The 71542-nt window shown below is 42.8% G+C and overlaps 3 protein-coding genes across 3 annotated transcripts; 1 reads left to right on the forward strand and 2 right to left on the reverse strand.

Moving 5' to 3' along the window:
* Positions 1-1215: 1215 nt before the first annotated feature.
* On the reverse strand, positions 1216-7921 carry PTPN18 (protein tyrosine phosphatase non-receptor type 18; the record flags this gene model as incomplete). Its single annotated transcript, XM_081127751.1, is given in 12 exon segments — positions 1216-1415; positions 1640-1714; positions 2075-2532; positions 3902-3981; positions 4260-4346; positions 4869-4946; positions 5033-5079; positions 5441-5476; positions 5479-5522; positions 5524-5558; positions 6080-6303; positions 7849-7921. Coding segments are annotated over 12 exon segments (1305 nt in total). The 3' UTR covers positions 1216-1347.
* Positions 7922-9845: 1924 nt separating this feature from the next.
* Positions 9846-13996, reverse strand: IMP4 (IMP U3 small nucleolar ribonucleoprotein 4). Its single transcript, XM_081129310.1, has 9 exons — positions 13908-13996; positions 13659-13767; positions 11751-11834; positions 10937-11046; positions 10730-10862; positions 10487-10641; positions 10310-10404; positions 10115-10188; positions 9846-10031 (listed from the first exon to the last, which is right to left on the reverse strand). The coding sequence occupies exons 1-9, from the start codon at positions 13908-13910 to the stop codon at positions 9919-9921; spliced, it is 876 nt and encodes a 291-aa protein (XP_080985436.1). The 5' UTR covers positions 13911-13996; the 3' UTR covers positions 9846-9918.
* A 618-nt stretch (positions 13997-14614) lies between these two features.
* Positions 14615-24658, forward strand: VMA22 (vacuolar ATPase assembly factor VMA22). Its single transcript, XM_081129312.1, has 5 exons — positions 14615-14762; positions 14836-14939; positions 15034-15116; positions 15728-15856; positions 18642-24658. The coding sequence occupies exons 1-5, from the start codon at positions 14652-14654 to the stop codon at positions 18752-18754; spliced, it is 540 nt and encodes a 179-aa protein (XP_080985438.1). The 5' UTR covers positions 14615-14651; the 3' UTR covers positions 18755-24658.
* The last annotated feature ends 46884 nt before the right edge of the window (positions 24659-71542 follow it).

Here is a 71542-nt window from a genome sequence, read left to right on the forward strand (position 1 = left end):
GGTTTGATGTCTGCCTGTCTAGCTTGGGATCTGGCTAACCAATTGGCTTGAAGTCCATTTATCTCTCTGGCTGAGGATAGTCTCACTATAGAACTGGGAGTCCATCTGTCTGATTAAGGGTTCATCCATCCAAGAGGATCCTATCTTTCTGAGGGGCTAGAGGTCCCTCTGGCTAGTAGGGAGGCTGTTTGAAGGATCTGCTGATCTGCAATGTATGCCTAACTGGGAATGGTCTGGATAGTAGGGGTTCCGTCTAGCTCGTAACAGTCATCTGAAGGTCTGTCTGCCTATCTGGCCAGTTGACTGCCTGGGGGTCCACCTGGTTATCTTCCTAGCAAAAGGTACAGCAATTTGTCTGCCAAAATGTGGGTTCTCTGTAGTTGGTGACTTGGTAGAGTCTGTCCACCTGTCTGGAGGTCCACCTATCTGCCTAGTTGTGAGTCTGGCTGGCTGGTTGTGGGATCTGTGTAATCAAGGGTCTATGTGACTAGTTAGTGTTTGGCTAGAGTCCATCTAGCTAGCTGGGAGTCTGCCCACCTGGTGGGCGAGTCTAGCTAGCTAAGAGGGTGCCTATGTGTCTGCTCAGCTGGGGATCTGTTTATATCTGTCTAAAAGTCTGTTGAGCTAGGGATCCATCTGGCTGGTATCTGGCTGGCTACCTATCTGTGGGGGCGTCTATCTTTTTGGTGGTCCCTCTTGCTGGGGGTGATCTGTCAGGCTGTTTGTTGGTCTATCTCTTTGGCAGATATCTATCCATCCAGCTGTGTAAACTGTCCCTCTGAAGGTCTGGTTGTCTAGTGGTATGGCTATCAGCCTGTCTAGGTTAGGGTCTATCGATCTGTCTGCCCATCTGAGGATATTTTTGCCTGGCTGTCTGCAATCAGCCTACGTGGCTGTTGTCACACCTAGCTTGGATCTGTTTGAATGGTGGAGGATAGTCTTTCTCAGGGTCCATCCATCTCTCTGTGTCATCCGCTGAATGCCTGAGTGAGGGGGCTTAGATGCTGAGATGAACTAGTCTATTAAGTGGTGATGGGGGCAGTCTCCAGAAGCCCATCTGTCCATTCTCCCCTTCACAACTAGGGGGCCCTTGGGGTTGAACCCAATCCTGATGTACATTCTTGAACTACCTGGTGCAGACCCACCAGCAATTATCTCCCAGCTACCTCCCCCAGCCTCAAGCCTTGAATGCTATAGTCACTGGGACAAAGCCCCCACATTTCCCACCCTGAGAATTTTTATTTTGATCCAGGCCCAGCACTTCCATTCCCAACACTTCACACAGCAGAGCATAGCCTTCAGCAGTCCAAGCACCTATGTGGGGTAGCAGGCAGGCTGGTGCAGCATTCACACCCGGGTCCACTCTGCAGGAGGGTCCCGGGGCCCTTTAGGCCTTCCAATGCGCAGGTTGAAGCCTGGGAAAGGAAAGGCACCGTGGGTTTCAGGGAGAAGCTTCGATGTGGAGAGGTAGGCAACTTGATTAAGATCATCCCCAAGCCTTCAGCCTCTCCTGGTTCACTGCAGCCCCATCCACAGGACTCTGAGGGTGGGAGTCCCATGCCATCATCCCTAAACCCCAAACTTCTGCAATTCAGTTAAAGCTGCAGAGTCCCCACAACTTGGGCTTTGTCTTACTTACCTAGACCACCAGTCTGAGATCCACCGGTGACGTCCTCGTATGCGCCAGGCCCAGTAGGGCTGGGGTCAGCAGGAACTGCAGACAGGAAACCAGGCTTCAAGTATCAGCTCCCGCAGAAGCTGGGGTGGGTGGGGTGAGGGGTGGAGGAGGGAAGGGTGAGGGGGGTGAGAGGTGGAGGGGTGGAGGGGTGGGGAGTGAAGGAGGGGGGGGGGCAGGTCCCAGACATCGGGCCAGATCGAGGTAACTTCCCAGAGAAGCGCACCCATTGCGGGCCCTGCCATTTGAACTGGGGCACTTCCGATCATGACCCGCAAGTGGGCAGTAGCCAGGCGGTGGCCGGTCTGGCTGGGGGTGGAGGTCCAGCAGGGGCGTCTGGAGAAGGAGGTGGGGCAAGCCCTCCCCATCCCCTTGCCCAGCGTGTGGACATAGACTCACCGCCGCCCAACAGTGCCTCCTGCGTCTCCTCCACGGGTGCCTGCGGCCAGCGGACGCCCGGGGTCACAGGGCTGTAAAGCGGTGCCCTCTCCGTGCTGCACAGCCCAGACCCTGACCGGGGGCCTGAAGTAGCCCTGGGCTTCTGCACCACTGCATATGTGTCAGCCATGGCGAAAGCTGGAGGGGCACGGAGATACTCCTGCCCAGGGTAGGTCAGGAGGAAGTGAAACCACTGAGGGAGGGAGGGCCCGGTGGGGAGCTCGCTGGCGCTGGTGCACAAACCATCCGGCTTCCTTTCCGCCCCAGGCAGCCCACAGTTGGGGGTAGGGGAGTGGAGGATGGGGGCTGAGGGAGGGGCCTCTGGGTAAAGGGCTTTCCTTTCCTGTCCCCACTGCCACTGCCAAGGGGAGTGGGGCAAGGTATTGGTATTGAGGGGTGGTCTCTTCTCTGTGTGAACCCTGAGAAAGAAGACACCTAAGAAGGGCTCCTGGTGGCTCAAACTTTTTTTTAAAAAAACAGTGCCTAAACGGCATTTCTACACAGGGGCCTCTCACTGCAAAGGGCACTTCCCAGAGAAGCTTGCAGTGAACTGCCTGCTGCACTGTGTTCCTGCCATCTGAGCCAGCCCTTGTAAGGGAGTTCCTGGATCTTATTTTAACCAATAGGACTGAGACTTTCCCCATCCAATGGAAGTTGCGCAGCTCAGACCAACCAGAACAGCTCTGCTCTGACCATTGGAACAGTGCCTTTTGGACTAATCAAACTGTGAAGATTTGGAGTCTTCATTTGCATGGCAGCAGACCAATTAGGGACCAGATGTGGGCATTTCTGTCCATATAACCGGTTCCCCTTTCGCCCTGGGAAGATACTTTCCCTTTCCACTGAAACTCAAGACTGCCTTTCTCTGCCCACCTGGAGCAGACTGCTATGTAGCAGGAAAGGGGCCTGGCCCCAGGCCTGCCTAGCCCTAAGGCTGCCTCACAGCAGTGCTGGTTTCATACTGTGCTGTACCGCAACTGAGCTGTTGTACACTGAATAAAGTTTCCTTCTTCACCACACCCTGAACTGCGGGTTCCTGTTGGTGACAAATTGATGCCAATAACCATTAACATGTGTAACTGTTTATAGGATAAAAGAATGAGGAAATGGCATCTAAAGAGCAGGAAGGGGCCCTGGCAAGTGTTGCTCAGTGGTTAGAGCCTGTGCACTGAAGGGTCACAGGTTCAATTCCCAGGCATTCACCTGGGTTGCAGGTTTGATCCCCACCCTGGTAGGAATGTGTTCAGGAGACAACTAATTAATGTGTCTCTCTTACATCAATGTCTCTCTCTCTCTCTCTCTCCCCCCACTTTCCTGTCCCCCCCCCAATCTACTCTCTAAAAAAAAAATCAATGGAAAAAATACCCTCGGGTGAGGATTAACAAAAATAAAGAAAAGAGGAGGGATAGCGTCAAATGGACAGCAGCCTCAAGGACAAGGGTGTATAATTTCTAAGGTAAAGGAGAGTCAACTTCATGTCTGCAGCACACAACAGGAGGCCCAAAAAGTGGGCAACATCAAGAGATATTTGCTGAATTAATGACCGGAGAGCTAGGAAAGGATTAACATAGGACCACAGGGCAAGCCTTAGATGCACGAGCAATGGGATCTCTGGGATTAAGTAGTCATCTTGGTGTGGATTCCCAGAGCTCAATTCAAAGAAAGGGTGAGTGAATTTGATTAACTGAACAGCAAGAAATGGTCTGGTGTTTCAAGGGCAAGGAAAGAATCAGCCTCTGAGCATGAGAAATTGGAAAAGGAAGAACGAGGGACTGGAGCTGGGTACACCTGGTAGGCCGGGTGGGCATGGCAGGAAGAGCCAGCAAAGTCTGGAGGGAGACGGCATCATCATATAGTGGGCCACAATTATGAGGAAAGACAGGAGGGGAAGGGCATGAGGCTTCAAGGAAACTGGCCAGGTTCCTGATGGAGCTCACTGTGGGCTCTGTGGAATGAGCTGAAGAGGGGCAGTCTGGTAAGGCAGCAAGGAGGATGACAAAGGCAAACACCAGAGTGAGTCAGTTCCTGCTCCTAGAAGGAGGCCCGGGGCTGGATGTATAATGGTGGTGGTCATACACCTGTGCTCTGGGTCCTGGTCTGAGGGTATGTACTGGTGCATGGAAGAATGGAAAGGGGGCCTTAGTACTTCCTTGAGGTTCTGGGAATGAGGATTCACGTTCTGGAATTCTGAGACCATCTGAGCCACTGTATGGTACAGGAAATTGTATTGCTCCTGGCAGGGGAAGAGGGGTCATCAAGGTGTTAGGGACAGAAATATTAATCATTCTGTGTTAGCCATGATGATACTGTTCTGATTAGAAAAAGCACATTCTGACCTGGTTTGGGAGCTATACGCCCCAGGACATGGGAATTAACATCTGAATTCAGTCCACTCTCCTGATTTGAGAACTGCCTATCATCATGGAAAGATTAACAATCTTGTTGCCAAAACAGTGGAGTCTGGGAAGCTCCTACCTTTTGCAACCCCCAAGCCTGCATTTCCTGTAACCTGTCCTTCTACCCAATATAAGCAGCTGGCTTATGGGGGAGGGTAGAGCAGATTTTTGTGGATGACCTGCTGCTCTGCCTTACTGCCGGCGTTATTGCAACAAAGGCTCCTGTATGATTCAACCCTGTCTTTGCTTACTTGGCTCAAGTAGTGACAAGCAGCCCGGACCCATCTTTTGTCTGGTTTCAAAGGGAAGATGCAAAGGAGGGATGTATTCTTGGAAAGAGTCTGAGGGTTGCACCTAACCTCTGTCTGCACAGCTGGAGGCTGCTGCTTCCGCATCTGGAGGACCAGGTCAAAGAGGCTGAAGTTAGGTGGGAGCATCTGAGGCAGAGAGACAAGACCCATGAGCAGGCCCTCATGGGCAGTGGACTGAACTGCACAGGCATACATGTGTGCCCTCTTGATACCTGGGTGAGGAGCAACTGTCTCACATGATCCATGGTACACAAGACACCTGTTCATCCACCTGTTTAGCCCATGCTAAAATGCGAGAGTCAGAGCTCAGGGCATGCCCTTTTAAGTGGGCATTCAGAATTGGGGGCCATTTAATTCCCAGAATCCCCAGATTTTAATTTAAAAGAAGAAACCTTTTTAATTGCTTACATTTGTTGAGCATCAACTGTGAGCTTACTCCCCAGCAGGCAGTTGACCTTCAATAAATGCTAACAATTTCAGTTGATGCAATGTGAGCAAGTATGGCCTCAGGTTACTCAAAATAAGCATTCAAACTGCAAGGCTCTCTCCAAGCCTCCTTCCCCCATTCCCAGTCCCCTCTGTCCCAACAGACACCCATTTCCTTAACCTGCAGTAAATACAAAGGGGGCTGGGGCCAGATCCCTGAAGATGATGGGATCCTCCACCATGGTGAGAATGTGGTCAGGATTGCTGAGGACCCCCGTCAGGCCAGGACACATACTTCAGCTGGTACACAGAACAAGATTTTTGAAACAGGAAAAGTGGGGCAAAGCATTAAAAAAAGAAATAAAAGCATTTATTGGGCACCTACTACATGTCAGGGCCAGTTCTAAACATCTTCCATTTAAATCCAACACACCATAACTGAAAAGATAGATACTACTGTTAATGCCCATTTTACAGATGAGAAAACAGAGATAGGAAATAGCTTTCCCCAAGTGGGAGCCTCTTCCTCCCCTTTTAGTACTTTCTGGAAGGTGACCTGAGGGGTCCTGAGCAGGATTTCTGCCTTCTGCCACGTCTCTCTCCTCTGAGAATGTGGGCAGGTGGGAAGAGGAAGGAGAACAAAGACTATGAGTGCCAAAAGACACATTTACAGAAAATAAAGCATTTCTGATTAAAAATCAAATACAGCATGTTTTTCAGGTTCTCCTAGACAAGAGGTGTAACAGGAGAGGGAGGTAATTTGGATTAGGTGGTGGTGGGAGGGGGGCACACGGCAAAAGGATGGCCCCACTTCACCCTCCCCCAAAGCCAACCTTAATCCCAAACTCCCAATCCAGGCACCAGAAGTCCAGCAAGGTATGAGGCAGGGGTCCCTGTCTGGCAATGAAGTCCTGACTTCCATCTGTGCCCTGGTAAAGGCTAAGTTCACTACCAAGATCCTGCTGTCGCCCTACCAATTCTGCCCCTTCCCTGATTCCCAGGCTTGCAAACTCAATACAGCAGGGTGGGAGACAGTTGGGCACAGAGGTGGAATTCCCTTAAGCAGGGGCTCTAAACCCACATAACTGACAAAGCCCATGCTTCCCCACCCCCTCCTCAGGCTCCTGCAATCGCATCCCCCAGCCTGGTATCCCTGCTGGTTCCACACTGGGGACAGCAGAATTCTCTCCCCATCTTCTCCTTCCTGCTATTATCCCACCTCCTCCCTTGAAAGCTTCTCCCCAGTGACACTGGACAACCTCTGTACTTGGGGCTGGAACCATGAGAAGGAAGCTCAGCACTCGTACACAGTGTCCCTGGTGAAGGTAACTTTTTATTAACTGAATTATGTTTTTTTCATGGACCAAATTTTTTTCTGAACTGTCCCCTTATCAATGTCACCCAGTTTTAATAAAAGAATTCCGAAAAAAAAAAAAAGTTGCCATTGATGTAGTCACCTTGTCCCTCCTATTGGAGCAGTAAGAGGATCACTCATGTCTGATCATCTGCCACTGAGAGAAGTGAGAAATGTGGAATTTAGGGTTGACAGAAGCATCAAGGTCTTATAAGCCTCCTGGATAAAATCCAATGGGGGGGGTCAGGGTATGGCATACCCAGCAGGGACCCCACAGAGGTGCTCCTGTGGGCTGCACTCCAGCCAGCCAGGCTTGTGGAGGCAGCACCTGTAGTGTGGTGGTGACACGGTCTGGGGGTGGAGATGTGCTGGCTCCCCTCTCCCCGCTCCCCAGAAGCCCTGTATTAGGCGCAGCACGTCTTTGTACTCTTCCACACTTCCCTGGCTGACTCACTGCCTGGGTGGAGCACACGTCTGAGCAGCCCGGATACCGATCAGGAGGAGGAAAAGAGGGGACAGGTCAGAGTTCTTATAGGGACACATGCCATAGCCTGTGAAAGGTGAGTTTAGTCTTTAGATGGCATTAGGCCAGGCTAATTGTAATGATACAACTCGACTCAGAGCACTTTCCCTGTGCCAGGTTCTGTGCTGAGGGCAGTGAATCATCACAAGCTCCCTTCAAAGTGGGTACTATTATTGACGTCACACTGTGCAGGTGAGAAAGCTGTGGCATCACATGGTTGAGCAACTTACACAAAGTCTGACCCCAGAAGTGGCAAGTGAGCATTGAACTCAGACCCCCTATACACTCAACCCATTACATAGAAAACAATGATTGTGATATATTATGTATTTAATATAACACGATGATATATCGTATACAATGTATATGAAATACAATGTATATGAATTCCAATGTATAGCATTACTCATGTAACAAGATACTATAGGAAGTTTATTATTGTTAGATTTTTTAAATTAGTGAATAGGGTAATACTATCATCATCAGGTATTCATAGTCAGGATGATAACAACATCTACTAAGCCACCACTGGGTGCCAGCCACCATTCTAATTGCTTTACTTATGCCCATCAAGTCATTTATATCCTTGTGGACATCCGAGTGTAGTGGGTACCACTATTGATATTTCTGTTATACAGATGAGAAACCAAGGCCTAGAGAGGCCCAAAGACTTCTGTGAGTGCAAGAAGGTGGCTGGCAGGAGGCTGGCCCTGCTCCCAACCAACATTCCCTAGAACAGAGCAGGTCCTCAGCATTACTCACAGCCCCAGACTGGACCATGACCTGAATGGGCACCATATCTTATACCACCTAAGTGCTATATGTCTACATCTAGTATGTACATTTTCATATCGAATAAATTATGTTTTGCATCTCTCATACATTTCTCACATACAATATCTATTTTTATATTTCTGTAAAATATTTAGATTTATTTTATACTTTTATCTATTTCCTATGTATTTTATATTTACTTGGGAACTTATTGAATAACTGCTTATTTTATAAATTATAATAAATTATAATTATAAATTATAACTCTACATGTTGTATTTATTCTATTGTTTTATGAAATTATAATTTGTGAAAATTATAATTTACATTTATGTTTATAATAAAATTATTTCATAAATTTGGTTACCTATTTTTATTGCACCTAATGACTATAAAGGTGTTTATTTTATAAACTATATACATATACTTATCAAGCTTATTTTATTTTTATGTGATATATTTATCGTATACCACATATTTCTAAATTTGATATCTAAGTAACCATATACTGTGTTTACATATTTGCATAATGTTTCTATTTGTTACAAAGTTGTTATATTTAAAACATCTCATTTATGTGTAGTAGATAGTGCCTAGAAGGTAACATTAGCATTCCTTATGCAGGGCTTGCACTAACCCATTTATAACGTTTAGAATATTGATAACTCGTGGCAAAGGCTCCTACAAAGTGAGCACTTGAGATGTGCTAAGCACTTTTTTACCCATACAAGTTATTTAATCCTCAAGCACACCAGAGGGCAGACTTCCCCACAGTCCAAGGCGAGAAACCAGGGTGCAGCAGATTAGATGACTGAATCAGCGATTTCAGAGACAAGGTAGCAGAAAACACCCAATCAGAACAGCATAAAGAAAAAAGAATCCAAAAAAAATGAGGATAGTTGGTACACCTGGGACAACATAAGGTGTACCAATATTTTCATCATAAGGGTGCCAGAAGAAAAGGAGAGGTAGCAAGGAATTGAAAACCTATTTAAAGTAATGACAAAGAACTTCCCTGAACAGGTGAAGGAAATAGACATACATGTCCAGGAAGCGCAGAGAGTCCAAAAAAAAGATGAGTACAAAAAGGCCCACACTAAGGCACATCATAATTAAAATGTCAAAGATTAAAGACAAAGAATCTTAAAAGCAGGAGAAAGACAATTATGTACAAGGGAGCTCCCATAAGACTATCAGCTGATTTTTCAACAATCTTTACAAGAAGGGATTGGCATGAAATATTCAAAGTGATGAAAAGCAATGACCTACAACCAAGATCACTCTACCCAACAAAGCTATCATTTAGAATTGAAGGACAGATAAAGAGCTTCCCAGGCAAGAAAAAGTTAAAGGACTTCATCACCACCAAACTAGTATTACAAGAACTGTTAAAGGTACATCTTTAAGAAGGAGGAGAACAAGAAGAAATAAAGATATGAATAATAAAATCGCAATAACTAATACTTATCAATGATTAAGTGTAAATGGATTAAATGCACCAATTGAAAGACCTAGGGTGGCTGAATGGATAAGAAAACAAGACCCATGCATATGCTGCCTACAAATGACTCACTTGAGATCGAAAGACACACACAGACTGAAAGCAAATGAATGGAAAAAGATATTTCATGCAAATGGAAATGAAAAAGAAAGCTGGGGTAGCAATAGTTGTAGCAGGCAACTGTGACAGGCCCTGCTACCTGTGCCCATCCCCCTCCCAGATAATGAGCTCCTGAGTGACAGCAGCACCAGCTCTCCCAGGGGCAGCACCAAACCTTCCTAATAACTCAGGAGGAAGCCAGCATGCTTTGTTCTAGACACAATGTCAACACCAGGCCTGAGAATGTCCCCAAGCTATCAGGTCCCCACATATGAAGACCCCATGGACATCACCCTTCACACTTACCCTGACAGTAGGCCTTTCTGAACCAAACAAAGACAAATTGGGTAGTGTGGCACACCGACTTTATTCTGGCCTCCCCCACCTCCTGGGTCCAAGCCCACATCCCAAGAGAGTGGGCTCACTCAGCACTTAGAAAGACCCTCTTGTGTGCAGTGTTGGTGTAGGGGTGCCAACGCCACTCCACATCTGCTGTGGCCTCCTGTTCCAGCGTGCCAAGGCGAATCATGTACACTGGTGGAGGGGAACAAGGACATTGTCACCTATACAGTCAGCATTCCCCCACCACTAGACCTGAGATAAAGCCCCAAACTCACACTTCAGCTCAAAGCGAGGGCCGACCTCAGTCAGCTCCACGTTGCGGTGGTCGGTCTTTCTGTACACATGGTGTCTGGGGCAAGGGGAGGCAGGAAAAGAGTGAGAAAAGGCAGGCAGCAGCAAGAGGTCAACAACCAATAGTGCAAGGACACAAAAGTCAGGGTACAATCCCAGAGCCCAGCCCATGAACAAACCGGAAGGAGATGTAGTCATTCTGGTTTGCAAAGGTGATAACCCGATGGCTGTCATCTTTGGGCACAGGGAACAGGTAACGAAGTATGTCAGAGACCTGGGGCAAAGGGAAGGAGATCAGGGAATGCCTGGTCTGGCATCCCCTAACCCCAGCCCTAGTCCCACGGCCTCAGACTCACCCGTTTGCCCAGGCGGGAGGAGAAGCCATGAATGATGAGGTGAGGTTTGGCCTCTGACATGGTGCCCAGGTCGGGGATGTCATGCCGCATAAGCACATTACACAGTGTGAAGTAAGCAGTGGGGCCAAAGGGCAGGTGGCTGACAATGAACCCCACTGGTGGGGCCAGACAGGCTGTCAGAGACTATGTCTGCTCTCAGATGGCCAACCCAGCAAACACCCTGCTCCCTCCCACCAGTCTTACCAGGTGTGCCTCGATGCTCATGGATAACCAGCAGGTCAGTGACCCCATTAGCTTTGCAGGCTCGCACTAGTGCCCCCACCTCATGTCGGCCACGGTTCATGCGCTGGGCACCAGGAAACACCAACTTCAGCTCCTACATGTGTATAAACACTAGTTAGGACTCGGACCACTGATACCTGAACATCTTCCACTCCCTGCTACTGGTACCTTTGCAAACATCTTGAGGCGGGAACTGGGGTCTCGGGAAGTAGTGATCATGACTTTGGGATCCTCTATCCCTGCCCATCGATATTCATCATCCACATGGTTGGTCACACCTGTCAGAGGCATGAAAGGAAAGAACAAGACATTATTTTGAGAAGTGAAATACTAACTTGGAGGTAGCTGAATCCATACAGAGCTATACCTCTGACAATATATTCAGTGACAGAACGCTCCACACCCACACTGGGCAATAAGGTGGCCCCAAGCCACATTGGCTACAAGCACAAGTGCAAATGAGGAATTGAATTTTCTAATTTGATTTAATTTCACTCATTTAAGCTGTATTAATCACACAGGGCTAGTAGCTATCGTGTTAGCGTTAAGTCCAGATTCTGTTAAGGCCAAAGGTAACATCTCTCATAACAAATATTTACATTTGCAATTCCTTTCATATTTGTTGAATAACACAATGAGTGCAACATTTGGGTGCCAATGAAGTGCTGAGAGCTAGGGAAACAGCAGTGAACATAACGGACACTGTCTTGTCCCAGAACTCACATTCCAGTGAGGGGGACAATTAACAAAGCAAAGTAGAGAGTAAAAGTTGGGTAATACCACGTGTCCCTAAATGGAATTGAGAGCACTCAGGATGAGCTCCTCTGAGGTGTCATCAATGCAGAACCATGAGGATTCCTGGGGGACAGTTCCAGGAACAGGAGTCACAGAACCTTTTCTCAAGGTGTCTGAGGAAGGATATGGAGGCCAGTGGGCTTCAGTGCAAGAAGAGGAGTTAGCTTAGAGTGTCGGGGAAGGTCACCTTCACCGCCAGCGTCGTCGAACTCCAGGGAACCCTGTAAGGCCAGAGCCTCCCTGCGCAACTCCGTGGGAATCATGCGGTTCTCTGCAGAAAGACAGAGGGGCCAGTGAGGCATATATACAAGGAGGTCTCAATTAATACAACACTGTAGCTTACAAACCTGATGGAAAAATTACCTTTGTTACTCCTTTCTGAGCAGAGATGATACTGGGGGGTGGGAGGTGGGGGACTATTTCTGTCTACATGCTAACCAGTTAACAATGGTCACAGGAGACTTAATTTTCTACAGTTCCTAAGTTTCATTGCTTGAACGTTTTAGACTGTTCTTTCTGATAAAGGTGGACCACAAATCCTGAAACCCTCTGACAACAAAACTGCCAATCATGATGCTCTGGGTCAGAAGTTCTCTCTGTGAACTGAAGCTTGACCTGGCAGAGGGGCTAGGCTGTGGGAATGTCCATCTTGGGAGTATAGAGCTGAACATGACCATGCCCCTAGAAACAGCACTTCTAAGTGTGCCCTAGAGGAACTCCTGCACATGGAACATATTCACCTGAAGGAAATCTCCACTATACTCAAAGGATTTTAGAAACAATGCTGAACAAAAACATAAAGTTGACAAAGAACATATATAACCTAATACTACCTTTAAAACTAAAAATCAACCAATATGATTTAGGAACACAAATAACTGCTATATAAACACAAAGAAACACAAGGAGCCCAGATGGCGTGGCTCAGGGGTTGCACATCCACCTATGATCCAGGAGATCGCAGTTCCATTCCCGGTCAGGGCACATACCCAGGTTATGGGCTCCATTCCCAGTCCGGGGCGTGCAAGAGGCAGCCAATTAAAGACTCTCATCATTCATGTTTCTCTCTCTCTCTCTCTTCCTGAAATCAATAAAGATATTAAAAAAACACACACACACAAAAACAAGGAAACAGTTTATTTTAAAACAATATTCAATACTGAGGTTACCTAAGTTGTGGGAAAAATTCCTGAATTTCAATATGGGGTGGGCAAAAGTAGGTTTACAGTTGCATTGTGACATTCTTTTGAGTTAATAAAGTTATTGTAATAATAACCTGCATGTCTTTCTCCATATGAACAACTGTAAACCTACTTTTGCCAACCCATATATACTGATCATTTTTCCATTTCTTAATATGGGCAGATAGGTCACAGGTGTTTAACACTATGCTTAGCATAAACACACACACACATAAACACAGACACTATTTATCTAACAACCAGGAACATCAGAGTGGATTTAAAATAGTCAGATACTGAGTTGATGCATCCTCAGAAAAGAAACAAAGCTTGGACAACACAAGAACTAACACAATTGGATAAATAAATACATCATTTCTAATCTGGCATGTGTGACAGACTCTTCATTAGCATGGCAAAAGTAAAGTGGGGAAAACATTCCAAAGTTAGACTCCTAACTTACAACGCAAATAAAATTAAATTCTATATGGATAAACAGTTTAAAAATGTAAGGAACTCATAGTACCGCAAAAGACAGTAAGATAATGCTTATTACCTTGTACTAAAGGTAGCGAGATGAAAAACCACGGGGGAGAGGGAAATGTCTATAGGACCATAGTGAAAGTTTTAAATTTGAGATCTTGACACATTGTAAACAAAATTAATAGGCAAGTTGTAAAATACGGATACTGTAGCATAAATGACAAGTCATTCATGCCATGATATGGAGGGGCATTTGCAAGCCAACAGGAGGACCTAAAGGGCAAGGAAAATGACCAACACTTGAGAAGATGCCCAGCCACACTACCAAAGAAATCATTAAAGCACGTGGTCTTTCTTTCCACTGGGTTTTAAAATGCAAACCCAGTCTTTCTGAAGACGGGTGCGACGCCGCCGGGCAGCGGGGACTGTACCTTCCAGGGCGCGCCGCACCTTCTCCTTCCTCTCGTGGGCGGCGCGCTGCGCCTCCTCCCGGGCCTTGCGGTACAGGTACTCGCGGCGAAGGCGGGCCTCACGGCGCAGCTGGGGAACAGTGGGGTCGGGTTAGCCCCTTTCCCCACGCAGGCCCAGGCCCCGGGGACCACCCACCCCTAGTCCATGGACCCCATCCCCAGCCCTCCGCGAACCCCCAGCCTCCAAAACAGGGGCTCAAACATCCCTACCATCCTGAGCGCCGCTTCCACGTGGGTCTAGGAAAATCGGTGAGCGCTGCCAGCACTACGCAGCCTTTGCTTCCGCTCTCAACCAGGAAGGTGATTTGAAGTTCACTAAAAGCAGTGGGTGGGAGTCACAAGGCGATTGGCCAGTACTGAAGCGCATGCTCAATGGAGCAACCAATAAGCAGAGGAAGTGTCAAGATGTTTGGCGGCCTAGGACGGCCGTTAATAAAGATGTCTACCTTTGGCGTCACCGTTAGTTGCGGTTATGCAGGATGCCCAATTTTAAGATATGTGGCGCTAAAATTGTAATTGGCAGCTGGAAATAGTGCAGCAACTGTAAAACTAACACAACGGTAGCCCATAGGGTCGCTACCGGCTCCTTCTGAAATTAAATTTAAAGCGGTCTCTCCTTCCATTGCCACAGCGACAGCCCTACTTTTAAAATGCGTTCGCTCCCAGAAGCCACTCGGAACCACCCAGAGCTCTCGCCGACTTTCCAGTTGGCTGGTTCGCTTGGGGTGATAAGCGCAGAAAGCCACTACTCAGTCCGAAAATGCTGCAGCTCTGAGGACGCTTGCCCTCAGAAGCCGAGACCCTACGGCTTCCACCCCGCGGTCGCTGGGCCCACAGCTGGGAACGCCCCTCCAGAGCGGATGTCGAGCGCCCATTGGCTACACTACTGGCACGGTGGGCGGTGATTGGGCGACCTGGAAGGAGGCTGGCTCCAGATCAGAGTGTGGTGGGTCCATGGCGGCACCTGACTTACGGGCGGAGCTGGACTCGCTGCTACTGGACCTTCTCGGGGACCTGGAAGAGCTGGAGGCAAAGCGGGCGGCGCTGAACGCCCGCGTGGAGGAGGTGGGATCCTGGGGCGGGCCGGCGGGGTCACGCCGAGGTAAATCGAGTTTCACTGCTCCCTCTCTTTCCGCAGGGCTGGCTCTCGCTCTCCAAAGCTCGCTACGCCATGGGTGCCAAGTCGGTAGGGCCCCTGCAGTATGCCTCCCGCATGGAGCCCCAGGTCTGCGTCTGTACCAGGTGAGGAGCCTTGCATGCTGAAATGGGTGGGCAGGCAGTTCCCAAGTTCCCAGGCCGGGCTGTCAAAAATCCATCCTCCCTTCTCGTTTTTTAGCGAGGCGCAAAATGGACTCCAGAAGTTTCGTGTGGTAAGAGCCGGCGCCCAGAGTCCAGAAGAGGTGGGGCCCCGTGAGGCAGGTGAGACCCCCTCCTTCCCATCAGGGACCCCTCCCGATGTCAAAGACAATACAGTTGAGGAGATGATTTTGTTCAAGTTGTTGCCATGGGGAGAAGGCCCCAGATATGAAGATCAAAATGTCTAAGCAGAGTGGTTTTGCCTTAGACTTTTGTAGGGAGAAATAGACGACTTATAGGTGAAGTCCTTTATAGTTGTGATTGTTTCGCAGTCAGAGGAAGTCACAGTCAGTTGAAAAGAAAATGTTTATCTTCTTCAGAGAGACAAACTTTCAATCTCAGCTAATCATTCATGAGACAAAGAATGGGGAATTGGAGGGTCTGTCTGGCCTTTCAGCATGTTCAGGCAAAATGAGAAAGGTCAGTGTGTGGCTTTGTCTAAACAAGGGTTGGTTTTATGAGAGTCATAGAAATTATGGACAGAGTCTCACATTTGAATGGAAGTGGGGGAACAGTGGTTTTTTTGTGGTAAGCTGTTTTACAGATCATGAAAGGTTGGGGAGATTTTGCAACCATCAGTATTTTCTGGGATCATGAGCTCAGAGTAAAACAGTGTCACCCATAAGACAAGGGTCAGGTAATAAAACCCCAACCTCTACCCTTTCTTTCTCCAGCTTTGCGCAGGCGCAAGGGCCTCACCAGGATTCCAGAGCCAGAGCCCTCAGCCCCCCAAAACCCTCTGAACTGGTTTGGAATCCTGGTTCCTCACAGCCTGCGGCAGGCCCAAGCCAGCTTCCAGGAGGGTGAGTGGACCCTGCCAGTCAGCCATGTGTCCCTGAACCAAAATCGGACCCTCTAGCTCCAGGGAGCCCTTAAGCATTAATGCCAGGGCTGGGATTAGTCTGCAAAGGGCTTTGCAGGTTTTCTCCATAACAGACTACTGTTGCATGCCTGCTGTTTTTTCTGAAAGCATTTACTGGGTATTGGAAGTGTTCTGGGTTCATGATAGGTATTAGGGATACATCAGGAAACTAAAGGGACAAACATTCCTCATAGAATGTTATACTGTTGAGGGGAGAAAGACAACCTTCAAATAAGTAAGTAATGAGAATTGTTATGCAAAAATAAGATAGGGTGTGGAGGCCCTGGCTTCCGTTGGCCTCACACCACTGGCATACCAAAGGGTCCGGGGTTAGATTCCTGGTCAAGGGCACATACCTGAGTTGCAGGGTCAATCCCTGGCCTAGGTTGGGGTGTGTGGGGGAAGCAACTGGTGGATATGCCTCTCTTACATTGATGTTTCTTTCTTTATCTCCCCCGCACACCACCACTCTAAAAAAAAAGAAAAGAAATCCCCAAGTGAGGATTAACAAAAACAAAACAAAAATCATATCCTTGTGGTGAGCATACAAAAACGAGAAATAAACTTAAAAAAAAAAAAAATAGGGTGTGGTGGATGAAGTGGGACAGGAGTGGGCTGAAAAGGCCTCTTTGAAAAAGGGAGTTTTGAGGGTGATCTTGGGGAACAGTGTTCTAGGCAGAGGGGCCAGCCAGGGCAAAAACCCTGAGGCAAGACTGCACGGAGCATTGCAGAGTAGAGGCCAGTGGGCTGGAGTTGGTGCAGCAGAGAGAGCCAGGAGCTGAGGTCAGAAGGGTCTGGGCCCAGGTAATTTGAGGGCTTTGTAGGCTCTGTTGAGAACTTTGAGAGTGATGTGGTAGACTTGCAGCCTGACAGGAATCCTGTGGAACAGACAAACAGAGTGGTTAAGCAGGCGCCAGTGAGCAGCCAGGCTTAACATACAGGTGGAAGAGTGCGTAAGTGGTAGAACCTGCATGTTTTGAGAGTAGAACTGTCTATGGGCATCCAAAACACCAGAAAAGGTGTTATCAGACAGCCCCCTGAGTAGGAGGGAGAGGGCTGTCCCCTCCTCAGTTCTTGTCGGTCTCATAGGAAAGATTTCAAATGAATGACTCCAAACAGCAGTGTTGTAGTAAAGTGAATTTATTTAAAAAGCAGAGCAAGTAAATTTATCAAAGAAGCAAGACAAGCAAATCTGTTAAAACACATCTGACTTAAAGCACTGGCATGCACTCAGCTAATCTGAGGAGCCCCGCTTGGTGGAGGATTAGCATTTTATACTTTTCTGTCTACAGGTTTTAAAATTCCTCTCCCAGATATCTTGATACAGACTAGATCTCAAGGTCTCCCTTTTCCTTTCTTTATGGCTTTCCCAGAATTTATGAGAAGCATCTGGTGGTTTTATCTTGACAAGCCCTGAGACTGCTGGCTTCTCTGTTGAAGGAGTGAGATAAAAACTCCCCCTACTCTCTCCCTTCCCCAAAATGGCTGACTTCTTTCTTTAGTGGGTGAGATAAACCCCCTTCTCTCCCCTTCCCTTCCCCATCCTTTCCTGCATTCTTTGGTTAGGGAGGAGAGGTATTAACCATTTGTTCTCCAGTGTCCTTGGCTGGAAAAGATAAGATCTTGCTGCAAACTGGCTGCAAGTTTCCCAAACTATTTGGCCTCTTTTAATTTTTTTGTCTCAGTTTCCTTATTCCTCCTACCCTGGAATTTTCTTAGCTTCTTACCGTCCTGCTACGGAACCCCCCAGGATTTGCTGACAGATCAGTTTGGGAATTAGGGAAGGAGAGCAGTGAAGGATGAGCCCACTGGCCAGCCAGGAATCCTGGGAGGATGGAGCTGCCCTCACCTGGTATGGGAGAACTGTAGAGCAGCAGCCAAAAGGGTGTCAGAGTTGGGTGTGGTTGTGTTCCTAGTGCTGTGTGGTAGAGATTCTGAGTGAGCAGTTACGCATGTTCATCTAGAGTTTGGAAGAGGCCTGAGCTGGAGAGAGATATTTGGGAGCCCACTGCATATCTCTGGTGTTTAAATTCCCAAATTGCTGACACATGTAGCATTAAAGCTAAGGTGGAATTAGATCAGCAGAGAGTCTGGAATGTGGACAGTAAGTGAGGGAGAGGAAGAAACCATTAGAGGAGACTGAGAAGTAATAGTGGGGCAAGGGCAACACCCAGAGAGCGGGTGAGGTGTCCCAGAAGCCGAAAGGAGAAAGTGTTTCCTGGACTGTAAGTTCTCTACTGCTGGACAGGTCGACTGAAGACAGGACTGGCCAGTGGACTGATTGCTGTGGAGGGCCCATAGGACTTGGCAACAGCCATTCCAGCAGAGGCATCAGACAAAAGCCACCTAGAGGTCAATCCAGAGTGTGGAATACTCTTGGGACCAGAGAAAACAGGTGGGAGGAGTGAGGGACTGTGGTAATGGAGGAAAGAAGGAAGAAAATAAGAGCATCAGACAGTGTGGATTATTAGTTCCTGGTGGGTGATAGAAGGGGATCAGGAAAGTCTTTTGAGGAGGTGACATTTTAGCAAAGACCTGAAGGATGTGAGGGTGTGGGTCCAATGAGGTTCAGAGCAGCCATTGCAAGGCTGTACCTGGAATGTTTTAGGAATACTATAGAGGCCAGAGAGGCCTAGAACCTTTCCAATCCCTGGGGATGTCCAGAGTTGCCTGAGTCATGTGTCACACTACAGATACCATGCTGACGATCTCTCCCCTTCCTCTAGGCCTGCGGCTAGCTGCAGACATGGCCAATCTCCAGGTCCACATCAAATGGAGCCGAAGCCAGCTCCAGGAGCTCCAGGAGAAACTCAAGCAGCTCGAGGTTGGGGCCGCCTGACCTGTGGCCACAGAGGAAGGCCATGAGTGTAGCTGTTCTTCAGTGTGGCTGCTTTATCTCAGGCCTTCTTCCTTCACAGGTCGCCCCACCCCTACCACTCCCACCCCATCCAAGTCAGCTAATCCCCCATCTTAAAATTTCTGTAGTCTGTATGTTCCTAATTTTGTTAGGTGTGAAAGTTTAAAGAGGCAAACTGAGTAATGTTCAGTCACTACTGTGAAACCATTTCCAGTCCTTGCTCTGTGACACACTCAAATGGGAAGTGTCAAAGCTGTTAGATTAATTCATATTAGGAAACAACAGAGCAATCTCATGCATAAATCATTGCCAGTGAAGGACTGCACCCCTAGTGGCAGGAAGGACAAGAAGTAGGTGCTTCAGTTTCACCAGATCCTCAAAACTGATTTTGATGGAGGGAAAAAACATGCATGGCTAACAGATCAGGAGAGAATGAATCCACTTCATTAACAAACACAAACACCTGAGTAGATGGGCAGCCCTTGGCAGGTTTAAGCCAAAAAGTAAAAAATATCTAACCTAGATTTTGAAATGAACTCTAGGAAGAGATCTTTCAGGTTTTTAAAAACCTGCCTTTATCTTTCCAGTAGTGAGGCTGAACCTTTTGTAATTTGTTGAAAGGCCAGTTGTATTTGCTGTTCTGGGAGCTCTGTGTCATTGCTTAATTTTCCTACTAGGTTGTTGGTATTTTTAGCAGTTTTTAAGGAACTAATTTTTATGTTTGGGGAAAATTGGTCCTTTGTTCATAATATGAGTGATTTTCCCAGTTTGTCTTTTAACTTTATTTTATGGATTTTTAAAAAAATACTTTATTGTAAAATAAAACACATACATTACAGAACTACACAAAATAATTGAATAGCTTAATGAATAATTCAGGTGAAAGTTTTGTTTTACATTTTACTTTTTTAATTTATATTACCATCACCATTTATCTCCCATATACCCTCTCCACTTCCACCACTCCCCTCCACCCTGCAGTCACCACACTGTTGTCCCTGTCTTTGAGTTCTTCTCTTTTTTTTTTTCTTTATTGCTCAATTCCTTCACCCCCCTCCCCTCACTCCATCCCCCGACCAGAGCTGTCTGCCTGATCTCTCTATGAATCTGTCTCTGTTTTGCTTGGTAGTTCAGTTTGTTTATTAGATTTCACATATGAGTGAAATCATATGGTATTTGTCTTTCTGTAACTGGCTTATTTCACTAACCATAATGTTCTCCAGGTCCATGCATGCGGTTATAAAGGGTAAAATGCTCTTCCTTTTTACGGCCAAGTAGTATTCCATTGGGTAAATGTACCATCGCTGTATAATCCACTCATCTGCTAATGTACACTTGGGTTGCTTCCAGATCTTGGCTATTGTAAATAATGCTGCAGTGAACATAGAGGTGCATGTATTCTTTCGAATTAGTGTTTCAGGTTTCTTTGGATAAACTCCCACAAGTGGAATTGCTGGGTCATAAAGCAGTTCCATTTTTAATTTTTTGAGGTAACTCCATACTGCTTTTCATAGTGGCTGCATCAGTCTGCATTCCCACCAACAGTGCACAAGGGTTCTCTTCTCCACACTTATTTGTTGATTTATTGATGATATCCATCATGACAGGTGTAGGGTGATATCTCTTTGTGGTTTTAATTTGGGTTTCTTTGGTGATTAGTGACGTGAAGCATCTTTTCATGTATCAGCCATCTGTATGTCGTCTTTGGAGAAATGTCCATTCAGGTCCTTTGCCCATTTTTAAGTTGGATTGTTTGTTTTATTGGTGTTGAGTTTTATAAATTCTTTATAAATTTCGGATATTAACCCCTTATCAGATGTATCAGCAAATATGTTCTCCAGTTCAGTGAATTGTCTTTTCATTTTGTTGATATTTAGTCTGATGTAGTCCCATTTGTTTGTTTGCTTGTTTGTTGTTGTTTTTTAAATATATCTATTGATTTCAGAGAGAGGAAAGGAGAGGGAGAGAGAGAGACAGAAACATCAATGATGAGAGAGTCATTGATCGAGCCCACAACCCGGGCATGTGCCCTGACCAGGAATCGAACCCCGATCACCTGGATCCTAGGTCGACGCTCAACCGCTGAGCCACACCCAGCCGGGCGCATTTGTTTGTTTTTTATTTTGTTTCCCTTGCCCGAGGAGTTATATCAGAAAAAATATTGCTACAAGAAATGTCCTAGATTTTATTGCCTGTGTTTTGTTCTAGGAGTTTTATGGTTTCGAGCCTAACATTTAAGTCTTTAATCCATTTTGAGTTTATTGTTTTTATAATGTTTTTATTGATTTGAGAGAGAGAGAGAAACATTCATGTGAGAGGGAAGCATCAATGGGCTGCTTCCTGCATGCCCCCTACTGGGGATTGAGCCTGTGCCCTGACTGGGAATCAAACCAGAGACCTTCTGGTACACGGGCGATGCTCAACCAACTGAACCATTCCAGCCATGACTGAGTTTATTCTTGTGTGTGGTGTAAGAAAGTGGTCTAGTTTCATTTTTTTGCTCATATCTGTCCAATGGTCCCAATGCCATTTATTGAATAGACTGTCTTTAGCCATTGTATGTTTTAGCCTCCTTTAGTCAAATATTGACTATAAAAGGGTGGGGGGTTTTTCTAGGCTCTCTATTCTGTTACATTGGTCTATATGTCTGTTTTTATGCCAGAATCATGCTGTTCAGATTACTATGGCCTTCTAGTATAGTTTGAAATCAGGCAGTGTGATTCCTCCAACTTTGTTCTTCATTCTCAAGATTGCTGTTGTTATTTGGAGTCTTTTGTGGTTCCATATAAATTTTGGAATAGTTCTTCTAGTTCTGTAAAATACGCCATTGGTATCTTGATAGGAATTGTGTTGAATCTATAGATTGCTTTGGGTAGTATGGACATTTTAATGATGTTCATTATTCTAATCCATGAACATTGGATACTTATTTGTATCTTCAATTTCTTTCTTCAATGTCTTATAATTTTCCAAGCATAGGTCTTTTACATCCTTGGTTAAATTTTATTCCTAGGTATTTTATTTTGAAATAATTGTAATGGGATTTTTTTTTAGTTTCCCTGTCTGATAATTCATTATTGGTATATAAAAATGCTACTGATTTCCAGATATTCATTTTGTATCCTGCCACACTACTGAATTTATTTATCAGTTGTTGTAGTTTTTTGATGGAATCTTTAGAGTTCTCTATATACAGTATCATGTCATCTGCAAATAATGACAGTTTTACTTCATTCTTTCCAATTTGGATGTCTTTCATTTTTTGACTTATTGCTATGGCTAAAATGTCCAGTACTATGTTGAATAAGAGTGGTGAAAGCAGACATCCCCATCTTGTTCCTTATCTTAAGGGGAATACTTTTAGTTTTTGCCTATTGAGTATGATTTTGGCTATGGGTTTGTCATATACGACCTTTTTCATGTTGGAATATATTCCCTCCATTCCCCCTTTGCTGAGTTTTTATCATACATGGGTGCTGGATTTTATCAAATGATTTTCCTGCATCTGTTGATATGATCATGTTATTTTTATCCTTCATTTGTTTATGTGATGTATCACATTTATTGTTTTGCAGATATTGTATCAATCTTGTGTCCCCAGAATAAATCCTACTTGATCATGGTGAATAATCTTTTTAATGTATTGCTGGATTCAGTTTGCTAATATTTTGTTGAGGATTTTAGCATCTGTATTCATCAGGAATATTGGCCTATAATTTTCTTTCTTTGTTGTATCTTCATCTGGATTTGGATTTAGGATACTTCTGGCCTTGTAAAATGACGTTGGGAGTCTTTCCTGCTCTTGAATTTTTTGAAATAGTCTGGTGAAATGTTTTGAATGTTTAGTAAATTCACCTGTAAAGCCATCCTTCCAGGGCTTTTATTTTTTGGGAGTTTTTTATTTTGTAGTGATCTAGTCAGATTCTCTGATTCTTCCTGATTTAGTTTTGGAAGATTGTATTTCTAGGAATCTATCAGTTTCCTCCAGATTTCCAAATTTTTTGGTATATTTCTTATAATTCTTTTTATTTTTGTGGTGTCAATTGTTACTTTACTTTCATTTCTGATTTTATTTATTTGAGTCCTCTATTTTTTTCTTGATGAGTCTTGTTAAAGGTTTGTCAATCTTGTCTGTCTTTTCAAAGAACCAGCTCTTGGTTTCATAGATCTTTTGTAGTGCTTTTTTTTTTTATACTCTATTTCATTTATTTTTACTCTAATTGGCAATTTAATTTTCTCTAGTCTTGTGGTTACTTTGTTTGCCTTCTGGTCTACTGAATAGAGTTCCTGTCTTTCCACCTGAGTAATCTGGTCTTGCCCCCACCCCTTCATGAAAATAGCTGCAAACTTTTAAATGACCCCTATTCCCCTAACACCCACACACTTTCTGTCCACACTTTTGCAGGGGTGGGGGCAGAATTACAGTACTTCTCACTTAACTACCCAATAAATTTTTGGCAGTGCAGTGAAAGATGATACAAGGAAATCAGTTTTGCCACAAGCTAATTGTTACAAATGAGTTAAGTACCTACAGCATCTCATTAGCATTATAATGAAAGGATGTTATTTGAGGACCTGCTTTATTTTGATAATATTACTTTTCAGCATGTAAGTTAAAATAGGACACAATGGATTCTGGTCTGCTATGTGTAAAAAAAAGAAACTCAGCCCCCTCCCCCTCCCTCTGGTTATCACCACACTGTTGTCTGCATACATGTTCTTTGGCTAATCCCTTCACTTGCTTTCATCCAGGCTCCCAAACTCCCTCTCCTTTACCCTCTGTCAGTCTATTCCATGTATCCATATTTCTGATTCTATTTTGTTCATTAGATTCCACATATAAGTGAGATCAGATGGCATTTCTCTTTCTCTGTCAGGCTTATTTTGCTTAGCATAATCTCACAGTCCATTCATGCTTACCCATAGGTAAGAGTTCCATCTTTTTCACAGCAGTGTAGTATTCCATTGTGTAAATGTACCACAGCTTTTTTTTTCTTCACTCTATTCCTCTCCTGATGGGCATTTGGGCTGTTTCCAGGTCTTGGCTATTTTAAATAAATTTGCTAGGAACATAGGGATGGATATACTCTGTTATTGGCATTTCAGGATTCCTAGAGTATAGTCCCAGATGTGGGATCACTGAGTCAAATGTCATTTCTATTTTTAATTTTTTGAGGAACCTTCATACTGTTTTCCACAGTGACTGCACCAGTCTGCATTCCCACCAACAGGGCACTAGGGTTTCCTTTTCTCCACATCCTCACCAGCACTTGTTGTTTGTTGATCGGTTGATCGTAGCCTTTCTGACAGACATGAGATGATATTTCATTCTGGTTTTAATTTGCATTTCTCTGATGATTAGTGATGTTGAGCATTTTTTCATATGCCTATTGGCCATCTGTATGTCCTCTTTGGAGAAGTATGTATTCTCGTACTTTGTCTACTTTTTAATTGGATTGTTTGTCTTCCTGGTGCTGAGTTGTATGAGTTCTTTATATACTTTGGAAATTAGCCCCCTATCAGATGTATCATTGGTAAATGTGTTCTCCCATACATGGGTTCCCTTTACATTTTGTTCATGGTTTCCTTTGCTGTGCAAAAGCTTTTTAGTTTGATATACTCCCATTTGTTTATTTTTTCCTTTGTTTCCCTTCCCCTAGGAGATATATCAACAAAAATATTGTTACCAGAGATGTCTGAGATATTACTGCCTATGTTTTCTTCTAGGATTTTTATAGTTTCATGACTTACATTTAATTCTTTAATACATTTTGAGTTTATTCTTGTTTATGGTATAAGTTGGTGGTCTGGTTTCTTTTTTTTTTTTCCCCATGTACCTGTCCAATTTTTCCATCACCACTTTTTAAAGAGGCTGTCTTTACTCAATTGTATGCTCTTGCCTCCTTTGTAAAATATTAATTAACCATATTGGCGTGGGTTGATTTCTGGGCTCTCTGTCCTGTTCCATTGATGAATACGCCTGTTTTTATGCCAGTACCAGGCTGTTTTTATTACAGTGGCCTTGTAGTATAGTGGGATATCAGGTATTGTGATCCCTCCAACTTTGTTCTTTCTCAAGATTGCTGCAGCTATTGGGGGTTTTTTTGGTTCCATATAAGTTTTTGGAATATTTGTTCTAGGTCTGGAGTATAGATCTTGTACCTCCTTCGTTAAATTTATTCCTAGGAACCTTATTTTTTTGTTACAGTAGTAAATGGGATTTTTTTTAGTTTCTCTTTCTGATAGTACATTGTTGATGTATAAATATGCCACCAATTTTTAAGTATTAATTTTGTATCTTGCTACTTTGCCAAATTCATTTATTAGATCTGGTAGTTTTTTGATGGTGTCTTTAGGGTTTTCTGTGTACAGTAACATATCATCTACAAATAATGACAGTTTTACCTCCTCCTTTCCGATTTGGATGCCTGTTATTTCTTCTTTTCTGATCATTGTTGCTCGGACTTCCAGTACTATGTTGAATGAGAGTGGTGAAAGCAGACATCTCCGTCTTGTTCCTCATCTTAAGGGAAACTATTTTAGTTTTTGTCCATTGTGTATGATGTTGGCTGTTGGTTTTTCATATATACCCTTTATTATTTTGAGGTATGGTCCCTCTATTCCCAGTTTGCTTAGAGTTTTTGTCATAGATGTGTGCAGATTTTATCAAATGCTTTTTCTGCATCTATTCATATGACCATGTGGTGGTTCTTCCTTTTGTTTATGTGGCATATCAAGTTAATTGACTTGCAGATATTGTACCAACTTGCATCCCTGGAATAAATCCCACTTAATCATGGTGTATGGTCTTTTTAATGTATTCCTGGATCCGATTTTCTGTTATTTTGTTCAGGATTTTAGCATCTATGTTCATCAGGGATACTGACCTGTAATTTTCTTTCCTAGTAATGTTTTTATCTGGTTCTGGAATGAGGATAATACTGGTTTCATAAAAAGACTTGGAAGTCTACCCTCCCTGTGAATTTTTTGGACTAATTTGAGGAGGATAAGTGTTAATACTTTGAATGTTTGGTAAAATTCGCCTGTGAAGTCATCAGGTCCAGGACTTTTGTTTGCTGGGAGCTTGTTGGTACCTGCTTCAATTTTATTATTTGTCCTGTTCTATTCAGATTTTCGGATTCTTCCTGACTGAGTTTTGTAAGATTTTATGTTTCTAGGAATTTATCAGTTTCGTCCAGGTTGTCCAATTTGTGGGCATAGAGTTGTTCATAGTATTTTCTTACATTCCTTTGTATTTCTATGGAGTCGGTTCCTTTTCTTCCATTTCTGATTTTATTTATTTGGATCCTCTTTTTTTTCTTGTTTATGAAACTTGTTAAAGGTTCATTAGTCTTTATCTTTTCAAAGAACCAGCTTTTATTTATTAATTAATATATCTTTACTGGTTTCAGAGAGAGGAAAGGAGAAGAAGAGAGAGAGAAACGTCAATGATGAGAGAGTTGTCATTGATCGGCTGCCTCCTGCATGCCCCTAACAGGATTGAGCCCATAACCCATGCGTGTGCCTTGACCAGGAATCGAACTGTTATCTTCTGTATCCTAGGTAGATGTTCAACCACTGAGCCACGCCTTGCCAGGCCAGGCACTATATTTGAATCTCCAGCACCTGTCTCACCTTTTACCCCACCCTGGTGATTCCTAGAGACCCTGACCCTCCCTATTTGAAAGCTCATCTAAGACATTTCCAGTAGTTTTTCTATGTAAGTGGCCTTTCTAGCCCTATGCTTAGGACTTTCCTAAAACCTCTCAAGCAGCAGCTGGCCTCAGCATGCCCCATACCTCTCAATAAGTCGTCCCAGGCCTGGAACTAGTGGCTGCCTGCATTGGTTCATAGGTTGGTCTCCTGGACACCACCAAACCCAGCACAAGTAGCAGCCATCTACTGTGTAGCTCATGCTGGGGGACCCTGAGCAAGGAACAGGCAGCACCTTCCTGGAGGCCTGAGAGACAATGTACCTGGTGGTCAGCTTCAACTACGCAGGACTACAACCCTCAGTGAACACCAAAGCTCCAGTGAAGTAAATCCTGCTCCATAAGGGTGTCTCCAGCACAACAGCTTTTCAGCTATAGCTGCAACTGGTCCTCACAGCTGATTGCCCTGGGGGTCAGTTCCTCCCAGTGATGCCAGTTGCAACCAAGGCTCAACTACAACAGGACAGTGCACACAGCTCACACAGGGGAGCACCTAGAAGGCCAAACTCAGGTGACTGGGGAGGCTGAGCCACTGGACCCTACAGGACACCGACTACACAAAGCCACTCTACCAATTCCAGGAGACATAGCAGCTCTACCTAATATATAGAAACAAACACCTGGAAGCAGCCAAAATGCAGAGGCAAAGAAACATGTCACAAAGGAAAGAACAGAAGAAATCTCTAGACGAGGAACTAAATGAAATAGATACAAGCAAGCTAACAGAGAGTTCAGAATAATGGTTATAAGGATACTCAAGGATATTAGTAAGAGTATGATGAAAATAATTGAGAAAATCGATGACATAATAAAGGACCACTTTGAAATGAAGGCTACACGAACTGAAATGAATAACTTACAGGGAATCAAAAGTAGAGTAGAGGACTCTGAGAATCAAATCAGCAATTTGGAGCATGAAGAAACAAAAAACACCCAACCAGAAGAGCAAAAAGAAAAAAGAATCCAGAAATATGAAAATAGTATAAGGAGTCTCTGGGACAACTTCAAGAGGCCCAACAGTCGTATTATTGGGGTGCCAGGAGGAGAGGAAAGAGAGCAAGAAATTGAGAACCTATTTGAAAAAATAATTACGGAAAACTTCCCCTACCTGGGGAAAGAAATAGACTTACAAGTCCAGGAAGTACAGAGGGTCCCAAACAAGAGGAACCCAAAGAGGACCACACCAAGACACATCATAATTAAAATGCCAAAGGTTAAAGACAATCTTAAAAGCAGCAAGAGAAAAGCAGTTAACTACAAGGGAGAACCCATACAACTGTCAGCTGATTCCTCAACAGGAACTTTGCAGGCCAGAAGGGAGTGGCAAGAAATATTCAAAGTGATGAAAAGCAAGAACCTACAACCAAGATTGCTCTACCCAGCAAAGTTATCATTTAGAAATGAAGGTTGGATAAAGAGCTTCACAGTTAAGGAAAAGCTAAAGGAGTTCATCACCACCAAACCAGCACTACAGGAAATGTTGAAGGGTCTTCTTTAAGAAGAAGCTAATGAACAAAAGAATCTGACAAACAAAACAGACCCAGAGACGTTGAAGCATGCAACACACGGTCATATCTCAGAGGGAAAAGGGAAAGGGGTGGAAGGTGGGAAGAGATTAACCAAAGATGTTATGCATGTATGCATAACCCATGGACACAGACAATAATGGAGTGAAGGCCTGGGGAGGGGGTAGAAGCGAGGTGGAGGAGGCCAATGGGTGGAAAAAAGGAGACATCTGTAATACTTCCAATAATAAAGATAAAGTTTAAAAAAAAAAATGTTTTTTAAATCCACCTGATTTAGTGAGTTGTTTAGGGTCAATGTTTTGTTGATTTTTTGTGTGGGAGATTTATCCAGTGATGACAGTGGGATTTTAAAGTTCCCTTCTATGACTATTGCTGTTGATCTCTCACTTAATGTCCACCAAGAGTTCTTTTAAATATATTTAGGGCCCAGCTGGGTGTGGCTCAGCGGGGAGCATTGACCTAGGATCCAGGAGATAGCGGTTCAGTTCCTTGTCAGGGCACATGCCCTGGTTGGGGCTCGATCCTCAGTTGGGGTTGTGCAAGAGCGAGCCGATTAAAGACTCTCATCTCTGATGCTTCTCTCTCTCTTTCTGTTCCTCTCTCTAAAATCAGTAAAGATATTTTGAGCCATGCTGGCCCAGCTCGCCTTCAATTTTAAATGATAGTCATACTGGGTAGAGGAGTCTTAGATGCAGGTCCTTCCTTTTCATTACTTTGAATACTTTATGCCAGTCCCTTCTGGCTTGAAGAGTTTCTGTTGAGAAATCAGCTGACAGCCTAATGGGAGCTCCCATGTAGGTAATTGTTTTTCACTTGCTACTTTTATGATTTTGTCTTTGTCTTTAACCTTTGCCATTTTAATTTTGATGTGTCTCTGTGGGCCTCTTTCAGTTTATCTTGACAGGGACTCTGTCCTTTCTGAACTTGTGTGACTTTTTCCTTCACCAGGTTAGGAATGTTTTCTGTCATTATTTCTTCAAAGAGGTTTTTGATCTTTTGCTCACTCTCTTATCCTTCTGACACTCGTATGATACAGATGTTCTTATGCTTGATGTCCCAAAAGTCCCTTAGACTATTCTCATTTTTTAAATTTTTTGTTGTTGCTCTTGGGTTTTTACTGTTATCTTGTCTTCTAAATCACTGATTCAGCCTGCTGCTTCCCCAACCTAATTTTTATTCCTTCTACTCCATTGTTGATGTCATTCTTCATTTCTGATTTGTTATTTTTTCATGGTCTCTGTCATTTTTTGTGCTGTGGAGCATCTTTAGAACCATTAGTCTGAATTCTATATCTGATAAATTGCTTGCATCCATTTCATTTAGCTCTTTTTTTTGTAGATTCCTCCTGTCCTTTCATTTGGGGACTGTTTCTTTGTCTCCCGATTTGGGTTGTCTCTTTGTGTTTGTTTCTATGTAGTAGGACTTCTGTGACTTCCTTTTTCTGTTGGGTGGCCTTAGTTATTCAGTGTCCTCTGTGACCCAGTGTTGTAGATTCCTTGATCTCCTGAGCTGGGTGTTCTAGGAATGTCCCTTATATGGGTTTTGTGGGACATCCTGTTTTAATTGGGGCTATTCTTAAAATCTTAGTATAATTTTCATTAAACATATTAAGGTAACATTGTTTAATAGTATCATATAGGTTTCAGGTGTACATTTCTATGATACAAGATCTGTATATTGCACTGTGTATACACTTCCCAAAGACAAAACATCTTCTGTCACCATATATCAGGCCTCCTGTATTTTTATTTTTTAAATATATCTTTATTAATTTCAGAGAGAGGAAGGGAGAGGGAGGGAGAGATAGAAACATCAATGGTGAGGGAGTCGTCATTGAGTGGCTGCCTCCTGCACACCCCCAGCTTGGGATCGAGCCCACATCCCAGCCAGGCATGTTCCCCAATGAGGAATCGAACCGCAATCTTCTGGATCCTAGGTTGATGTGACCATCGACTGAGCCACGCCCAGCCAGACTATTAGGCCCCTTCACCCTCCCACCCCTTCCCTCTGGCAACCACCACACTGCTATCTGTGTCCACAAGTTTCAGTTTTATATTCCACATGTGAGTGAAATCATATGATTCTTAGCTTTTTCTGACTGACTTATTTCACTCAGCATAATATTCTCAAAGTTCATCCACACTGTCACAGTGCAGTATTGCACCTTTTTGTATGTTTGAGTAGTATTCCATTGTGTAGATATATGACATCTTTATCCAGTCTTTTCTCAAAGGACACTTTGGTTGTCTCCATGTCTTACCCACTGTGAATAATGCTGCAGTGAGCACATGTTTGTGAGTACATGTTTTTGAATTTTTTCAGGTATAGACCCAGAAGAGGGATTGTTTGGTCATATGGTATCTATTCTTAATTTTTTGATAAACTGCCAGACTGTTTTCCATAGTGGCTATACCAGTTTGGGTACCCACCAGCAGTGAACGAGGGTTCCCATTTCTCCATAACCTCTCCAACACTTGTTATTACTTGTCTTGTTGGTAATAGCTATTCTAACAACTGTGAGGTGGTATCTCATTATAGTTTTAATTTGCGTTTCCCTAATATCTATTAAGGTTAAACATCTTTTCATATATCTGTTGGATGTTTGTGTGTTTTCTTGGGAGAGGCCCTGTTCCCATTTTTAAATTGAATCCTTTGTGGTTGAGTTTTATGAGTTTTTCATGTATTATGGATATTGAATCTTTGTCAGAGCTGTCGTTTGGAAATATCTTCTTCCACTCTATTAGTTGCCTCTATTTTGTTGGTAGTTTCTTTTGCTGTGCAGAAGCTGTTTAGTTTGATATCATCCCATTCGTTTATTTTTGCTTTTGCTTCCCTTGCCTTTGGGGTCAAATTCATAAAATGTTCTTACGACCAAAGTCCATAAGTTTGGTACCTTTGCTTTCTTGTATGTGATTTATTGTTTCAGATCTTATATTTAAATCTTTGATCCAATTTGAATTAATTCTTATACAAGGGGACAAACTGTTATCTAGTTTCATTCTTTTGTACGTGGCTTTCCAATTTTTCCATCACCATTTATCGAAGAGGCTTTTTTTAATTCGTTGTGTGTTTCTAGCTTCTTTGTCAAAATTATCTGCCCATATATATGTGGTTCTATATCTGGGCTCTCAATTCTGTTCCATTGGTCTGTGTGTCTGTTTTTCTACTAGTACTATTAGCTGTTTCTGCTAGTACCATCTGTAGTATACATAATGTGAAGTCAGGCAATGTGATACCTCTGGCTTCCTTATCTTTTCCCAGAATTGCTTTGGCTATTTGTGGTCTTTTGCTGTTCCATACAAATCTGATGACTTTTTGTTCTGTCTTTAAAAAGTGACATTGGGATTTTGATGGGGATTGCATTAAATCTTTGTATTGCTTTGGCTAATATGGCCATTTGAACTATGTCGATTCTTCCAGTCCTTGAACATGGAATACTTTTCCATTTCATTGTTTGTTTTTCTATCTCTTTTGTTTGTTTGTTTGTTTGTTTGTTGTTTTTTGGTTAATCCTGACCGAAGGATAATTTTTCCATTGATTTTTTAAAGAGAGGGAGGGAGGAAGGGAGAGAGAAAGAGGGAGAGACAGACATCAGTGTGAGAGAAACATATCAGTTGGTTCCCTCTGACACTCAGCTCAACCAGGGCCAGGGATAGAACCTGCAACCCAGGTACATGCCCTTGACAGGGAATCAAACCTGTGAACCTTCGGGGTGCAGGCGATGCTCTATCCACTGAGCCACACTGGCCAGGGCTCAATCTCTTTTAATAAAGCTTTGTAGCCCTTGCTGGTGTAGCTCAGTTGGTTGGAGTGTTGTTGTGTATACTGAAAGGTTGTAGGTTCGATTCCTGGTTAGGGCACATACCTAGGTTGTGGGTTCAATCCCTAGTCAGGGCATGTACAGAAGGCAAGCAGTCTGTGTTCTTTCTCACATCAGTATTTCTCTGTCCCTCTTCCCCTCTCTCTAAAATTGATAAGCATATCCTCAGGTGAGGATTAAATAATAATATTAGTAATAATAATAATGCTTTGTAGTGTTCAGTATATAGGCCTTTCACATACTTTGTAAACGGTATTGCTAGGTACTTTATTATTTTGGTTGCAATTCCAAAAGGCATTATTTTTTCATTTCTTTTTCTGAAGTTTTGTTGTTAGTATACAGAAAGACAATGGATTTTTGTACATTGGTTTTGTGTCCTGCAACTTTACTGTATTTGTTTATTGTTTCTAATAGTTTTTGGGTGGAGTCTTTAGGATTTTCTGTATAGAGAATCATGTTGTCCCCAAAAAGTGACAGTTTTATTTCTTTCTTCCCTATTTGGGTGCCTTTTCTTTCTTTCTCTTGCCTTATTGCTGTAGTTAAAACTTCCAGAACTATGTTGAATAAGTGATTAGAGTGTGCATCCTTATGCTATTCCTGATTTTAGAAGAAAAGCTTTCAGTTTTTTACCATTGAGTTTGATACTGACTGAGGGTTTATCATATATGGCCTTTACTATGTTGAGATACTTTCCTTCTCTTTCTATTTTATTGAGTGTTTTAATAATACATAGATGTATCTTATCAAAAGATTTTCTACAACTATTGATAAGATCGTGAGATTTTTATTCTTTTATTAATGTGGTGTATCATATTGATTGATTTGAGTATGTTGAACCATCCTTGTGGTCCTGGAATGAATCCCACTTGATCTGGATATTATTTTTTGAATGCATTATTGTATATGATTTGCTAGTATTTTGTTTAAGATTTTTGCATCTGTATTTATCAGAGATACTGGCTTGTAGTTTTCCTTTTTTGTATTATCCTTGCCAGGTTTTGGTATCAGGCTTATGTTGGCCTCATCAAATGTGTTAGGAAGTTTTGCTTCTTCAATTTTTTAGATTTTGAGAAAGATAGGTTTTAAGCCTTCTTTGAATGTTTGGTAGAATTCATTGGTGAAACCATCTGGTCCTGGACTTTTATTTTTGGGGAGGTTTCTGATAATTATTTCAACTTCCTCACTGCTGATCGGTTTATTTAGATTTTCTAATTCATCATGATTTATTTTATATTTCTAGGAATTTATCCATTTCTTCTAGGTTATTCGATTTGGTGGCATATAGTCTTACATACTATTCTAGTATGATCCTTTGTATATCTGTGATGTCTGTGGTGACTTCTTTTTTTTTTAATCCTCACCAGGGAATATGTTTATTGTTTTGTTTTTAAAAGAGAGGAAGGAAAAAGAGAGAGGAACATCGATCAGCCACCTCTTGATGCACCTTAACCAGGGATCAAACCCACAACCCAGGCATGTGCCCCAACCAGGAATCAAACCTGCAACCCTTTGGTATGCAGGACAATGCTCAAACAATTGAAATACCTGGCCAGGACAACTTCTCTTCTTTCATTTATTATTTTGTTTATATGGGTCTTTTTTCCTTAGTCTAGCTAGGAGGTTGTCAATTTTATTAATCTTTTCAAAAAACCAATTCCTTGATGTATTAATTTCTTGTATTCTCTTTTTGTTTTCTTTCATTAAATCCTGCTCTAATTTTTATTGTTTTCTTCTTCTCTTAGCTTTGGGTTGCGCTTTTTTTTGTTTGTTTGTTTATCCTCACCCGAGGATAAAATTGCTTTTCAGAGAGTGGAAGGGAGGGAAGGACAGGGGAAGAGAGACAGACAGACAGACATCAATGTGAGAGACACATATCATTTGGTTGCCTCCCCCATGTGTCCCAACTGGGGTCAGGGTTCGAGCCTGCAACCAAGGTACGTGCCCTTGACCAGAATCCAACCTGGGACCCTTCAGTCCGTGGGTGGACACTCTAACCACTGAACAAAATTGGCTAGGGGTTTTGGTTGCTTTTGTTCTTCTTTTTCTAGTTCTTTAAGATGTAATGTTAGGTTGTTTATTTGGTATTTCTCCTGTTTCTTGAGATAGGCATGCAATGAAATAAACTTCCCTCTTACTACTCCTTTTGCTGCATCCCAGAAGTTTTGATATGTCCTAATGTCATTCTCATTTATCTCTATATATCTTTTGATTTCACCTTTTATTTCTCCTTTGACCCAGTCATTTTTTAGTAGTATTGTTGTTTAATCTGCATGTATTTGTAGGTTTCCTGACTTCCTTTTTGCAGTTGATTTCTAATTTTAAGGCATCGTGGTCAGAGAATATGCTTGGTATAATGTCAGTCATCTTGAACTTACTGAGGCTACTTTGGTCATCCAACATATGATCTATTTTTGAGAATGTCCTGTGTGCACTAGAGAAGAATGTATAATCTCATGTTCTGTGATGAAAGGCTCTGTAAATGTCAATTATGTCCATTTAGTCTAATGTGTTATTTAAGGCCGATATTTTTGTCTTTTGTTATCTTTGTTATCTTGAAGTCTAGTTTGTCAGATAAAAGTATGTCCACACCTGCTTTTTTGTGGACGTTTATTTGCTTGGAGAGTAATTTTCCATCTTTGATTTACCTTCATCTTTGCAGCTTAGATGTACCTCTTGAAGGCAGCATATGATTGGGGGTTTTTTTGTTGTTATTTTTGTGTGTTTTTTAATTTGTCTTTGTTGTTGAAAGTATTACAGATTTCCCCTTTTTTCCCCCTTGACCCCTTCCACCCTGCCCCAGGCCTTGACCACACTATTATCTCTGTCAATGGGTTATGCATAATATGCATTTAAGTTCTTTGGTTAATCTCTTCCCACCCACCCAGCCCCACCTTCCCTCTGAGATTGTAAGTCTGTTCCATGCTTCTAGTCTCTGGATTTATTTTGTTTAACAGTTAATTTTGTTCATTAGATTCCACATATAAGTGAGATCATGTAAAACTGAATCAGGAAGAATCAGAAAACCTGAATAGGCCAACAACACTGATGAAATCGAAGCAGTAATCAAAAAGCTCCCAGCAAACAAAAGTCCTGGTCTGGACGGCCTCACAGGGGAGCCCCATCAAGCATTCTACTTCTTATTACAGCAGTCCTTTTAACATTTCTTGCAATGCTGGTTTGGTGGTGACAAACTTCTTAAGCCTTTTTTCGTCTGGGAAGCTCTTTATTTCACCATCTATTATGAATGATAGCCTTGCTGGATAGGGTACTCTTGGTTTCAGATCCTTTGTTTTGCTGGATAGAGTACTTCTTGGTTCCAGATCCTTGCTTTCCATTTCCTTGAATACTTCATGCCATTCCCTTCTGGTCTGTAGAGTTTCGGATGAAAAATCAGCTGACACCTTATGGGAGCTCCTTTGTAGGAAACAAATTTGTTTTTTTCCTGCTGCCTTGAAGATTCTCTCTTTGTCTTGAATTTTTGACATTTTAATTATGATGTGTCTGGGCGTGGACCTCTATGGATTCTTGCTTGGGACTCTTTGTGCCTCCTGAACTTGTGTGACTTTTTCCTTGACCAGGTTAGGGAAGTTTTCTGCCATTATTTCTTCAAACAGGTTCTCTATCCCTATACAGGGGAAATCTGTAATACTTTCTTCCCTTTCTAGCATTCCTATGATGCAAATATTGTTAAATTTCATATTCTCCCACAGATCCCTTAAGCTGCCCTGTTTTTAAATTGTCTTTTCCTTTTGGGTCTGTGATTGAGTGATTTTTTTTCTACCCTGTCTTTTAATCAGCTTCCCTTAATGTGCTGTTTATTTCTTCCAGTGTGTTCTTTATTTCTGCTGTCATTCTTAATTTCCTTCACAGTTTCCATCTTTTCTCATGCTGTTCAGCATCTTTGTAATCATTATTCTGAACTCTCTATCTGATAAATTTCTTATCTCCATTTCACTTACTCTTCTGGAGAATTCTCTTGTTCTTTCATTTGGGGCTTTTTTTTTTTTTTTTTTTGTCTCCCCATTTTGGCTGCCTGTTTGGATTTGTTTCTGTGTATTAGGAAGATCTGCTGTGGCTCCCAGTCTTTTTGGAGGGTCTCTGGTGCAGCACAATGTCACATGCTCTTTGTGACTGGCCCTGAGTACCCTGTTTGGAGCATTCAGCAACCCACAGCTTGTAGTTCATTCTTCTGGGGCTGGGTGCATTTGGAAGGGACCAAGATGCACACCAGGATCTGCTCTCCCTAGTCACAGGTCCAGAAGCATATCAGGCAAAGTCTCAAAAAGCATCCAGAGATCCACCTTTGCCTTCAGGCTGATGATTATTCTCAGTCTCTTAATGTGCTTCAGGCTGTAGACCACAGCAGGGTATAAACTCCACAGGGTGGGGTAAGAGGCTTTTCAACAAGGTGGGAAAATTGTTTTCCCCTCACCCTGCGAGTCAAAAGCTGCCTAGATGGTAAAGGTCTGCCTGAGAAATATGTTCTCTGACATGGGGAAGACTCAGCATAGAAATCCAAACTCTGTCTCCGGAGCCCCCCCAACCCTGGATTCTCCTCACACAGCTCTAGTCCACTCTGCCCTCTCTCTGCCAGAGCCCAAGGTGACTAGCAGCACAAAAAACTCAAAGCCTCTTACCCCACCCTGTGGAGTTTACACCCTGCTGTGGTCTACAGCCTGAGGCACATTAAGAGACTGAGAATAATCATCAGCCTGAAGGCAAAGGTGGATCTCTGGATGCTTTTTGAGACTGCCTGATATGCTTCTGGACACTTTAAGAAAGTACTTGCATTTCCAACCATCTCCCTGGCAGACAGAAACACCAGTGTTTTTCACAGCCAGTTGTTATGTGGGTACCTTTCTCAGTTCTGGTTCCCTGGACTGGGGAGCTTGGGGCCTAGAACCCAGGGTTCTCAGTGGGAACCCCCCACAGATGAGATATCCCTTTGGAACTTCATCTGCTGCCTTTTGGAGCCCAGCTAGAACCTCTCACACCTCTGCACTTCCTACCAGTCCCTATGTGGTCTCCACTTTTTGTCCTTGGTTTTAAGCTTGTCTATCTAGTCTTCATTTGATTTTTCGGGATGGTTTTCCTATATTTTAGTTGTAATTCCAATTTTGTCCTGGGAGAGTGTCAGTGTAGCTTCCACTTAATCTGCTGCCATCTTGGAATCTCCCCGGGTTTTGTTTTTTGATCCAGTCTGCTACTCTGTGCCTTTTTATTGGTGAACTCAATCCATTTACATTTAGGATAATTACTGATGTATGAAGACTTCCTATAGCCATTTTTTCTTGTTTTCTGGTAGCTCTGTGCCTCCATTGGTTCTTTTCTTTTGTGTTTTCTCTATTGTGTGTGTTTGGTGGTATAACATGGTTATTTCATTCGTTTCCTCTGTTTTTAAGCTATGAGTCTCAGTTTGGTACATTTTGTGTGTGGTAGCCATTAGGTTTATGAAAAAGAAAGTTGCATGTATACAACAGGTTTTTTTTCTTTTGAGTTCATCTGATCTCCATCCTCCTTTGCCAATTCAGATCTTTACCACACCACAAACACTTTTATGTTTATGTTGTCACAAATTTCCCTGTTTTTTGCTGCAAGCTTTTTGGTGATCTTACTCATAGTTTTGTGACTATTTGCTATTTGTTTCAGGTAGAATAATCCCCTTGAGTATTTCCTGCATTGGAGGTTTTCTGGTGACAAATTCCCTCAGCTTCTGTATGTCTTGAAAAGTCTCTATTTCTCATTCATCTTAAAGGATAACTGCTGGATATAATTTTCTTATCTGGTAATTTCTTTCAGTTGTTTGAATATTTGGTTCCACTCTCTCCTGCCTTGAGAAATTTGATGATGATCTGATGGACTTTCCTTTGTAGGTCACTCCTAGGTCACTTCCTTATTTTCTGTGGCTGCTTTGAGAATTTTTTTCTGTCATTAATTTTTGACAGTTTTAATGTCAAAATACAGTGTGCCTGGGAGAGGGCCTCTTTGGATTGAGGTAACTGGGTGTTCTGTTTGCTTCTTGGATGTGAGCATCTAGTTCTTCTCATAAGTTTGGGAAGTTCTCATCCACTATTTCTTTGAATAACCTCTCCATCTCCATTTCTTTTCTCCTTTCTTCTTCTGGTATCCTTTTTTTTTTTTTTTTTCTTTTTTAATATATCTTTATGATTTCAGAGAGAGGAAAGGAGAGGGAGAGAGAGAGAGAGAAACATCAATGATGAAAGAGTCATTGATTGGCTGCCTCCTGCACTCCCCCAACTGGGGATCGAGCCCAGGCATATGCCCTGACCAGGAATCGAACCCCAATCACCTGTATCCTAGGTCAACGCTCAACTGCTGAGCCATGCCCGGCCAGGCCGCTATTTTTTTTAAATGTTTTTATTGGTTTGAGAGGGAGAGAGAGATAGAAACATCGATGAGAAACATCCATCGGCTGCTTCCTGCATGCCCCCTACTGGGGATAAAACCCACAACCTGGGCTTGTGCCCTGACCAGTAATTGAACTGGTGGCCTCTTGGTGCACAGTTAGACACTCAACTAACTGAGCCACACTGGCCAGGCTATGCCTATTATTATATTGCATCTTCTGACATAGATAGTTCTCATAGAGCTCTTTATTTATTTATTTATTTACTTACTTACTTACTTACTTATTTTTTAATGCTCAGGTCTCTCTTTTCTTTCCTCTGCATCATTTATAGATTCCTATCTTTGATACCATTAATTCTTTCTTCCATCTGGTTGGTTTAATTTTTTATTCTCAGTAACTCTTTCCTGTTCTCTTTCATTGAATGCTTCATCTCCAGGGTTCTGTTTACTTCTTTTTTAGAGTTTCAATCTCTTTGGTAAAGTACTCATTTTGTTCATTAATTTGTTTTCTGAGTGCATTAAATTTCCTGTCTGTATTTTCTTTTATCTGGTTATTTTCAGAACTTCAATCTTGAATTCTCTCATTTATGTCACATATTTTCTAGTATTCCATTTTGCTTTCTGAAGATCTTTTGTTTTCTTTCTGAGCTGCCTCACTACCATAGTTTTTCATTGTATTTGATGGGCTCCTTCTCTTTCTAGGCATCTGTGTACTGGCATTTCCCTAGCAGGTTTCTATGAAGAGGTCTTTCTACTATTTTCCAATAGTTGGCACTAATTCACAGATTTTTAACTGAAATCCCAAAGCTGACCTCCGTGGATGCCATCAGTATAGCCACAATGCTGGGATTGTTTTGCCCTCTCGGTAATGGTGACCTGGGGCCTCTGCAGCCCCCCCCTGTTGTGCTGGTCTGGTGGTGATGAACTCCTTTAGCTTTTCCTTGTCTGGGAAGCTCTTTATCTGGCCTTCAATTCTAAATGATAGCTTTGCTGGGTAGAGCAATCTTGGTTGTAGTTCCATGTTTTTCATCACTTTGAATATTTCTTGCCACTCCCTTCTGGCCTGCAAAGTTTCTGTTGAGAAATCAGCTGACAGTCATATGGGTGCTCCCTTGTAGGTAACTAACTGCTTTTCTCTTGCTGCTTTTAAGATTCTCTCTGTATTTAACCTTTGGCATTTTAATTATGATGTGTCTTGGTGTGGTCCTCTTTGGGTTCCTCTTGTTTGGGATCCTCTGTGCTTCCCGGACTTGTAAGTCGATTTCCTTCCCCTGGTAGGGGAAGTTTTCTGTAATTATTTTTTCAAATAGGTTTTCAATTCCTTGGTCTCTTTCTTCCCCTTCTGGCACCCCAATATGAATGTTGGGCCTCTTGAAGTTGTCCCAGAGGCTCCTTATACTATTTTCATATTTCTGGATTCTTGTTTCTTTTTGCTCTTCTGGTTGGGTGTTTTTTGTTTCCTCATGTTCCAAATTGCTGATTTGATTCTCAGCGTCCTCTACTGTTGAGTCCATGTAAATTATTCTTCATTTTAGTTCTTGTAGCCTTTACTTCAAATTGGTACTTTATTCTGTTTTCAGTTTTTCAGTTATTTCCCTAACAGTCTGCTTAAATATCCTTATAACCATTATTCTAAACTCTCTATCTGTTAGGTTGCTTGGGTCTATTTCATTTAGTTCCTCGTCTAGAGATTTCTTCTGTTCTTTCCTTTGTGACATGTTTCTTTGCCTCCCCATTTTGGCTGCTTCCAGGTGTTTGTTTCTATGTATTAGGTAGAGCTGCTGTGTCACCTGGAATTTGTAGAGTGGCTTTGTGTAGTAGGTGTCTTGTGGGGTCCAGTGGCTCAGCCTCCCCAGTCACCTGAGCTGGGCCTTCTAGGTGCTCCCCTGTGTGGGCTGTGTGCACTGTCCTGTTGTAGTTGAACGTTGGTTGCTGTTGGCGTCCCTGGGAGGAACTGACCCCCAAGCCAGTCAGCTGTGAGGACGAGCTGCAACTACAGCCAAAGAGCTGCTGTGCTGGAGACACCCTTATGGATCAGGATTTACTTCAGTAGAGCTTTGGTGTTCACCAAGTGCACCCCTTGAGTGTCAGTCGTGGATATGGTAGGGTTGTAATCCAGTGTGGTCGAGTCTGAGCATCAGGTGCACTGTCTCTGGAGCCTCCCGGGAGGTGCAAAGTCAGCCTGTGCCAATGCCTTGCTCAGGGCCACCCAGCATGAGCTACTCAGCAAACTGTAGCTGGCTGCTACTTGTACTGGGCTTCGTGTTGTCCAGGAGAGGCCAAGCTATGAGCCAATCCAGGCTGCCGCTAGTGCCAGGCCTGGGGCCATTTATCAAGTTGTATGGGGCTCGCTGTTGCTTGTTTGAGAGATTTTAGGAAAGTCCTAAGCATGAAGCTCGAGAGTCCACTTGCATAGAAAAGCCCCTGGAAATGGCCTAGATGAGCTGCAGGTGGGGAGGGGCGGGGCTCCCGCAGCCTCTGTGACCCTCAGCGACAGTCCCCGCTGGTTTCACAGCCCGAAGTTGTGGGGACGTCTCTTCCTGGCCTAGAGCCCTGGGCTGAGGGCCTGCTTTGGGGTTGAGACCCCTCCCTCCTCTGGGAAATCTCCGCTGCCAAGATTCCCTTCTGGGTTTCAACCGCAGCACCAGGTGTGGGCCACGGCCGCGTCTCTGCGATTCAGCCCCGATCTGCCTGCATCTGTGCCCCTCCTACCGCTCTCGGTGCTGCTTCAGCTCCCTGGTTGTAGGGCTTCTGTTCAGCCAGATTTCAGGAGGCCCTGAGTGATGGTGGTTCTGTATTTTAGTTGTAATTTTGATGTGGTTGTGGGAGGTGGTGGGTGCAGCTGTAACCTACGCCGCCATCTTGTTTCTCCTATCCTCCATTTCTTTGTTTGGAACACTAACTGCCTGACAACCAACAGCAGCAGCAGAGCCCCTGTACTGTGTTATTACCCAGGCTTCTTGGCTGGCTCAGCAGCAACTCACACTGCTCACGCCTGAAGGAGTGCCCAACGAGACTGCACCTTGTGGTGGAAGGTAACGCCAGCTACAGCTGGTTTCCTCACCTCTCCAGGCTGAACCGGCCACTGGCTCCCAGCTACAGTGCTGTGTCAGTGGCCATCCAAGCTCTCCTTTCTTTTAGCCTCCCTTGCCTGTTCCCACTTGCCCACCTTCAGATGCTTCTATGTATGGATCTCTCAGGTGTGCCTCTTTGTTGAGCAGGGAATTCTTTGTTGAGTTATAGCTGATCAACTTGTTGAGATTTCAGGGGGAGAGACTAAGGGGATCTCTCAAGCCACCAGTCCTCTCATAACTAGGTCTCAGTTGCTGATGGCCCATTTGTGAGTGGGATCAATCCTCAGGCTGGCTGACTGTGAGGCTCAGTCCTGACCATGGCATGGAAGCTGCTGTGCAGGTGCAGTCTTGAGGTGTCTTGTTGGGTTCAGTGGCACAATCTTCCAGATCGCCTGAACCCTCTGCTCCAGGAATGTCTTGTGCATTGTGTGCACCCCAAGTTGAAGTTTGATTGCTGTTGGCCCTTTCCGTGGTTGTAATTAACCCTTCAGGCTGGGTGACTATAGAGGTAAACGTTGATTACCATATGGGAGACACTGTGCAGGGGCTACCCCCTGAGGGGGAGGGGGTCACTCCCAGCAGGATGTGGTTTCTGCCAGGATCCGCCTATGCCTGTCACTTGTGTAGCTGGTTGAGACGAGCTGTGTTGTAGTATGAAGCCCCCCACTGGTTATGTTAGTTCTGGGTCCAGTGGGGTAGGTTTCATGTGCAGGTTGCTATCAGTCAATGTGTATATCCATGTCTACTAGACCTGTGTGTGTGTGGAAGGGACCAATCTGTGTAAAAGGCTTGGCGTCTTTCAGCTTAGAATTGAAGGCAGATCTGTGATAGGCCACCTCTGCCTATCAGCTACTCCGCCTCCCTCTTTAGGTTGCATACAATGAGGGAACATTAGTTTGGCTTCAAAGCCAAACCCCTCAGTCTCTGCCAGAGCCTTCAACTTTAGTTCCCCCTAGAGGGGCTTGCTGCAGGTTCAGGTTGGGTACAGCCAGCGGTCCCTGCAGGTTCAAGCCACCCTGAGCTTAGGGGGATAGATCAAAAGAGTCTCCTATTGAGGATGATGCTGGCCCAGCCTGCAGGAGAAGGCTAGGCACTTCATCCCTCTCCAGACAATAGCCTCTAAGGGTCTCACACTTTGAATGTCCCCACTCTGAGCCACTCTCCCTTTTTCCACAGAACTGCGCCCAGCAGGGGTATCCAGAACTTGCCAGGACTATTATAAACAGTCTCCCATTGGGGGTGGTACCTGCAACCTGTAGGAGGGGAGGCAGGCACTTCCTCTCGTTCCCCAAGTAGGAGTAGCTGGGCTGAACTTGCAGAGGAGCTTGAATCTGCCTTCCTGCAGATTCCAGCACTCACCCATCTGGCTCCCAGACAGAAAGCCTCCCTGGGAGACACAGTGCAAATCCCAGTTCTGCGTGACTCCTTGGCACCCCTGTGCCACCAAGCCAAGTAGAAGGGGGCCGAACATCAGCCCTTGCACAGCACTCATCTTTCCTTGTGGCTGATCTCAGCAGGGGGGGTGGAAATTCTCAGCTCCTCTCAGGCTCCCAACTCAGCAGGACAGGCCTAAAGTTCGACTACCCCAAGCCATCAAACCTAGCAGGCAGGCCCAAAATCCCAGCCCTTCACCACTCCTTTGTGCCACTGAACTCAGCAGGACAGGACAGGCCAAGCAGATCTATAGGTGTGGGGAGGTGTGCCGATCATGCACTCTAGGTGGGAGAGACCGTTCCTCCCCACCAAGCCACACAGTTTAGTCACTGACTAGGTCTCTGCTTAAAGCCTTTTCAAAGAACCGAGGGCCCCTCAGTCACTGCTGGGTGTATGTAGCCACAGACCCTTCTGCAAAACCCAAGTATGGTAGTGTGGCCTCTCCAGCAGAGTCTGGAGCTGCAACAATGGGAGCGCTCCTTCCTTGGGATGGTGTGGTTCACCTCTCCCAGACCGACAGAATCCCCACTGATTCCCACTGCCCAGTGCTACATGGCTCCTCTTCATATCTCCGTTGCTCTGGGCTGGGGATCCCTGCATGGGGTTGAAACCCCACGTTCCTAGGGGGAGGAAGTTCTGCAGCCTCAGTACCCCTCCAGCTTTTCAGCCACCACATCTGCATGAGGGGACTCTCCCTTTCCACATCTCTGCCACTCTTACCAGTCTCTACGTGGCTTCTTCTGTGCTCCTTGTTTATATTTCAGATTAGCTATATTTCAATTTGTTTTTCAAGTTGATTGCTCTGTAATTTAGCTGTAAACCTGCTTTGAGTCCGAGAGCAAGTGGATGCAGCTTCCAACTACTCTGTAGACATCTTGAAATCCTCTAAACCAGCTTTAATATCAAACATATAATCCACCTCTGCACAATAATTCCAATCCTTTAACTTTCTAGTTCCACTCTCTGTCTATAAAAACCTTCCATTTTGTACAACTTCTCACAGTACCCTTCTAATTGCTAGATAGGATGCTGTGGGATTCATAAATCACTTAATAAAGCAAATTAGATTTACTTGGTTGAGTTTTTTTCTTTAACACATGCAAAGACCTTGGAAGTCATCACTCCTGTCCTCACAAGAAAAAGCCTGAATAAACTAAAATCAACAACTATCTTAGATCCATGAGACAGTTGAGACCACAGTGCACAAACCACTGCCTTGAAAACTGGAGAGAATAGCAAATACTGAGTCATAGCTTACCAAGTTCAGAAGCTGCTGCTGGATCCAACAGCTGGTAGGAAAACTTAAAGGTTAATTAACTCACACTCTTGTGGGTTTTACCCCCAGGAGCTCTACCAGGTTCTCAGAGTCAAGGCTAGGGGGAAATCCCCTGGTGCTTCTCGCAAGGGAGGGGGAAAAGTAGCCACTTTGAAATATGCCCAGAGCACCAAGTTCTAAACAAAGGCCTATCCCTAGGGAAAGTAGTTTACCAGAGCCTACCCAACTTTGAAGAAGGAAAATACCCAACTCTAACTATCTCTAGCCTTCCTGTGATAGGCAGGTAGACAGACACAAGCAGAGTAAGGATGGTGGGCCAGGTACAGAAGGTCACCAAGGTGGAACGCCTCAGGTGCCTAACAATGGGCAAAACTGGAAAAACAAGGACCTCACCCCCAGGGTAACCTTTTCTCCCCTAGCACATTGCTGATCATGCAGTTTAGACCCCCTGGTCTTTCCTTCTGAGAGATAACACATAGGCCTCAGTTGTATTTCAGCTCCAGGCCCAGAAAAACAGCAAAACCAGGTTGGTGATGCCAAGACCCGCTGCATTGACTAATGATCCCCTGCCCTGGTGCCAACCAATCAGTGGAGACCATGACCCTGAAAACATGTCTGGAAAGCTGATGAATATTCTATTGGGACCCTCCCTTCTTGAGCAGCCAATTAAGTCCACGTCCCCAACCACCTTCATACTCTGCGCCACACTCACACTCTGTACCCTAATTGCCTCAGGGGTAGGTAACATACAACTAGGAACAGCTCCTATGTCCCTGAGCCTGCTAAAATTCAAACTAGCCAATCCTAAACCTGGTTGCCCTGCCTTATCTATTCCTTCCCTAGGAAACCACTGTAAAGGCTTTTGCCCACAGTTTCCCCTCTTCCTCTGCTTCCTGACTTCATCTAAGTCACTTTCTGTGTGCCCTACCCCTGCCCCCACATGAAGTATACTCCCTCAATTGGAACTTTGAGTAAAATAAACTAAATTCCTGCCACTGAAAAAATAGCTTATTTTCCTCTGATCTGTTAGCCTTATAATAGCTAAATAGTAATAAAACCTATTGAAACAATTGGCCCAGCAAGCAAGGTCGTTTGGTCCCAGAACAAATGATGTGCTACTAGACTTCTCTTGACTTACTAACGTGTTCTTCCAGTGGCAACCAAGGCAGGTTTGCTGTTGTCTGGCCTGTCAGTGCTATGGTGGCTGCTGCTTTGTTTTGCCCCTTCCAGATGTTTATGTGAGTTCTCTCCACAAATTGTGGAACTTGTGAACAGAGTCCTCCCCTAGCTCCTATCTGAGCCAAGATGTCAAGTGTCTAGGACAGAGCACAGGGAGCAGCTCAAATTAATTGGCTACTTCTTATTGAAAGGCACCTCTGAAGGGATGGTGCAGTGGCTCCTTCCAAGTGCCATGGGATGGGTCTGAGCAGACCCACAGGCAACACTGACAAGTAATGGGGCCAACAGAGTCTTCCCATTCTGTAAGAGTTGTTTTCTTTGCCCTGTCCCACACAGTAGTGGAAGGCTACTCTGCCTGGAGCTATTCACACCAGTGTGAGGGCATCCCAGTGACCATGGCACCCGTGGGACCTGTGGCAAAGGTCATGACTGTTATGTTGTCTGTCTAGCTGCCTGGTCAAGTAGAGTAGGAGGAACCACACTGATGGAGATTAATGGCACAAAGCTTAATGAAAAAGGAATGTGGAGGACACCATCTTTATGCTGCCTAAGAGTCCTGAGGACGTCTCACCATTGATTCAGGAATGTAAGATCTGAGCAACACTCATGGGCCTTTCGATCAAAAGCTGGCCAACATGCATGGACTTTTCTGAGTGCTGCTGCTTACCAGCACACTAAGAGCCTTATGCTCAAAACCTGAAGCCTCAAAATATTTATAAGGCCACTGTGGCTCTCCTGGAAGTGGATCTAGGCCCCTCAGATGTCAATTGGTACATCCTGGAGAGGGAGGCCACTGCCTATACATAAGGGCCACTTGGGACCATCAAGAGTTCACCTTCATACTTGAAGGGTCAAAATAAGTTGGGACACACAGACACTATGCCAAAAACTAAAATTTTCACCTGCCTGGAGATATAAGCCATTCTAAAAGATTTTATCTAAAAAGACAATGAAAAGGACTGGCACTTCAGACCCAAGGGCAAACCCCCAATCCCTGGGAAGTGGATGAGGAGCCTTAAAAAAAGAAGTGGCTGCCTTACAGGACTACTCCCTTTTCCCCATTTCTGCTGTAACCCCCTGGAAGATCCACATATAGTGTTATTAGCCAGAGACAGATACTAGAAACCATAGATTCAAGCAGCTTAAAGCCTAAAATGAACAAAAGAAAATTTTTTAAAATTTTAAAAATACATAGATACAGGGTAGAAAATAAAAAGAATAAATAAATTTTATATGTGTGTGTGTATAAAGACCCATAATTTGACTCAACTATAAATGAAAACTTTACTACAAGAATTTATATAACAAAAGGAGAAAAGGGTCACTGATTGCCTTTTTTGCCTCAACAGCATAGGTTTTAAATTAATTTTAACATCTGCTAAAATGTACCAAATTGGCAAAGCTGTGTGGTATTAATCAATGCTGGGGTTCAAATTACAGTTATACCTGGAGATCCCATGAAATTTAAATACTGTACTCCCAATAATCTTAGAAAAGTAACTAAATATAACATAAAGGAAAGTAGGTATGCTTCAGTTTAACTATAGCCCTGCCTAAATTTCCCATAGTCATAGTACCCATTGCCCTAAAATATCCATATTGGACATCAATCCTGCAACACAAGATTAATAAATTAAAATTAAGTCTTTGGTACTTACAAATTGGCTTGATAACATGGACCCCCAGTTAAAATAGTTAATAATATGAAATCAAGTTCTGGTCAAGATAGAAAAGTAGGTAAATGCTGCACTTGCCTCTCCCACAACCACATCAAAATTACAACCAAACTACAGAATGACTGCCTGAGCTCTAGATGAACAGAACTCTATAACTAAGGATATATAGAAAAAGCTACGTGGAGACTCATAGGAGGGCATGAGGTGTGGAATGGGCTGGTCCCACTCCCACGTATGGTGCTTAAAAATTAAGAGAGATATCTCTGCTGCGGAGGTCTTCTCCTGAGGAGCAAGGGGTCCTGGCCCAACACCCAGCTCCCCAGCCCAGGGTTCCACTGCGAGCATGAGATGTCTGCATAACTTCTGGCTGTGAAAACAAGCAGAGATTGTGGCTGAGTAAGGGAGATTTCTGGAGGCTCAGCCATTCCTCTCAAAGGGCCATGTACAGACCCAGACTCACTCACTCTGAGCTCCAGCACTGGGACACCAGCTCAAAAGGTGCCAGGGACATACAAAGGAACTAAATTGGCTTGCTTCAGGGCAAGGGCTACAGGACCCTCATTCTCCCAGACAGAAGTGCTGGCAGAAGCCATTGTTTCATTGTTGAGCCCTCCCACTGCAGGTACAAGCAGGCAACATATCTGAGTCTCCATCAACCAGGCTAATTGTTCACCTTGCCCTGGTGATTCCCTAAGACCCTACTCCACCAAACTTGCTGGCTCACCCAAGCTGCTTTAAGTGACTTTTCCATAGAAATAGCCTGTCTTGGTTTGTGCTGCCACTCAGGTGACCAGGGGCACTGTGCCACTGGGCCCTAAAGGACACCTACTACATAAGGCCACCCTACCAGACCCAGAGCCAGTCCGGCTGGGTGTGGCTCAGAGGTTGACTACAATAACAAATAAAAAATACATTAGAGGAAATCAACAATAGATTAGATGAAGCAGAGGATCAAATCAGCAATTTAAAAGATAAAGTAGCAGATAACACCCAACCAAAAAAAAAAAGAGAGAGAGAAATTCAAAAAAATGAGAGTTTAAGGGGCTTCAGGGACAACATCAGACATACATACCAACATTCTCATCATAGGGGTGCAAGCATAAAAGCAAGAACAAGGGGTTGAAAACCTGTTTGAAGATATAATGACAGAAAACTGACCTCTCTCTCGCTCTCTCCCTTACTCTCTCTGAAATCAATAAAAACATATTTTAAAAAAGAAAAAGATAAAAATATGAATAATAAAATGACAATAACTACATCTGTCAACAATTACTTTAAATGTAAATGGGTTGCCCAACCAGTGTGGCTCAGCAGTTGAGCACTGACCTATGACCTAGGAGGTCGCAGTTTGATTCCTGGTCAGGGCACATGCCTGGGTTGTGGGCTCGGTTCCCAACAGGGGGTGTGCAGGAGGCAGCCAATCAGTGACTCTCATCATTGATGTTTCTATCTCTCTCTCCCTCTCCCTTCCTCTCTCTGAAATCAATAAAAAAAAAAATTTTAAATAAATAAATAAATGTAAATGAATTAAATGCTCTAATCAAAAGTCATGGGGTGACTGAATGGATAAGAATACAAGGCCTTTACATATGCTTTCTACATGAGACTCACTTCAGATCAAAAGAAACACAGACTGAAATTAAAGGGATGGAAAAAGATATTTCATGAAAATGGAAACAGGCAAACAAAAAAAGCTGTGGTAGCAATAATTATACCAGACAAAATAGACTTTAAAACAAAAGCTGTAACAAGAGACAACGCAGGACTCAGCAATTCCACTTCTGGGTATTTATCTGAAGAAACCCAAAACACTAATTTATGCATCCATATGTTAATTGCAGCATTATTTACAATAGCCAAAATACGGAAGCAAGCTAAATGCCCATAAATACACGATTGGGCCCTAGCCACTTTGACTCAGTGGTTAGAGTGTCAGCCCTTGGACTGAAGAGTTCCGGGTTTGATTCCAGCCAAGGGCACTTGCCCTGGTTGCAGGCTTGTCTCCAGCCCTGGTTAGGGTGCATGTCAGAGGCAACCAATCAATGTGTCTCTCTCACATCAAATTTCTCTCTCCCTCTCTCTCTCCCTCTCTCTCTCTCTCTCCCTCCCTCTCTCTCTCCCTCTCTCTCTCTCTCTCTCTCTCTCTCCCCCCCTTCCACTCTCTTGGAAAAAGGAATGGAAAAAATATCCTCAAGGATTAAAAAAAACAAACAAAAAAAACACACCATGATTGGATAAAGAAGAAGTGGTGCTTACATATAATGGAATATAATGCAGCCATAAATAAAAATGAAATCTTGCAACAACTTGGATGGACCTCAAAGGTATTATGCTTAATGGATAAGTCAGAGAAAGACAAATACCATATGATTTCACTTATCTGTGGAATCTAAAACACAAAATAAACAAAACATAGATACGGAGAACATTTTAAAAATTTTTTTATAACTTTATTTTTATTGTTGACACTATTATGAATGGCACCCATTTCCGCTCCCCCTTTGCCCACCTCCACCCAGCCCCCACCCCCCCTTCCCTCTGGTTATCACCACACTGTTTTATTTGTCCATGGGTTATGCATATACGTTCTTTGGCTAATCTCTTCACCTTCTTTCATCCGGTTCCCCCTACCTCCCCTCCCATCTGAAAACTGTCAAAGATAAATACTATATGATCTCACTTATATGTGGAATCTAATGAACAAAATTAACTGATGAACAAAATAAAGCCAGAGGCATGGATACAAGGAACAGACTGATATAGAGAACATTTTAATGGTTGTCAGATGGTTGTCTATACATCAAATGGGAGATGGATTGGGGAGCTGAGTGAAAAAAGATGAAGGGGTTAAGAGATACAAATTGACAGTTACAAAATTGTCATGGGGATATTAAAGTACAGCATAGGGAATATAGTCAATAACACTGTGATAACTATGTATGGTGCCAGGTGGGTACTAGGGTTATTGTATAATTGTGTGACTGCTATGCTGTATACCTGAAACTAATACAAAATAATATTGAATATAAACTGTAGTAGAAAAATAAAAAATTATATTTTAAAGAAACATGTATCGGCCACTTGAATGCCTAATAAGTTAACACTGTCCACTTAGACTTTAAATCCAGCCTCAGCAACGCACATATCTGCTGACCCTGAGTGGTCAAAAGGCATTGGGTAGCAACTTGGCTTCTGATTTGAAGAGTAGCCTGTACCGCTGCCACAGTGAAGCACAGTTTCTTTACATATCATACACCTTTTCTTTTTGTTCTGTTTTCTGCTTCCTTGTTAATATATTGGGTTCCATGAGCCTTATCTTTAGCAGCATCCTTTGCTTTTACCTCAAACTTCCAAAGGTAATTTCCTCCCTTCAAGGAGCCCCCTACACCCTCATCATTGGTGCAGGCCACTCACCTAATGACCTTTTTTAGTCTTTTCTTTTAGGCTCTGACCCAGGGATCAGTGGGATGGGTACCTCTTGGTGAGAACTTTTCTCAAATGTGAGACCTCTTCTCACTAATTCCCCTCTCGGGATGGGGCCCACTTCTTCTAGGGGACTGGGGTTCTCCTTGATGGTGTTCATCTATAACCACCACCAGGTCCCAGCACGCTAACTCCTTTCCATGCAATCCCTCCTAACACTCAGGTCAGCTGGGATCTCTGGGGCTTGACATCAAACTGTGTCAGATGCTTGGAAGGAACGGGCTCTAAGGGGGCTTATATGTTTCTCTTTGGATATTTTGTTTGTTAAGTAACATGAAGAGATTTTTTTATTTAACCAGCCCCTACATATCTATATATACAGTTCATAGCCAAATATCACAAAGTAATCTAACCCACAAGGGAAATTAAAAGTCCCCCTGCTCCATTTCACTCGCAAGGAAGAGGAGCTTTGATGCAAATCAAGCTAAGAAACATGGGTGCTCCTGTTCTAGCAAATCCAAACCATATAGTAAGCTCCTTTTGGGTAAGACCACCCTCATTTGGATTGCTTCTCTTGTCAATCTTTTGTTTTCCCTGGTCTTTTGTAATATCTAGGGCTACCTCCTGCTGAGAAAGGTCCTTTTGCCTAAAAGTCTTAGCTAGATTGTGAGAGGAACCAGGGGGAAGATGGGATTGAGTAGACCATGTAGGCCAGCTGGGTGGCCGCAGGAGAGACAGACGTTTTTCCTTAGCTTCATCTCTCTGTGTATTTCTTACCTCAGAGTACAGGGACACATGGGGACAACATCCAAGTAGGCTGAATGGAGAGGGACCAAGGAAGCTATTCAGTTGGCCTTTCAGGAAGACCTTAAGGCAGAGAGAAGGAAGGAGCCCTGTGTCTTGTTCTGCCCAGTTAGGCAGATTCTCCCAGGATGAGTTTTATCACACCAAAAAGAAACCCTATACTCATTAGCAGTTACTCCCCATTCCAACCTATCCTTGACACCTGGTTACCACCAATCTACTTTCTGTGTCAGTAGATTTGCCTATTCCATACATCTATATAAATGGAATCATACAGTATGTGTTTGTGCCTGGCTTCTTTCACTAAGCATGTTTTCAAGGTTCATCCATGTTGTCAGCACTTCATTTCTTTTTATGACTGAATAATATTCCATTATATGGGTATAAACATTTTGTTTATCCATTCATCTGTCAATTTGTTTTTGTCTCAACTATTTCCTTAATTTTGTGATAGCTCAGTGACACAGTTTAAAAGTTCTAAATATCTGTGTTTTTGCTTTCAGGCCAGAATGATGCTCTGGGTTCCTAGGATGCCCCCAGCTAGCCTCTTTGTTCACTTTGCTTTGGCTTCATTTTCGCCTTGCTTCCTGGTGCTTCAGGACACCAGAGGGTCTCATAAAGCCCTGCTGGGAGGGGTGCCCCACCCCGTGACCTGGTGCTTGTTTTGGGCTTGCTCTAGGAATAGAAACCTTAAAGCTGTACTTAGAATTTGGGGGACAGGCTGCTTTACAAGTTGGTCAGAGAGAACCCATTAGAGGTTTTTAGTTACCTGAATTGATCTCACAAAGTAGCATTGAATGGAGGCTCCCAAGGCTCAGGCTGGGACTGGGAGTGGCAGCAGGGCCTCTCAAAGGGTTCTTGATTCAGGAGAAGGGGCTGTATTGTAGTCTATTGATACATTACAAATTACCTAAACCATCATGAACATCTACTGTGCTCACAGTTCTTGAAGTGGCCTGGCTGAGGGTCTCCATAAGGTTGTAGTCCAGTTGTTGTTGAACTGCTGCATCATCTGAAGACCTGACTGGAGCAGGAAGAGCCACCTCTGAGCCCCTCACCCACATGGTTGTTGGCAGGAGGCCACAGTTCTCCCCACACCAGCCTCCCCATAGGCTACTTGAGTGTCCTCAAGGCATGATATCTGGCTTCCCCAGAGAGTGATCCCAGAGAGCAAAAGCAGTGTCTGTCATGACCAGAAATCACCTGTGGCCACTTCTGCCACATTCTGTTCATTAAAAACAAGTCACTATGTCCAGTCTATGTCTAAAAAGGGGAGAATTCAGCTCCACCTCTTGAAAAAAAGGAGCATCAAACATTTCATGGACATATTTTAAAATCACTCAGGTTCATACCACTTTTTGGCTAATCCTCATATTTTGCAGCTATAATTTATAGAAAGGGACTTGCCTAAGGTCACATGAAGAGTAGGGACAAAGGTGGGCTAGAGGCCAGGTCTCCTGACTGCTGACCAGGAACCCTTGGCTCATAGTATATAATAATGACTCTAATAGCTAATTGGATACCTGCTATATTCCAGTATGTATGTATTAATTCATTTAATTTCCACACAACCTGGAACCAAGGAACATTTTACAATGAGAAAACAAAGGCACAGAGAAGTTAAGTACTTTGCCCAAAGTCACACAGCTGGTAAGTGGCTGGGCCAAGATTCAAACCCTGGCATTCTAGCCAGCTCCTGGGTGACTCACAGGTGGTTGGTGGAGTGTGTCACATGCAGACAGACTGAGACCACCCAGGGGTCAGTGTAGTGAGAAGGGGCAATCAGGAAAAGCCTCACTGAGAAGGTGACATTTGAGCAAAGACCAGAAGGAGGTAAGGGAGCCATGTGGACATTAGGAAGAGTGTTTTATGAGGAGGGACCATCAAGATCAAGGGCAGAGGGGGGTGGAAAGGGGTGGAATGCGTCATTGGGAAGATAAAGGGACATCTGTAATATTTCAAACAAAAATAAACACACACACACACAAATAAAAATAAATAAATAAATTTTTAAAAGATCAAGGGCAGAAATAGCCCCAGTGTGTATGAGAAAATGGGGAGGCCGGTCAGCTGGAGTGGGGTGGGCAAGAGGGAAAGCCATGGCAGAAAATGAGGCCAGCCTGCCATTAGGACCTGGCTTTGCCTCAGGGGTGACCAGGAAGGGTGTGAAACACAGGAAGGATACTACCTGACTTGATCTGAGTGGGATCTATCTAGCTGTGTGTGGAGAGCAGAACGTGGAAGTGAGGGCAGGGTGGGGGACCACAACCATGAGAGGAAGGACTGGCAGTGAATGATGTGGTTCAGGTCAGGGCAATGGAACGGTGGGGAGGTAGCAGGTTCTGGGAGATACTGAACGTGGAGCCACGGGTTTGGCTGGTGGATAAGATGAGGGTGCAAGATACAAGGAAGGACAAAGACAGCCCCAGGTTTTAGCTTGAGCACCTGGAAAAGTTGACAGCCCCCCAACAGAGAGAGGAAGGCCATGGTGGATTCAACTTCAGCCAGGTGAATTGGAGACATCTGTCAGACATCTGAGTGGATGTGCTGAGGTCAGTGGGTAAGCCAATCTCCAGTTTGGAAGAGACCTCGAGGCAACCATGTATGCTTGATTTTCAACCCATGTTGATTCCCTTTGGGAGGTTGAAATTCTCTTGTTTAAACAGGATACAGAACCTTCCTGGAGCTGGGTAGGGCAGGGTTGCCTGTGATGAGAACATGCCAACAGGCTGACAGAACAAGGCTCTAGGATTACACTGGAACCCTCAAGAATGCTTAAGGGTCATTTTTAGCCCAGAGGAGGACTCAAAAGCCCACCCTTTCCAGGAGTTCACCATCCTCCGGGAGCATAAGGGCCCTCCCATGCAGCTGGGCCAGGCTGCTCTGGGCCTTGTCCCCAGGGACTTAGATGACATGGGAGTTTAGACTGTGCCTGCCTCACATAGTGCCAGGGCCCAGAGGGAGCACTGCAAGGCACCCAGAGGCTGGGAGGGCCCAAGGCCCCTGGGGTGCCCTCTGTCCAGGGCTGGGTCTCTCGGTATGGGTGAGTGCCAGTAGGAAGGGATGCAGTGGCACAGAGCCATGGGCTCAGCCCTTCTTACTCACACATGTAATGTGGCTGAAGTGCATTAAAAATTCCCAGCAAGACATCCATCTGAAGAGAGTATTCAACTTTGTTTCTAGGTGACTGACTAATCCAGAACTGAATCCTAAGTGGTAGATAATTCCTTCCAGACTCTTCTTAGAGGGGGGTAGGAAACCCTTGAAATATCAGTTCGGTTAAAAAGTGACCTTTCAAGGAAATCATCTGAAGTTTTTTCTTCCTCCTAAAAATAATGAGGCATGTGAGGGTTTCTCCAAGACAGTCTTTGCCTGCAGTGCAGTGGAAAGATTATATATAGTGTTTGGAGTTAGAGAACCATCTTGGGACATGGGCCTTTATCACTCCTAGTCACAGAGGGGAAACCCAGGAGGCTGAGAAACGTTCTCAGAGACACACCAGTGTTAACCTAAAAATAAAACAGCCTATTCAAAGTGAGAGGCAACAAGCATTTATTTGAGATCAAATAATAGCTCAAGAGATTCCAAGATAGCTGCAAAGTAACTGGAAACTTCAGACCAGACTTTCAGTTAAACTGCAGAGCAATCATTTTGAAAAACCAGTTGAAGTGTAGCTGATGTGAAATATTGAGAATAGGGAACACGGAAGAAAGACAGGAGGAGATGCAAAGGGTGAGCTCCTTCACGTAGGTGAGCATCTGAAAAGCTGAGGGATGTTGTGTCAGTAGAGCCTCCACTCCCTGGGAGCATGGGGTCTCAGCCCCAGGTAGGGATCCCCAAACCAGAGCAACAGAGAAGGGAAGAGGAGCCCACATAGCATCGGGCTGTGGGAATCAGTGGGGATTCGGTCCATCTGGGAGACTCAGACAGTACCATCCCGGTCAAAGAGTGATTTCTTTGTTACAACGCCAGCCTGGGAAGTTCACTCCTATCAATATCTGCAGGAGGGGCCACATGGCAATACTCTAGACTAATGAAGGATCTACCGGGTATACCCAGCAGTGACTTTGTGGGGCCCTCTATTCTCTGGAAGGACTTTGAGCAGAGAACCAGTCTGAGACGACTGTCTGGCTTGAAAAAGAGGATCAGTCTTTTGCCTACCTCGAGCGCATAGGCGACACCCCTTCCCCTACTTGCTGAACTGCTGGTCTCCCCCATCCTGCTGTGTTCTGAGGCAAACGGGAATGGCACTGGACTGGAATTTTGCAACCACACTGCTTGCTTTGATGGCACAGGGGAGTTGGACATTTGGCCCAGTAGGAACCTGGGCAGAGACCCTGCCCAGCTGGGGCTGGCTGTGCAGAGACTGGAGGGTGAAGGGGAGCTGATTTTTTTATCCCCTCCTATTTGGTTTGGTGGCACAGGGGTGCCAGGGAGCCAGGCAGAGCTGAGTTATTGTGACTGTGTCTCCCAGGTGGGCTTCTATCTGGGAGAAAAATGGGCACGTGCTGGGCCCTGCACCTGCATTGCAGAGAAGCAGGTCCAAGCTCCCCAGCAAGTTCAGACCATGCAGTCCTGGGAAGGAGAGGAAGTGCAGGCCCCCACTCCTACAAAATACGGGCACCACCCACAATGGAAGTCTGCTTAAATTACCCCAGCAAGATCTGGATATCCTGCAAAATTCCATGGGGGAAGGGAAAACCGTTCAGAGTGGGGACATTCAAGGTAGGAGATATGAGGCAGACCTAGCCTCTGGGCTCTAGAGGCCCCACCCACCAGAGTGCTTGGGGCTCTGGCCTGCCAAGCTTCAGACAGGTTACCAAGGGACTGTCAGGAACAGAAACTGACATAGACTTGCACCAGAAATCCCCACAGGAGGCCCAGGACCAACACACCAAGTGTTGCTTCAGGCAACATCAAAGGAGGATCCAGTGGGCTCCACAAGCTGCATATCCAAAGGGTGATCACAGTAGGCACCAAAATTTGCCAAGGTGAACTTCACTTCTTTTTTAATCTTTCCTTAATTTTTTTTCTATTTCTTTTGTTTCTTTTCTTTTTTATTTATCTCGTATTTCTCTCTGTCCTTTTCTTATTCTTTCATTTTTCTTTATTTTTATTCTTTTTTCCAGTTTTCTTTTCCTAACCTATATTTTATTATTTTTTTAAATTATTATTATAAATTTTTCTTTTATATTTTTTCTCTTTCTTCTTTCCTAAATTATTCTCTTTTTCATTTTTTTCTTCTCTAATTCCTTTTGCCTCTTGTTTATTATTCTTTTTTGTCTCTTTTTTCTTTTCTTATTGATATTTTCTGTTGTTGTTGTTTTGTTGTTGTTTTCATGTTGTTTTCAGTTTGGACTTCTTTTGTCTTGTTTTGTTGTGTCAGTACCTGTACAACAGTTTGCACAACATGGTCAGGCTTAACCCTCACAGTCAGCCAGGCAAAGGGCCGAGCCCACCCACAAATGGGACAATAGCAGTCACAACCCTGTTACAACAGGAGGGCCCACATAACCCACACAAGGGACAATCCTAGAGCACCCAGCTCAGGAGATCAAGAAGACTAAAACACTAGGTCCCATAGGATACCCACTATATAAGGCCACTCCACCAAGACTGGGAGTCATAGAAGTTCTACCTAATAAATAGAAGCAAACACAAAGAAACAAATATGGGAAAACAAAAAAACAGGCCCCAAATGAAAGAAGAGGAGGAATCTCCATAAAAAGAGCTAAATGAAATGGAAGCAAGCAATTTATTAGAAACAGGTTAAAGTAATGGTTTTAACAGCTTGCTGTCTGGCTATTTTGAGCCAAAACTCGCCTGTCTATTTTTCCATTGTGACAGGTCAGCAAGGTATTTAAAATTACTTAAATTAATGCAAGTGCACACACAAGTTATCTCGTGATCAGTCAGCAACATTTGGACACGAAAATATGTATATTCTTGTGATCGGTCAGCAAGGTGTTAAGAATGCTAAACAGCATGAAAAAGACATAGAAACCATGAAAAACAACCAGTGGGAAATAAAGAATAACATATCTGAAATAATGAATACATTGGAAGGAATAAACAGTAAGTTAGATAAAGCAGAGGACAGAATCAGCAAATTAGAAGACAAGGTAGAAAAAAATCATTCAATCAGAGCAGAAAAAAGAAAGAATTAAAAACCATGAGGATAGTTTAAGGGAACTTTGGAACAACATCTGCATCATAGGAGTTTCAGGGGGAAAAGAAAGTGAGCGAGGGATAGAGAACCTGTTTGAAGAAATAATGGCAGAAAACTTCCCTAACCTGGTGAAGAAAAAAGTCACACAAGTTCAGGAAGCACAGAAAGTCCCAATCAAGATGAACCCAAAGAGACCCACACCAAGACACATCATAATTAAAATGACAAAGGTTAAACATAAGAGAGAATCTTAAAGGCAGCAAGAGAGGGATAGTCAGTTAACTACAGGGGAGTTCCCATAAGGCTGTCAGCTGATTTCTCTAAAGAAACACTACAGGCCAGAAGGGAATGGCACAAAGTATTCAAAGTAATAAAAAGTAAGGACCTGAAACCAACACTACTCTATCCAGCAAGGTTATCATTTAAAATGGAAGGGGAAATGAAAGGCTCACCAGACTCTCCCTACAAAAAAATCTAAAGGAGTTCATTATCACCAAACCATCATTGCAAGAAATGTTAAAAAAAAAAAAAAAAAAAAAAAAAAACAACCCTGCTGTAAGAAGAAAAAGAAGTATATAAAGAAAGAAACATGGCTAAAAGAGATAAAATAATAATAAATAAGTACCTATCAATAATAACCTTAAAAGTAAATGGGTTCAATGCTCCAATCAAAAGACATAGGGTAGATACATGGCCCATATATAAGCTGTCTACAAGAAACCCACCTCAGAACAAAAAACTCACACCAGTTGAAAGTGAAGAGATGGAAAAAATATTCAATGCAAATTGGAATGAAAAAAATGCTGGGAAAGCAATATCTATATGTGACAAAATAGACTTCAAAACAAAGGCCATAGCAAGAAACAAAGATGGTCACTATATAATACTAAAGAGGTCAATCAAACAAGAGGATATAACCCTTAAAAACATGTGTACCCTAAATAAGAGCACCCAAATATATATATTTTTAAACTCTTGGAAGATTTTAGGGAGATATTGACAGCAATACAGTGATAATAGAAGACTTTATCACCTCATTGACATCACTGGTTTGATCTTCCAGACACACACAAAAAATCAACGAGGAAACAGCAACCTTAAACAACTCTCCAGATAGGGTGGTTTTAATGGATATTTTTAGAACATTTCATCCCAAAGCTGAAGAATAGATATTCTTCTCAAGTGCACATGAAACATTCTCAAAGATAGACCACATGTTAAGACACAAAATAAGTCTTAACAAGTTAAAGAAGATTGAAATCATATCAAGCATCTTCTTGGATCACAATGGCATGAAACTAGAAATCAACTACATTAAAAACACTCAAAGACATTCAAACACATGAAGGTTAAATAACATGTTATTAAACAATGATTGGGTTACCAATGACATCAAGGAAGAAATAAAAAACTCCCAGGAAACAAATGAAAATGAGCACACAAAAACCCAAAAACGATGGGACACAGCAAAAGCAGCTCTGAGAGGGAAGTTCATAGCATTAGAAACAAGAAAAATCTTAAACAAAAAATCTAATCCTACAACTAAGAGAACTAGATAAAGATCAACAAGAAAAGCCCAGAGGAAGGAAATAAAGGTCAGAGCAGAAATAAATAACATAAAAACTAAAAAAAAAAAATACACCACAATACAATACAGATCAATGAAACCAAAACAAGAGCTGGTTCTTTGAAAAGATAAACAAGATTGATTAACCTTTGGCCAGACTCACTAAGAGTGAGGACCCATATAAATAAAATCAGAAATGAAAGAGGTGAAGTAACAACTGACATCACAGAAATACAAAGGATTGTAAGAAAATACTATGAACAACTATTTGCCAACATATTAGACAACCTAAGTGAAATGGACAAATTCCTAGAAACATACAATTTCTCAAAACTCAATCAGAAAGAATCAGGAAAGCTGAATAGACCAATAGCAACTAAAGAAACTGAAGCAGTAATCAAAAAATTCCCTGCAAACAAAAGTCCTGGACCAGATAGCTTCACAGGCTAGTTTACCAAACATTCAAAGAAGAACTAACACTTATCCTCTTCAAACTATTCCAAAAATGTAAGAGGAGCTCTTTTTATGAGGCCAGCGTTATCCTAATTCCAAAACCAGATAAAGACACTACACAGAAAGGAAATTATAGGCCAATATCCCTAATGAACATAGATGCTAAAATCTTAAACAAAATATTAGCAAACCAGATGCAGCAATACATTAAAAATATCATACACTATTACGAAGTGGGATTTATTCTGCGGATGCAAGGCTGTAAATATATTTGGAAATCAATAAATGTGATAGCCCTAGACATTTTTGTGCACTGGTTAGAGCTTCAGCCCTTAGACTGGAGGGTCCCGAGTTTGATTCCAGTCAAGGGCATGTACCTCAGTTGCAGGCTCAACCTCCAGCACTGGTAGGGTCACATGCAGGAGGCAACCAATCAATGTCTCTCTCACATCAATGTTTCTCTCTCTCTCTCTCTCCTACCTTCCACTCTTTCTGAAAGCAATGCAAAAAATATCCTTGGATGAGGATTAAAAAATAAATAAATGTGATACACCACATAAACAAATTGAAGGATAAAAATCACATGATCATATCAATAGACTCAGAAAAAGCATTTGACAAAACCTAGCACCCATTGATGATAAACCCTGTTAGCAAAGTGGAAATAGAGGGGTCATACCTCAGCATAATAAATCCATATATGACAAACCTACAGTCAACATAATACTCAATGGGCATAAACTAAAAGTGTTTCCCTTAAGATCAAGAACAAGACAGGAATGACCATTTTCACCAGTCTTATTCAACATAGTACTGGAAGTTCTAGCCACAATGATCAGAAAAGAAGAAGAAATAAAAGGTATCCATATTGGAAAGGAGGAAATAAAATTGTCATGATTCGCAGATGACTTGATATTGAACATAGAAAACCCTAAAGACTCCACCAAAAACTTCTAGATTTAATCAATGAATTCAGCAAATTAGCAGGATATAAAATTAACATCCAGATATTGATGGCATTCTTATACAGCAATAATGAACTCTCAGAAAGAGAAAAATGAAAAACAATTCCATTTACCATTGCAACAACAAAAAATAAGATACCTGGGTATAAACTTAATCAAGGAGGTAAAAGGCCTGTACTTGGAAAGCAATAGGACATTTAAAAAGGATATAGAGGAAGATATAAACAAGTGGAAGCATATACCATGTTCATGGATTGGAAAAATTAACATCATTAAAATGTCCATACTGCCCAGCTGGGCATGGCTCAGCGGTTGAGCTTTGACCTAGGATCCAGGTGATCGGGGTTCGATTCCCGGTCAGGGCACATGCCCGGGTTGTGGGCTCGATCAGTGACTCTCTCATCATTGATGTTTCTATCTCTCCCTCTCCCTCTCCTTTCCTCTCTCTGAAATCAATAAAGATATATATTTTTTTTAAAAAGTCCATACTACCCAAAGCAATTTACAGATTCAACGCAATCCCTATTAAAATTTCAATGGCATATTTCACAGATCTAGAACAGATACTCCAAAAATGATATATGAAACCCAAAAGACCCCACATAACCTCACCAATCTTGAGAAGGAAGAAAAAGTTGGAGAGGTCACAATACCAGGTATCAAACTAAACTAGAAACCTATTGTAATCAAAACATCCTGGTACTGACACAAGAACAGGCATATAGGCCAATGGAACAAAAGAGAGACCCCAGAAATCAACCCACACTAATATAGTCAATATTTGACAAAAGAGTCAAGAGCATACAATAAATGGTGCTGGGAAAATTGGACAGGTACATGCAAAAGAAACAAGACCACCAACTTACACCATACACAAGAATAAACTCAAAATGGATAAAAGACTTAAATGTAATTCATGAAACCATAAAAACCCTAGAAGAAAACATAGGCAGTAAAATCTCAGACATCTTGCATAGCAGGATTTTCACTGATACATCTCTAAGGGCAAGAGAAACAAAGAAAAAAATAAATAAATGGGACTACTTCACACTAAAAAGCTTCTGCACAGCAAAAGAAACCATCAACAAAATGAAAAGGGAACCTACTGTATGGGAGAACATATTTGCCAATGATACATCTGGTAAGCGGTTAATATCCAAAATATATAAAGAACTCATACAATTCAACTCCAGGAAGACAAACAATCCAATTTTTTTTTTAATATATCTTTATTGATTTCAGAGAGAGGAAAGGAGAGGGAGAGAGAGAGATAGAAACATCAATGATAAGAGAGTCGTCATTGATCGGCTGCCTCCTGCACGCCCCCTGCTGAGGACCGAGCCCACAACCTGAGCATGTGCCCTGAACAGAAATCGAACCCTGATCGCCTGGATCCTAGGTTGATGCTCAACCACTGAGCCATGCCCAGCGAAGCAAAAATCCAATTTTTAAAATGGGCAAAGAATGAGAATACATACTTCTCCAAAGAGGACATACAGATAGCCAATAGGCATTTGAAAAAATGCTCAATGTCAATAATCATCAGTGAGATGTAAATTAAAACTACTGTTAGGTATCTCCTCACACCTGTCAGAATGGCTACCATCAATAGATCAACAAACAAGTGCTGGCGAGGATGTGAAGAAAAGGGTACCCTTGTGCACTGTTGATGAGAATGCAAACTGGGGCAGCCACTGTGAAAAACAGTATGGAGTTTCCTCAATATGTTAAAAATGGAACTCCTTTTGACCCAGTGATCCCACTTCTGGGAATATATCTTAAGAATCCCAAAACACCAATCACAAAGAATATGTGCACTCTTATGTTCATATCAGTGTTATTTACAATAGCCTAGATCTTGAAACAGCCCAAGTGCCCATCAGTAGATGAGTGGATTAAAAAGCTGTGGTTCATTTACACCATGGAATACTATGTGGCTGCAAAAAAAATAAGGAACTCTTGCCCTGGCCGGTGTGGCTCAGTTGGTTGGAGCATTGTCCCATACACCACAAGGCAGGGTTTTGATTCCTGGTCAGGGCACATACCCAGGTTGTGGGTTCGATTCCCGGTTGATCCCTGGTCAGGGCACATGTAGGAGGCAACCAATAGGTGTTTCTCTCTCACAGTGATGTTTCTCTCTCTCTTCCTCTCTCTAAAAATCAGTTAAAAAGAAAGAACTCTTACCCTTTGCAACAGCATGGGCGGACCTGGAGAGTACTATGCTAAGTGAAATAAGCCAGTCAGAGAAAGGCAAATACCATATGATTTCACTAATATGTGGAATCTAATGAACGAAACAAACAAATAAACAAAATAGAAAATGAATCACAGATACAGAAAACAGGCTGACAGCTGTCAGAGGGGAGGGGTTTGGGGGCTGGGAGAAAAAGGCAAAGGGGTTAAGGAAAAAACTCCTCATAGACACAGACAACAGTACGGTGATAACGAGGGAAAGGGGTGTGAGGGGAGGTAGAAGGGGGTAGAGGGAGAATAAATGGTGAGGGAAAGAGACTTGACTTTGAGTCAAGTTTGTTTGTGAACACACAATATACAGATGATGTATTATGGAACTGTGCCCTTGAAACCTATATAATTTTATTAACCAATGAATTCAATAAAAAATTTTTGAAACTTGTAAAAAGTCATAAAATTTTAACATTATATGAAGAACAGATAATTTTATATTTAAAGCCACATATCTTTCCAGTGTAGTTTTCCAAATAAAGATAGAAAACTTAACAACAAATTTTTTTTCAGTTTTCCAGAGGTGTAGAGGACCTATTATACTACAGTAAATGATTTTTTCTAAAACAAAAAACTAACTTATAGCAGCTGAAAAACTGATGCACATCTTTTCTAATTACTCCCTAAAGTAATTTTCTCATTATGACTGAAAACCAAAGATTGTGTTATCATTTACTTTCACCAAACCTTTACTTTCTGGGACTTGAGTGGTCTAGACAAGATGATTTAATAATAAACTAATAACCTGAAAAGTAAAGTTGGATAACTTAGAGAAATTTTCTAATCCCATCTTTTGGCATAGTTTTGACAGAATGCGAGAATACACTGATTGGTGATAAGGAGGAAATAGGGACAAATATTTACATATTCTGAAATGCAATTGTATAAAAAGTATTTTAAGGACTAAGAGTTAACTGATACAAAATTAGAAAAGAATCTTTGTGGTTTTCTTTTCAAATAAAAAAAACTTTCTGGTGTGTGTGTGAGAGTGCATGTGTGCATGTATACTTGTGTATAAAATATCCCTCACAAATAATATATGATAATAACAATAATGAACAATTATGGAGCACTTATGTGACAGACCCAGTTCTAAGTGCTGTGCATGTATTTACTCATAATACTCAAAACAACCCCATGAAAAGTAGGTATTGTTATCTGTAGGTTACAGATGAAGAACTGAGTTACAGAGAAAGAAGTTAAGAAACTTGGTCGTGGTCACATAGCTGATAAGTGGCAGAGCAGAGATCTGAAGATCTGAATCAGTCAGTCTAGCTCCTGAGTCAGTACTCTTAGCTAATGTACCATGTACTTGTACTTTGGCAAGCACTGATTAAGGAAACACATAATGACCAGGTAAACAAAGAAAACTACTAAGAATTCAGTAATGCTTAAATAAATTAGTACATTATAAATCCAAATGGTATTTGTGCATGCCATGCACACTTCATGTATTATTTTACCTAAATAAAGAACAAAATTATATTGCAGGATATGCATAGGAATTTAAAGACCCCTTATAGTAACTCCCAGGAAGTCCTTCAATTGTCTACTACTCACGAGTTGGCAGCCACCTAATGATAGTGTAACATAATATATTATCAAAGAATAGATTGCAAAACTCAAACTATAAATATGAAAAAGCAAGGGAAAACATTATTGCAGAGCTTTGAGAAGCAAAAGAAACTTTCAGGAAGGTTAAGCCAAGTAGGGGAAGGAAAAAGCATTTAGTCATCATTAAGGGCATGTGAGAATAAGCAACTCAGGTTCTTAAACAGGGAATAACAAGATGAAAATAATATTCTGTGATTTGGCAATTGGATATAGGACTAAAAAGAGAAAGAGCACCTAGTTAGGGGGTTATTAAAATAAGTCACGTATGACATCAGGCATTTAACACAGAGCCATGGGAATGGAGAGAGAGGATAAACTGCAGCATCTTGAAAAAACAATAGGATTCTGGTGACTGACACATGAAGAGAATAAAAGAGGCAGGAAAGCTGAAGAGTCTATAATGTTGAAAGGCCTGAAAAACAGTGCTGCCACTGGTTGTCCAGGGAGGGGGATTTGTTCATGCTGAAGAGAGGACAGGAGAAATGGGTAAAGATTTTTTTCCTAAATAGTTAGAAATTCAACTGTGACATTTGGGTCAGTATTCATGTCCAGGGACATATAAATGATCAGCCCAAAACTCATCATCAAAGTCCTGGTCATCGCTGGGTTTTCTGAGGGGGAGAGGGAAGAGCAGGACTGAGATTGAGGCAACAATCACAACAACAGGGTGTGTTTGATGAAAAAGACAGAGAACAATACTCATTTCAGAACAGAAGGGACCCAGAGGTCATTTAAACCTTTCTGTTTACAGTCACCCAGAGAGGTTAAAAGCTTATCAAAGGGCAGAAAGGAAGTGGAAAGAAGAGGCAGAAAGCCAGATAGCTTACATTCTAGGACACTGACAGTGTCAAGGAAATTTGATTTATCATTAGACATTTGCTCTAAATAAATAAAAATTAAAGCAATATTCACAACTCTTTCATTACCTTCATATCATCAGTTCCTCCAGCAACAGGTTTTGATTGGAGTTCTTCGGTTTCTTTCTCCAATATTAATCAATTTTTTTTTTTTTAATATTTCAGTTCAAAAATAAAGAAAATAATTACTGGCTCAAGTAATAAATACATTCTTTTTTTTAAAATCACTAAAGACAAAAATACATTTAAGAAACAGCAGATATTTTGAGAAAATATTAACTACACCCAGTATTACCTTTCATTTTAATTTTTTAAAAATATGTTTTTGTTGATTTCAGAAAGAACGGAGAGGGAGAGAGAGCGAGCAGCATCAGCGATGAGAGTCATTGACTGGCTGCCTCCTGCATACCCCCTACTGGGGATGCAGCCCGAAACCCATACTTGTGCCGACCTGGAATTGAACCATGACCTCCTGGTTCATAGGTCGATGCTCAGCCACTGACCCATGCCAGCTGGGCTCATTTCCTTTACATTATGGAAAGCTCTAAACAAATAAAAGCAGAGAGAATAGTGTGATTAATATCCACGCACCCATCTCCTTAATTTAGCAATTATTACATAGCCAATCTTGTTTCATTCTGACCCATATTCACTTTCCCTCTTCCCTCTTTTTTTACCCATCCAGATAAATTTTGAAGCAAATCCAGACATAATATTATTTCAGCTGTAAACAACTTCTTACAGTAGAATATTAAAGCAACAACTAACCTCCTACTAAACATAAGTGTTCATCTATTTTATCATCTCATGTTTAAGTTGGCAGCCTAGAACATCTTTCCAAATAAATTACTCTATCACAAATTAACCCAACCTCCCAAAACACAATTTGGCCTTTTTGAGTAGAAAATAAGTCTTGGCTTTTAGACTGGGTGGTTAATATTTATTAAGTCACTGGAAATTCAAGCACTAACCCACACATACTAAAAAGGATACTATCTTCATTCTTTTTTTTTTTTTAAATATGTTTTTATTGATTTCAGAGAGAGGAAGGGAGAGGGAGAGAGAGACAGAAACATCAGTGATGAGAAAGTCATTGATCGGCTGCCTCCTGCATGCCCCCTACTAGGGATGGAGCCCTCAACCCAGGCATGTGCCCTGACTGGGAATTGAACTGCAACTTGGATCCTAGGTCAATGCTCAACCTCTGAGCCACACTGGCCAGACACTTCATTCCTTTGGAATACAAAAAAAGGGGAAACTGAATAGGGATTCAATCCACTGCAGCAAATAAATATAATTCAAAATTCCAGAAATAGAAGTCCTTTTTTATTAAATTTATTGGGGTGACATTGATTAATAAGATTATCTAGGTTTCAAGTGTACATTTCTATGATACATCATCTGTATATAGAAATCTTTTATTACTTTACTTAGGCTTCTTTTTCCTCCTTTAGGCTCACAACTTTGTGTCTATAACAACTTCAACGGACTACTCTAGGAAAAATGCTTGACTCAAAAGAATATACAATCTAAATAAAGTTTTAAAAAAGTACTTAACTTCCCCCAACCTCCCAACTCCTGCAAGTTGTGGAGATGAGTGAGATCCTGCAACACTCCGGAATCCTGGTCTTCAGGGTGCGCTGGAGGCTGGTTGCTGCATCTGCACGCGAGTGGTTATCTGAGCAGCAAGATGGACTTATGTGCTAGAAAGAAGTGCATGGGTGGCCAGGGGGAGACCAAGAGGCCAGATACCAAGAGGCCCTAGCACTAGGGTGAGCTAAGAGAACTGGTTTCAGAACTGACCAGCTAAGCACTCAGAGCAGAGCAGAAGTGGAACCCTGAAGGCCTTGGCACAAGGCCCTCATCCTAAGCCTCACCTGTCACCTTGGTTGGACCAAAACAAACTTTTGACAGTTCTAATCATGGAGCTCTCATCATGTTCCTCAATTTTATTTTCTCCATAGCATACATACATTTGTAGCTGCAACAGCTGCTCCTTCCTTTCCCACCTTTCTTGTTATTTCTTTTTCCCCCAGAAACTGATTGGGCTAATCATGGTGCAGGCTGTGCAGTGAGAAGATATATCTTACAGTTTTTGAAATTTTGAATCACTTGTAAATAGAATGGACATTGGAAGGGGCTTCTAATTTACTCATAGTTCCCTTTGATACCCAGATGGGGGGAAATGCCAGCCCACAACTAACACAACAGCATTGCCTTTGCAAGACTCTGCATGCAGTGGTGCTATGAGGGCCTACATGATGTCAATGTCAATGAAAGACAGGGAAAGGGGCAACAGTGCAGCCTGCCTACACTGGGACATTCCACACAACCTGTGAGGCTCCTAGAAGAAATCCTCTCAACCCCCTTGCTACAGGACTAGGCACAAGCATTTCCAAATGAGAAACCTCAGGAAGGTGGGCCTCCAGGACTACCAGAATGACCCCTCAGTTAGAATTTTAGGCTCTACTGGACATGCTGTAATGAAGTCAGGACCGGGCTTTAGGAGAATAGTATAATTCTTTCACCCCCAAAACAGGCCTTTGTTTCAGATGCAAATCCATAGTGATGGCAAAGTATTTCAATCTTGGAATACACAGCAGGTGTTGGAACAAGGCCAACGCAGAAAGATGTAGCCATCACATATCAACCCAAAAGTCTTTTCTTATTCCTGTTTCATGTGAAGTGCTTTAGTGCCTCAATGATGTTGTCAAGCCCTACAGAGCCCCTGGAAGCACTGAAAGCACCAAACAATAGATGCCTTACCCAAAGTCTGACAACAATAAAAAGTTTTGAAATGGCAAACATGACTTCTTCACTGCTATTATCACCACCCGTGCTGTCTGGGCAACCCCAGAACTGTAAACGAAACAAGGCATAAAGAAGAGCTTGAGAGCTCCTCCACATGTTTCTTTGGTGGTTGTTCTGGAGTTCAGGAGAGAAAACTGAGGTTAAGCTGGTATGCATAACAGGAGTAGATGCTAAAGATCTTGAACACGTGAGCCCAGAACCATGATTTATTATTCTAGCTCTCAGTCCTAGAATAGATAGTAAAATATAACTTTAAGCTCTGCATGTGATTAATTGATTTAAAGGTGAAGTCTATAACACCTTGAAATTTTTGTATCCTATTTTCCCTTGGAACATTTAAAACATAAATAATATGGGAGATAAAGGTGCTATTAATAGAAACTCTGATTCAATAGTCAGGAAATTGTCTGAATATTTCTCTTTCCCTTATTCTAGTATTTTTGTATATATAAACATTCATATTGCCCATAATTTTTAATAGTTTTTTATAAAGAAACTGTAAGTTATCTCTGAGCCTCCTGGCGGTGTTTCTTCATTGTGTATCTTTATTTTGTTTGTATTTTGGAAAAACTGCCTCAAGTTTTTAAGGCAGTGGAATATGACCCTCCATTCATAAAATAAAATCATATTTGAAAACTCAAAAAAAGTACTTAACTTTACCAAATTGTTTTATAAATCTTCCTCTCTTACTTTAACAATTCAAAAACTTCAATTTAGAGATATAATTTTTAAAATTAGAGGCAGCCCAGCTGGGCATGGCTCAGCGGTTGAGCATCGACCTAGGATCCAGGCGATCGGGGTTTGATTCCAGGTCAGGGCACATGCCCAGGTTGCTGGCTTGATCAATGACTCTCTCATCATTGATGTTTCTATCTCTCTCTCTCCCTCTCTTTTCCTCTCTCTGAAATCAATAAAGATATATTAAAAATAAAATAAAATAAAATTAGAGGCAAATGGTTAGAATGTTAAGTAATAACAGATTCCAGTACACTAAGATTTTACTGGATTAACTGATAAATAAAACAAGCCAGTGTAATATTTTTTTTAAAAAACTAATTTTTAACCTTGATTAAATGATACTGTGGTCAAGATGAATATTTTCAACCCAATACCTGTACATCTTTTTTTTTTTTTAATATATCTTTATTGATTCAGAGAGAGGAAAGGAGAGGGAGAGATAGAAACATCAATGAGGAGAGAGTCATTGATCAAGCCCGCAACCCGGGCATGTGCTCTGACAGGGAATCAAACCCCAATTGCCTGGATCCTAGGTCAATGCTCAACCGCTGAGCCATGCCGGGCTGGGCTATCTGTACATCTTGATTTAGCTTTCTGTATTAACATCATCTGCTCCTGGCAAACTTGATAAGATCTTCCTGAGGCAATGTTCCAGCTGAAAGAGGTAGTGATGTTACCAATTTGTTATAACTCATGTTTCTACTATACCACAAAAAAGAAGTATTACATCTGACAAAAAATAAAAATTTTTCTGAATAAATCTTTATGTCAACCAAACACCACATTATTTTGAAATGAGCAAATGCAACTTCAATTTTTAGTTAAGCAACTGCTAGGAAATGTAAAAAATAGAACATATCCTCTTACATACAAACATTACTAGAGGTTAAGACACTTTCTAGGTTTTGATTTCTTTAATTGAAAAATTAGGGGACTGGGACTAATTCTACTTAAAGTTCCTTAGAGCTGTAAAATTATTTCATTCTATCCAAAGCTGAAAGACGTCTGAAAGGTTAAAGTTGGTGGTGCATAGGCAAGCTAAATAGCAATCTCAGACAGTGAGTAAAGAAAAATTGAATTTATTTAAGGAAAAGGGGTGATGGCTCGGGGACATGCAAAGGGAAGGGCTACACAGCACTGAGCCAAAGGGTATTGGGTCTATGATGGCAGCAAAAATATACTTGGGACAGTGAGACCAGGAAGAGCATAGAAGAAGCAATAGGAGAGCCTAGGCTGGGCTGCTTTGGCTCACTGAGAAGTCAGAAAAAGAAGGGGATCTTGGAGACAGGTTCAGGGAGTTAGCCCTGGATGAGTTGTCATTGCCCATTGCTCCCCTGTTTGCAAGTCTCATTGGGTCCCTCAGAGGCAAGAAGAGGAAAGGGAATGGTGCTGGCATGCTCCCCTGAGGGAGATTGTGCACTCTGGGTCCTTTGTCCTGAGCATATTTATCTTTTTCTTGCAGGCAAAAATCATACAGAAGGGTCTTAATAGAATATTAATCAGCTTTCCAGGTATGCTCTTTCTGGATAGTGGTCTCCACCGATTAGTCAGTGCCAGGTCAGGGGGTTGTTAGTCAATGTAGCTGCTCCTGAGGCAGCCACTGCATCACTTATCTGGTTTTGCTGCTTTTCTGGGCTTGGAGCTGAAACACAACTGAGGCCTAGATGTTATCTTTGGGAGGAAATGCTCAGGGGTCTAAACTGACTGACCAGCGATATGCTAGGGGGGGATAGGTTACCCTGGGGGTGAGGTTCTTGTTTTCCCAGTTTTGCCCCTTGCTCGGCATCCAAGGCTTTCTACCCTGGTGAGTTTCTGTACCTGGCCCATCATCCTTGCTCTGTTCATGTCTGTCTAACTAAGTATTTGGCTACATGCCAACATGTAAGCATAATCCTTACAGCAATAAGATGAATTTTGGCTCTAAATAAAAAATCAGGGAAAATTACTTAACCCATGGGCTCAGTTTTCTCATCTGTAAAATTGGGATAACAATTGTTATCTTGTGGTTACAATGAAGCTGAAATGAAGTAACTGAGTATTTAGACAAGTGCCTGAAATTTAGTATGCAAGTGATAAATCACTATCTTTGAGAATCACTGAATGATAAAGTGCTGTACAGGGCCATAAAAATTACCCAATTCAACTCTCTGTCCCTTCACATCATAGGAGAGAAGCCTACAGAATCAGAGTCCCTTGATGCCTGCCTATATCTCTGCTTTTTCCACTATATAAATCCTCAAAAATTAGACTGCTTTGTTTAGTGTTTGAAAAATTAAAGAATCTCTCAGCAGTGCTCATCAGGAGGTAAACAAAAGGTCAACTATTTTTGTACCAGGAAACATGAAAAGAAAATAGGTGACTGTAAATTAAAATTGAGATCCCTTGGAGAAAGGCTATTTGTTTGAAATAGGCCACCCCTCTCCCCATGCCAGTTTTCGAATTCATTACCCTTCCACTCTTCAGGGAGCCTGCTAGTGAAGTATTCTCTGCCTTAGATTCCCGGTTCCAGAGATGGCTGGTGTAGGCACCCCAGCTTGAACAGGATCCTGCAAAACAAAATCAAGCCAAAGTCCTTCAGAGTTTTTTTCCTTATCCCAGACAGAATGCACAGGACCTTGATCAAGAGGTAAAAACCTTTCCATGGGATCAAGTGGAGGAAACCTTTAACATGAGAGAATGGAGCAAGGAGGGGGTGTCTATGGCTGTGGCAAACCACAAGTAAGTGGCTCAAAGAGGGCTGGAGTTGTGGGGAAGGTGGGATAGACCGGGCAGTACTGAGGTGTGGAGGGGAGGCTGCTGAGCCCTCACACAACCCGCCATGGGAAGCCTTGATGGGGAGGTAGTGAGCCCCAAGCCCAGTCCGCTGCCCCAGCCTGCCACTTACCAGTATGGCCGCCTGCCCACTGTGGCCCCAGCAACCACAGGCACTGACTTCTTCTGTGGTGGCCTCTGACATAGTCTCCACTGCAGTCAAAGGTCAAGTTCTTTCTGACCATCCCAATGCCCCCCCCTCCAAGACTAAGGCCACTTCCAGCAAGCTGTTCCCCTGCCCTGGCTCT

This window comes from Miniopterus schreibersii (assembly GCF_964146895.1).
Source record: "Miniopterus schreibersii genome assembly, chromosome: 2".
In the NCBI taxonomy this organism is placed as follows: Eukaryota; Metazoa; Chordata; class Mammalia; order Chiroptera; family Miniopteridae; genus Miniopterus; species Miniopterus schreibersii.

Bases quoted from the DNA above. Each gene is read 5' to 3' on its own strand.
- IMP4 (XM_081129310.1), bottom strand. The intron at 10,642-10,729 runs GTAAGACTGGTG...TGGCCCCACCAG, and splicing joins TGAGCATCGAGGCACACCTG to TGGGGTTCATTGTCAGCCAC. The intron at 10,032-10,114 runs GTGAGTTTGGGG...CCCCTCCACCAG, and splicing joins CCCTCGCTTTGAGCTGAAGT to TGTACATGATTCGCCTTGGC.
- VMA22 (XM_081129312.1), top strand. From the start codon at position 14,652: ATGGCGGCACCTGACTTACGGGCGGAGCTGGACTCGCTGCTACTGGAC. The intron at 14,763-14,835 runs GTGGGATCCTGG...CTCTTTCCGCAG, and splicing joins TGAACGCCCGCGTGGAGGAG to GGCTGGCTCTCGCTCTCCAA. The intron at 15,857-18,641 runs GTGAGTGGACCC...CCCTTCCTCTAG, and splicing joins CCAAGCCAGCTTCCAGGAGG to GCCTGCGGCTAGCTGCAGAC.